Source organism: Nelumbo nucifera, chromosome 1 (genome assembly GCF_055504915.1).
Source record: "Nelumbo nucifera cultivar China Antique chromosome 1, China Antique-T2T, whole genome shotgun sequence".
NCBI classification, from domain to species: Eukaryota; Viridiplantae; Streptophyta; class Magnoliopsida; order Proteales; family Nelumbonaceae; genus Nelumbo; species Nelumbo nucifera.
The window spans coordinates 119,215,728-119,287,816 of record NC_142649.1 but is presented as its reverse complement, the minus strand read 5'-3'; the positions used below and the strand labels follow the sequence as shown (position 1 = coordinate 119,287,816).

Sequence of the window (72,089 nt, the reverse complement as noted above, 5' to 3'; positions counted from 1 at the left end):
TTTAAATAACTAATTTCATTTATACCAATTAATAATTCTAGAAAACAACTTTCAAAAAATTATTGTTTATTAATAATAATTTTAAAAATTTAATCTTCATTTATTATATATTTATCTATACTAAAATTAATATTTATTTTATTTCAGTAATTATTTATTTATTTTTGTGATAAATATATTTTCAATAATTATGTATATATCTATTTTTGTTTTTTTATTTAATAGAATTTTTTTAATAATTATTGGAGTTTAAACTACTGTTATTTAACTTTTTAAATTTAGTTTATTGTGTATTTTGCTATAAATTTTTAATAATTATTGGAGATTAAACTAGTGTTCACGGGTTGGTTTATTTTAGTTGTAGGTTGTTTGGCCAACTAAATCGATCTGGTCAGGTTGGAGGGGCTGGTCACTCAGGTTATATCGGTTTGGGTCAATTTTTGGTTTGGTCGGTCGGTTCAAAAGATTTAAACTTAAAAAATTAAATTTAAAAATTAAGTTTGGGTTTTAAAAAATACAATGGCATTATTAAAAAAATAAATTTAAAAATTAAATTTATGATATGAACTATTTTAACCTAAGAAATATTGGAAATTTTCCACATTCTCGTATTAAAAAATATATATTTAAAATATAAAATATTAATATACATTTATGGTTAAGTCGTTCGATTTTAATCAATTTACAGATGGCCAAAGTGAAACTGATCCAACCCATTCGGGTTGGAAAATTGTTGAACCAAAGTCAATTACAAATACTATAAATCGGGTTGGTCAGTTTCATTAGTTTGATTCAAAATGGCAACAGGTGGGGCGGGGACGAGGAGCCTCTCCCCATCCATGTCCTCGTCCCCATCTCCACTAATGAGGACAAAGTTATCCCCATCCCTGTCTCCATGGGGATCTCCACTCCTTGTGATTCGTTATAATGTCAACCATTATGTTTTTGTTTTTTATTTTATTTAAAAATAAAAATAAAAATAAAATAATTAAAATTTACAATGCTATTAGAAAATGATTCAAACATATTCAACCATATTTTTTAAAATATTAACATATAGATGTATGCGTACATATATACATATATAAACTATGCGTGTGTGTGTGTATATATATATATATATATATATATATATATATATATATATATATATATATATATATATATATATATATATATATTAATGGGGATCCCATGGGGTGGGGATCGAGGTCCACGTGGGGTAGGGAGTGCTCTTCCCGTCCCTGCCAACGAGGATGAAAATTTCCCCATCTTTATCCTTGCGGGGGGAAAATCATCCCCATCCCCACCCCATTTGAGGTAGATCCCCACGAGGATCAGGGAAATGGGGAAAATTGCTATCCCTAAGTTTGATAAACAACTCTATCTAAAATTAATTGTTGTTATTTTTATATTATAAAAATTTATTAAAAGTAGTATATAAAATATAAATGATTATTAATTATTATATAAAACAATTGTATACAAGGATGTTAGTGGGTCAGGTTAAATGATAAAACCCGGCTTGACCTGACCCTATAGGGTCGGGTTAGGGTCAAGTATATTTGGCTGACCCACCCCACAGGGTCATGATACCTTGCATATATACCAAGTATCCTTGCAATTTTTTGACTTCTAACTTTATAGGCTTAAAGTTTATAATTTATTTATATGTTGATTTTGATTTTCTTCTTTTTTTAAATGGAAAAAATAACACCTTAGAATCTATAAAACAATTTCCTTATTTATATTAATGTATTTTAGGTCTTCAAAATGTGTTAAAAAAATACATTTTAAACTATACCGGTCAAGTCAGGTTAAACCCTATAAGGTCGGGTCGGGTTCAGGAATCATGCATTTTTAAGCCGAGTCGGATCGAGTTTGGGTTAGAGTGTTGGAGGGTCGGGTTAGGATTGAGGCAAACCCGTGCCGAACATGACCCATTGACATCCCTATGTATACTCTTACATGTTTCTATTGTTTATCTTTAACTTAACAAATCCTGTGCATCACACGGGTCCCCACTAGTTCCCATTAAGCGGTGCTTAAACATGGACTCCCCAAGTTCTAGAATCAAACCCAGTGCTAGGGTTGTCAATTTGTTGGTTTACCCATGATTTTCAAATCATTATTGATCCAGACGATCAGACTATTCAGCTTCGAAATTGTTCAGGCAATCATCAGTTCCATTTCATCCCTGAATCATTCCTTTATGAAATAGTGATACTGACCTAGGTGGTCTAATCCTTAAATCAGACAACAGTTTTGCTGTTTTTTTTAATTATTTTTTTAAATTATAGCAAGTCATCCGTTTGGACCAGATGATCGAACCGCTGACTCAAAAACTAGTGATCAAAGCAGTTTGATTCAAGGTTGTTTTTAAAACATTGATTTTAGTTGATTGATTGAATCAAACCAAATTGATTATATTGTTGATTTTGTCTCGATTGATAATTGGATCAGTTTTGTTTTTTCTTATTTCAAATTGATTATTTTGTTAATAATATATATAGATTTTTAGTTTTTTTGTAATTTTTATTATATTTTATATATAAAAATATGAATTTGATAGATAATATATGAGGTAATTTTTCTTAAAAATACTTGATGTATTAACATATGAATAAATTGTTATTTTACAATAATTTTTATGAAGGTTATACTAGTTGGCACCCATGCGATGCATGCATGGGCTTTATTAAAAGAAATTGAGGCAGAAGGAGCCTTGTAACATTTTTAATTGGACTGAGTTAGAACGAGTTCGTTTAATAATAATTAATTTTAAAATTAATAATTTTATTAATCTTTTTTTAACTTACAATAAGTTTTGTTATTTTAAAAAACTTTAAAATATATTTATTATTTTTATTAATCCTTACTTTAATTTATTGTTATGATTTGTATTTTTCTTAATTTTTATTATTTATAAATGAAGGTCAAATATATTAAATTATAAAACTTAATTTTGAAACTAATGTTCTTTTTGTTTGATTAATAAACTTGTATTAATTTTATTTCTTTCCCATTTATAAAAATGAAAATGGATGAATCGCCAACACACCTTGATTTCATATTTCTAGGATTTATCCTCTTAAAATGGCTGAAATCGTGAAAACATCCTGATTTTATATTTCTAATATTACCCTTTCTGAATACGCCCTTCACCTGCCCTCATTTTAAACAAGTAGTGGTTCCTTTTGAATGTGCCGGGTCTGCCCTTTGTTATTTCCCCAAACATTCGAGTATAGCAGAAGATAAATTGGACTAGTAGAAAAATCTTTGCATTTTTTCGACACTTGGCAGAGATGAAGTGCTAAGTGTTCCTTTGGTTTCGGTTCGATGACAGTGAGATGACGGGCAATGCCGAGATGAATCAACCAATCTTGATTTCCTATCAAAAAAACCCTTATTGTCAGTTTCTTATATATAATGACTAATAGAATATTTTTTTTTTTGGATCAAGTTCATAACATGTTACCATTCTATGAATTGGAAAAGAAGAAAATACAATCCAATAAAACTTATGAACAATAGCACTAAACCATGGTAAACTCATGAATGGTGACTACCAATACCATTCGTCCTTTCTAAATGCGGTATCCTTCTAGATGGTCAGAACTCCCAGGAGTTCATTCCTGCAAATCTCTAATATAATAATCCAAAATCAGCATATCAAAAATATAATTTTGTAAATGAGGTCATTGGTAGAACTTATCTCATAGGAAAGGATCAACATGGTTGCCCCTTCTTGAAATCATTACTCACATTGTTGAGCTCGTGATGGATCCTTTTGGGAATTGCTTTGTCCATAAGCTTTTTCGAGTTTGTGATGAAGACCAGAAAATGCTGATACTCCATGCAATCATTAGAAAAAACTAAAGACCTTGTTTTTTCTTATGACATGCATGGATCAGTTCATCTTTTCTTGCCTTGTAATATTTTTTGTTTGTTTTTCAATATCTTTTACCCAACACTAAGGTTTTTGTCCAAAAAACATAATTTGGGCTGTGTAGAAACTAATTAAAACCCCAAAGACTCTAGAACAAGTTTCCTTGGTTCTCTGCTTAAGCAATCTATCCGTACCTCTAATTTTATCCATATATTATAACTAGTAAAAGTGTACACACATTGCACGTGGCAATATCAAATGATGATGATGATGATGATGATAATAGTCAACAACCAAATGACCTTATTGGTTGAACCATTAACCTATTTAACTAGGAAAATGGACTATGATTAAGACATTAATTCATTTTTTTCTTTGTATTTTAGCCATTTCTATCTTTACTAACAATAATTCTTATTTTTCAAACATATTTTTGTTTAATATAAATAATATATAAAAAAAGAAGAATATATAATATTAATGCATGTTCAAAATTTTCTATAAATTCATAAAAAAATTCTATAATTTTATTTTCTATTATTTAATTTATGAGATAATAAAAATTACTTATTTACCAAAAGGAAATGCAATTCCAATATAATGTTTGAATATTAGTTTTTAATATTATGGTCGAATCAATTATATATATCTATATATATCATTTATATATAATATATGTTATTTATTATGTATTTATAAATATGTTATTTATATTGCATTTTTGTAAACTTCTTATATGATGAAAATAGTTGAAAAATACTTATATTTTTTGTTTTTCTTTATTTCAGCCATTATATTTTCTTTTCATTTTAATAATTTATTATTCTTTTAAATTAAATTGGGTTGTATCAGATTCGGATATCCAACATCTTGATCGTATTCAGATTTGAATCAATATTTATGAGATCCGATCAAATCTTCAGATCGGATTCGAATATACCCTGATTCAAATCCGATCTGATTTGTTTGCATCCCTACCAAATCACTTGCCTACAATAACCTAACTAATTAAATCATTGAACCGTTTAACATGGTTAGTGGGGTCATGTGTTAGACATTAATGCTCTTTATTTTTTATCCTAATTTTTATCCCATTTTTATCATTAATGAAAATAATTCTCATTAGTCACACTTTTTTATATGATGAATATATAATATTATAGAATGTACCCAAAATTATGTGCAAATTTCTATATTTTATAAAATTTTATGTATTTTATTATTTAATAATAATATCATGTGTCGATCTATTTGACATTGATAGTTGAACCACTAACCCACCACTTGGATGGAAAAACCATTTTTTTTGGTTGATTTTAAATCTTGTATTACATTTTCATCATCAATAAATGTAATTCTTATTTTCACATTTATTTTTGCATATGACAGTATCAAATGATGATGATGATGATAATCAATAACCAAAGGACGTTACTGGTTGAACCGTTAACCTATTTAACCAGGAAAATGGACTATGATTAAGACATTAATTCATTTTTTTCATTGTATTTTAGCCATTTTATCTTTGCTAGCAATAATTCTCATTTTTTCAAACATATTTTTGTTTAATATGAAGAATATATAATATAAGTGTATGTTCAAAATTTTTTTATAAAGTTTATAAAAAGTTCTATATTTTATTTTTTATTATTTAATTTATGAGATAATCAAAATTACTTATTTACCAAGAGGAAATGCAATTCCAATATACTGTTTGAACATTGGCTTTTAATATTATGGTCAAATCAATTATTTATATATATATATAGTATATATATTATTTATATATAATATATATGTTATTTATTATTTATTTATAAATATGTTATTTATATTGCACTTTTGTAAAATTTTTATATGATGGAGATAGTTGAAAAAATACTTATATTTTTTGTTTTTTATTTCAACTGTTATATTTTTCTTTCTTTTAATAATTTATTACTTAAAAAAAATAAATTGGGTTGTATCGGATTTGAATATCTGACATCTTGATTGGATTCGGATTCAAATCAATATTTATGATATTCGGTTGAATCTTTGGATCATATCAGATCAGATCTGATCTACTTGCATCCCTACCAAACTACTTGCCTATGATGACGTAGCTAATTAAATTATTGAACCATTTGACATTGTTAGTAGGGTCATGTGTTAGACAATAATGCTCTTTATTTTTTATCATATTTTTTTTTATCTCATTTCTATCATTAATGAAAATAATTCTCATTAATCACACTTTTTTATATGATGAATATATAATATTATAGGATGTACCCAAAATTATCAACGAATTTCTACATTTTTTAGAATTTTATGTATTTTATTATTTAATAATAACATCCATTTGTGGATAGTTTAACCACTAACCCACCACTTGGATAGAAAAACCATTTTGCTTTTTTGGTTGATTTTAAATCATGTATTCCATTTTCGTCATCGATAAAAGTAATTCTTATTTTCAGATTTATTTCTTTTAATATGGTGAATATATAACAATAGAATTGTATCAAAATGCTTTATACAAAGCTTTTATTTTTCTTTTAACTTATATATATATATATATATATGTGTGTGTGTGTGTGTGTGTGTGTGTGTGTGTGTGTCTGTATTTAATATTCGTTACTTACTTATGACATCATAGATTGACCCATTTGACCTGGAATGTTAGATCATTGACCTACCTACCATCTAGATATGGAAATTGTTTCATTCAAACTGGTTTAAGCTTTGCATTTCATTTATATCATTGACAAAATAATTATTATTTATCATACTTATTTTTGTTTATAGTTATATTAGTATATAATATTATAGATGCACCCAAAGTTGTTTCATTTTTTGTATTATTCTATTTTAAAAAAATTATTTTTAATTATACATCATGGGTTAACCTATTTGACCTGAAATGTTGAACCACTAACCCACCCCTAGATAGGAAGATGGTTTAATTTCCCATCGGTTTTAAGTTGTATATTTGATGTCCATCATTAATATAATTATATCTATTTTGTCATAGTTATTTTTTAATATGAAAAATATATAATAATAGAAATGTGTCCAATTTTTTACAAAATTTCGTTTTTTTCTATATATTTTGTAGTTTTTATATTTATAAATCTGTATTATTTATTTATGGCATCATGAAATTATCCATTTGATCCAAATGGTTGAAGTACTTACCCACGACCTAGATAGAAAATATGATTTTATTTCTAGGTTTATTTTGAAAATATCAAATTGCATTCCATTAATAATTATTGTGTATGGATTTATTAGTGGAATTTAATGATGATAAACAAAAGTATTTTTATATTCCTAAATTTTTATTATTTATTTATGACATCATAAAATTATCCATTTGACCCAAATGGTTAAACTACTTACCCACTAGGGGTGAGCAAAAAAAAAAAAAACCAAAAATCGAACCGACCAAAAAAACTAACCGAAACCAAACCAAAAAATTGGTTAACCGAACCGGTCGGTTCGATTTTGATTCAATGTTTTTAGAAAATCGAAGGAATCGGTTTGGTTTTGGTTAACCAATATAGAAAACCAGTGGTTAACCGAACCAACCAGTATACATATATTTCTATATATTTTATATATATTATATATATATATATATTATTTTTATATATTATAAATTAATAAATATGCATTATATATATATTTATAATATATGATATATTATTTATTATTTAAAATATAATATTTTATATACATTTATAATTTTATTATATATTTATATATATTTTTATAATATATATTGTAAAAATAAAATACTAAAAAACCAATGAACTGAACCAACGATTAACCGATATGTTTTGGTTACCGATTTTCCAAAAACTGGTACTACTGGCTTGGTTACAAAAAATGCCCCACGTTTCGGTTAATCAAACCTTGAGCTCCCCTATTACCCGCCACCTAAATGAAAAATATGATTTCATTTCTGTGTTTATTTTAAAAATATAAAATTTCATTCTATTAATAATTATTGTGTATGGATTTTTAGTGGAATTTAATGATAATAAACAAAAGTATAAATGTTAGATTCAATGAGAGAGAATGTGATTTATTTAATTACATTTTCTACCAATTCAATGGAGATGAACTAAATTTAAGAGGAGGGGTATTTTAGAAAAAAAAATTCTAGAAGCCAATACCTCCTCATTCACGCTTTTATAAGTAGTATAGATTCAATAAAGATTTCTGATCTCTTGAATGATAACCTATACATTTATCTATCTAGATTTCTACATAATTATTGAGATCATTTGTCACATTGATGGGCTTCTTGAAGTCTATGATGAGGACTAGAAAATCTAGATACTCCATGCAATCACTAGAAAAACTGGAGACCTTGCTAGAATTTCTTGTGACATGCATGGGTCAGTTCATCTTTTCCTACCTTGTTATGATTCTAGTTCATTTTCCAATAAATATTTATGGTTTGTTTATGATTTTATCTATATGTTATTATTCAATAAAGATTTCTGATCCCTTGAATGAGAGCCTATCCATGGTTCAAGTATCCTGTGCATCGTACAGGCCATTCCACTAGAAATATTAAAAAGGAAAAAAGGATCATTGGACGAATTTGAATCGCATCCCAACAACTGGTCCCAATACACAGTTCCAACACCTTTGCAGCCGTGCATTGGGAATATCTCCCTTATCCTCCACAACAAGATGTTCCTAATCTACAACTGCAATGGTTATTGGGACCAGTTGTTGGGACAAGACCCCATTTCCTATCAGATGGGATTGCAGGCGAAACCAGGGTTAGGTTGAAAAATGAGCTCAACTTGACCTCAAATTAGGTCAGGGCTTGGATCTCCAAGTAGGGATAGGGTTAAGGCATTAAACCAACCTAAATCTCCACAAGAGACGTTGTCAATTTGATGTTTGTTGCCCAAGATGACTCATACTTCTGAATCAACAAACCATGCATTGCTCCATTACCTTTTAATCCTTTATCGCAAGCTATCTGGTTTGGCTGTTCATCTTTTCATACGTGGATCCTATTTTGGTTATCCAATCCCCATGTTAGACCTTCATACTCAACTTTTGCTCTTATTGCCATTACTTGTTGAAACCCACAATCATTTGATATTTGGGCCCCTTTTGCTTTTCGATAAGTTACTTATCCGGGTAAATGCAGTTACCCAGGTAAGTGTTTCCTAAGAAAGACTTACCCGGGTAAGTGCATTTACCCATGTTCTTCTATTTCCCATGCAAACAAGACAATGACCATTTTAGCCATAAAAATCCATTATTATAATGGGCATTTTTGTCTCATTCAAGTATTGGCAACTTTCCCTCAAGTGAGAAAGTTATTTACCCACCTAGGAGAATAAACTTTTCTTGGTCCCCACATAAATCTAAGAAAAGAACATGGGGTTCTTGATCAATGGGAATCAACTTTCCCATTGACCAACTTTCCCCCCTTTCAAAATTGAGAAAAAGAACGCCCCCTTGAAAGAATTGATAGTTCACCTTCCCTCATCCTTTGTAAAATTTAATCAAAATGGAGTGCTATCATGGCAACAAGTGGGGCTTCACTTAATGGAAATTCTGATGCCATGTAGTTTGTAACCTTTAAGTTGGCTAGGTTAGGGCCTTGGGGGCTATTCTGCGATGTCACTTTATGTGCAAGGTTTTTTTATTAAAGGTGGAAGCTTTGATCATTAGGGTGGACCATAGCCAAGCTCAACTCCTTCAAAATCCCAATCTAGTGGTAGTGGTAGAGCCAAATGCACTCCATCATCGCCAAAGAAATTTTGGCCACAAACTGTAATGATTTCACCCCACATCATTTATGTCATCCTACATCTTGCCTCAAGTTTCCAACATCTATATCTACATATTAAAAGGTAATGATCTGATGTGGCATCTTTCTTTTTTCTCGTATTTTTTATTTTTCTAGTTTCGTGTAATTCCACATCATCTATCTAAATGTTTAATTGAAAGAGAGAGAGAGATGGGAAATCATGGATCGTTCACGGTGTTAAATTCTCCTATCCCCAATAGTTTTGAAACGAAGACGTGGTACAATTTTATTGGGGGGTCCATGTAAAAGGGGAGATCACATATGCTCCCCACAAATGCTCCACATGCACATCTCAGTGTGCATTGGGAACATCTCCCAAAGTTGTTAATGGGAGACACTCCCAATACACGATTGGGATATTTTGTGGGGTGTTTGTAGGGCATTCCTTTGTGAGGTGCATATGTGAATTCGTAGAAGGTGGACCCAAAGGTCTATAAAATGTTATCTTTTTTGTTGACAAAATGAAACTATTAACAATCATTACAGAACATAAAATAAAGGGGATGTTTGGACCATGGCCGTTTTCCAAAAAAACGGTGCCACGTCGGATCCACATAGGCGTTTCAACAATGTATCTCATTGTTTGGTTCAACTGATTATTAAAAAATCAGGCATGCCTCGAAAATCTGGACCCCACTGATGACTGATGTGTATCTTATGTGGTGCTTACCTGTCAGCACATACATGAAAAATGGTGATGAAAATCACCTTACCAAACAACATAGTATTGCTCATTGCCTACGTGACAGAAGCTTTTTTTTTTGTGAAAAACGGGTCTTGGAAGCATGGGCATTTTTTTCTTGAAAATCGGTCCCAAAAAGCGTCCACACTTCTAAACACTATGAAAAAAAGGGTTTTTAGTTTGTACTCCACCTCAGAAATCCTAGCTCCATATAGTTGGAGATAGGTGCCAACTCGGAATTGATGCCAATTCAGAGGCTGGCATGAATGTTATAGGTAGAGCTGTTTATAATTTTGAATTGTTGTAGATATACAGTTCAAATCAGATTTCAGAGGTGGAGTGCAGTCTAAAAATCCCTAAAAAAACATATAGCTTGTTGAATGACTTAGACAAGCTAACGATTCAGCTGTTTTGGATCAATAATGGGATAGAGGTCATTCTAAACTAGGAGTGTGACTGATCATTGGTTTAACTCACAGGGTCAACAACGAGTTGAAAATATATCATTTATTTAAACACAGCTTATAATTTCATGTATTTACTAAAATCTATCCTAATTTACATATTATTACAACACCTCTGTAATTTGCAACTCAATCGATCATTAAGGGAATGGTTTGTATTTTACATTCTAAAATATTCATGGTTGTTATCACATCACATCCACTATAAGCATTCTCTAAATCAGGTTATTATTATTATTATTATGATGATGATGATGATGATGATGATGATGATGATGATGATGATGATGATGATGGTGGTGGTGGTGGTGGTAGAGGTGATAGTAAATAAAAAGAAAAATATTGATGATGACAATTAATGATGAAAAAGTTATACTATTTTCAGACCCTTAATTGACCAACTCGTGGGAATAGATCAAGATGGTGTTCGGTACAATTATTATCTTGTGATTGGACCCGTTTTCTTCCCATCCATGAGTGAGATTCGGCTTGACTTTTGCCAAAATTTGAATGAGCTTAGTTTAAATAAATACAAAAATCATGTTTGAATTTCCATTCAATTTGATCATTGGTTTTTTACCGTTTAAACTTTGAAGAGCTTCCTTTGTCCAGCAAGCACAACTGTCTGCTAACTAATTCACTTGATCCGACAAGCATTGTTGTCAATATTTTTTTTTTGAATATTATGCTAAAACCACCAAATAAAATAAAATGATCAACAAAATTAATTGAAATTTATGTTGATTTTGATTAAACTATTTTAATTAATCTGATAGATTGTTATGAGAAATTTGTGATCAATTAGGTTTTCATGGATTTTAATTAAACTATTTTATGAGATTTTCTTTTCTTTTTGGGTTTTCATGGATTTCGACGCATTAAGGCTAAAAAACATTGTTGGCCTTGCGTTCATTTCCATCCAATTACATATTTCTACCTTTTCCGGTGGATGGTAAAATCTAATTTTTTCCCATTCCCTTCACACCCACCTCTCATCACTTCTGCCGTTCATTAGTAATATCTCCCCATGAATAAAAATATACAAGTGTAAGGTCATGGACTATGGTCTCAATGTCTCACCCTAAAGGCCTGAGATGGTCTGAATCGGGGAGATGGAAGATCTGGCCGGATAGAGGTGTAATGTGCCCATTTTTGCGGGCCATGCCTGACTAATCAGGAACCCTTCAAAAGGAAAGTTTGGCACAAGTCCAGGTGGGCCTGTGTTGGGCCAGGCTGGGCTGTCGGCAGCACAATGTTGGAACATTCCCCTTCTCTCCTTTCTCCCTTACCCCATCCCTTCTCTCTCATTGAATCTCTCCCCTATTCCTTTCACCCTACCCTGGCCTCTCAATTGGTCACATGGAAAGAGAGTTCTCAAGACAAGAAAGAGAGATTCACTTTTCTAATGTTTAGCCAAGTGGCACCACTTTGCCCCACTTTCTCCTAAATTATTTCTAATTCCTATTTATCCTCTCCCCCACTTTTCATATGTATCTATCTAAAGAAATTTTGAATTAAAAATTTTAAGAATTATTTAAATATTATAAAGAAATTATGTAATAAATTTAAAATATTTATTATAAAAGTGTGGATGTAGAGTGAGTTTTTTTGTAACTTCAATTATTGCTTTCCACCTTAGTTACTTCCCTCTCATTAAGTCTTATACTTAAGGTATTAACTCTCATTTTCTCTTATTAAATCCTATATTTAAATTATTTTCACGAATAAATGCTACTAATTATATTTATGTCAATATTTTAACAATATAAACCCATATATTTTAAAATTGACTCAAAAATAAATCTGTCCTTTGTCTAAGTGGTGGCTAAGTAAATCAACCATCCGGATCAAATTAATCAACCTATGAAGTCATAGTTCGTTAATAAAATTTTTAAAATAGAAATAAATATAAAAATTACAAAAATTTTAGAAAAAGTTAGACACATTTATGATATTTTTATTAATCAAATAAAAAAATAAGTATAATAAACAAGAATTATTTTTATTGATAATTAAAATGGAATACAAAAATATAGAAAAAATTGAACACATTTATAATTTTATATTTACACTAATATGAATAAGATTGTGGAACTTTCTTTTGACTAAAATACTCATTTTGAATTTAATCCCTATTTAATTGTGAGGTTTAAATTGTAAATTAAACTACTACTTTTCGCCACATTCAATTCCCTCTATTATCTTACATTATTTTTGAAAAATGAATAAAAAAAGATACACCGGAAACATAAAACATTACAAAAAGAAGAGTCTAGCTAATTAGGTAGGCCTATCATTTTGGATGAGGTGTTTATGTAATAAGATTTGGGTTTTTCAATTTGCATCTGATTAATAATAAAAATAAAATATATAAAAAATACATAAATTTTATAGAAAATTTTGGATACATTATTACTATTATTATCATCATATAGAATCATTATGTGCAAAGCACATGACACTTACTAGTAGATTTAATAATATCTTTATTATTAATAATTTTATATTTTTAAGAAATTCATAATGAAATTATGTAATAAAAATATAAATTATAATTTTATGCATTATTCAATTTAATATCTAAATAATATTTTAGAATTTAAATAACAAAATATTTTAAATAATAAAATATTTAAGATAAGTAATTCTATTTTAAATATTATTTAGAAAACAAAAAATAAAATAAATAAAGAAATTATGTAATAAATTTAATATTGTAAATAACTAATTTTAAATAGAAAATAATTAATAACTAAATCATAATTTAAATATTATTTAAAACATAAAAAATAGATTATATAATGAAATTTAAAAAATTTATCAAAAACACAAAAATAATTATAATATATTTAATAATATTTGATAATAAGAATATAAAATATAAATAATTTTAAATATTATTGAAGTAATGAAAAATTTTAGAGGTATTGAAGTTTCCAAATAACAAAAGTATGTAATGACTTTCAAAAAAAATATTTTAAATAGATATTAAAAATAGAATAATAATTGCAATTATTAATGCACTAATAATAAAAACATTATTTTACTTATATCAAATAATTATAGAAAATAACTTTCAAAAAATTTAATATTTAGTGATAATAATTTTAAAATCTTTATCTATATTTATTATATATTTATATATACTAAAATTAGTATTTATTGTATTTTTAGTAATTATTTATTGTGTTTTTTTTTTATAAATGTCCACCTGTGTAGGTCATCAATAGCCAAAGCATCTCTTAACTTAATCAAAAACCATGTTGAATTGTCCCTACTTTTAGCTTCCACCACAGAATATGCAATAGGAAATATGCCATTATTGCCATCAATCCCTACAGTTGTGAGTATTATACCCCCTATTGCACCAGTCTTGGTGTGGCAACCATTCGGTCCAATAATCTTTCTGCAGCCATCTAAGAATCCATCCCTTGGACCTACAAGGCATATGAAGATTCTCTTGAAAACCCCAAATGTGTCTTCTTCTGAGGTAAATGGGGCATGTAGCTTCACAACAGACACAGGGTTGCTTGCAAGCAAGGCTGTATAGTACTGAGGGAGTATTGTCCCTACTTTCAGCTTTCACCACAGAATATGCAATAGGAAATATGCCATTATTGTCATCAATCCCTACAATTGTGAGTATTATACCCCCTATTGCACCAATCTTGGTGTGGCAACCATCCAGTCCAATAATCTTTTTGCAGCCATCTAAGAACCCATCCCTTGGACCTACAAGGCATATGAGGATTCTCTTGAAAACTCCAAATGTGTCTTCTTCTGAGGTAAGTGGGGCATGTAGCTCCACAACAGACACAGGGTTTGCTTACAAGCAAAGCTGTATAGTACTAAGGGAGTATTGCATATAATTCTGCCAATGACCCCCTGATCCTACCAATAGCCTTAAGCTTAGACATGTGTATTTTTCTCCAGGAAACATTTATCCCATACATTCTCCTGATTTCAGACCTAAGCACATGTCTTGATGACATGTTAGGATCAGCCCTTACCAGCCCTTCAATCTTTGTTGATAGCCATGTATTTGTTGCCTCTCAATTTGTAGTCACTCTCAAACAACTATGTATATCATTGAGGGTCTTCACTATGAAACTACCTCCATCCTGGCTAAGGGATGCATGAATCCTCCAGCTAGGGGTGGATTCGAGCCGAGTCAAGCTGAATAGTACTAGGCTCGAGCTCGGCTTGCCAAAGTACTATAAGGCTTGAGCTTGAGCTCGAGCTCGATTCGAGCTAGAACCTTGAGCTCGAGCTGAATTTGAGAAAAAATGTTTATAAAAATAAAAAATTATATATATAAAATATTTTTATTTGATATTTAAAAAATTAAGAATTATAATATATTCGAGCCTAAAAAATTAAGAATTATATATATATATATATATTCGAGCTCGGCTTGCAAGCCTCACTAGTCGAGCTCTATTGGGCTCGACCTTGGCTCGTTTATTAATCGAGCCTATAAATTAGGCTCGAGCTTGGCTCGAAGATTGGTTGAAGCCGAGCCAAGCCAAGCTTTTCACGAGCTGAACTTGAGACTTGATTAGCTCGTGAAGAGCTCAGCTTGTGGCCACCCCTACCTCCAGCCACAGTCAACTGTAGAACAAACCCTAGTAAACCTACTCTTCTCATTTTTCTTTCTTTTGATCTCTATATCCTCCACCACACAATACTGTCTCAATGCTTGCCTAAACTCTTTCACAATGGCAAACACCATACCAACCCGAAATCTTGGATTGGAAAAGTCAAAATCCCTTGTATTGCCCCGGTCCCTTGGACTGTCATACTCACTAATAGGCTCATAGTCAAACAAGTTAGCATCACCACCATCCTGTACACCCATTTTGTCAACACCTTGATCATCCCCACCTACATGGTCCACATTGTCATGATCCCCACCATCATCATCCGAACCCTCATGATCCCCAACATCATCTTCATAATCCTCACCATCATCATACAAATCCTCAAATTCCCCATCATCAACACCATGATGATCATATACATCATCATCACATTCCATCCCCTCATCATGGCCATGGCTATCATCAGCTACACCTCTTCAACATCAACTACATAACAGTCAATATCATCATCATCATCATCATCATCATCTTGTAATTGGTCTTTTCCCTTGCCACTGCACCTATCATCCATACTAACACACTTGGCTTCGGTATAAGTAATATAGAACATTATCTCACGAAAGTCCCCGTGGGTGGCAAACATTAACATCACATCATTCTTACAACCACGAACACCTAAATGCTCATCTAACTCCCATCCTGGTATCTTGTAGTTGATAGTCATCATGCTTCCAAGAGGTAAACCAGCCAATGAACAGAGAAGTCATTCAAGATGTCTAGATAGCATATTCTGCCACTGTCCACATTATCCACATATCCAACCTGAGCATTTACGTATGATAATTTCCTATTTGTGTCTTCCAATGACCACCATAATTGATGATGAACATGTATCTACTCCCATCCATCACCTACATCATAGATATGGACAAATATAGTTACAATATGCTGATTATAAGCTATAATTATTGTAGTCTATAAGCTACACTATAAATGATTATAAGCTACACAATATGATGGTTATAAACTACTGTTTCCACAAGATTATATACATTATTGGTCTGCATACAACATAAGCTACACTATAACCTACATCATAAGCTACACAATAAGTTACACTATAACATACACCATAATCTACACAATAAACTACACTATAACCTACACCATAAGCTACACTATGAGCCAGACTATAAGTCACATTATAACATATAACATACACTATAAGCTCTATAATCTACATTTTAAGCTACACTGACTATATTAAAAGCATACACAAGCTAAAACATAAGCTAAATTCCCCATCTATAACATTCCAATCATGGGGCCTACATTTATTTATTGGTATTGGCAGTTTCATGTGGAAACAATGTTTCAGACATTTTATCGAGCATCTAGATCCACGTGTGAATCCCATATGCATGAATTAAAGCAAACACATGGGTCCCAACACACCACATATACCTAGATTTGTGAGTGGTTCCCCAAAACCTACCTATCTACCTCAATTCTAAGTGTCGTTTTACCCGGACCGAATGGAGGATTTGTCAATGAATCTCTGTGAGTGGTCGTCCCCCAAAACCTAGCTAAAAAACACATAAAAAGCTAGACCATACCTATGTGATGATAGAAAATGCAAGCTTTTAAACAAATCCTTTTGGAATCCCACAACAAAACAATGAATCAGTTGTAAGAAGAAACTCTAAGAACAAGTTCAAAGAGAGGACAAATGGCGTCCTTCCACTGAAAAAATATGACGGAAACACAAGCTTTTCCATAAAAACATGTTGTGCACTATTGTACTACTTGCCGGAGTTTGTAGCGAAAGTCGTGGAAGATTACTGTGGATCCTTCTCTGCTCGATTTGAGCCTTTAATCAATCCCTCATTAAGGAAGAGTAAGAAAGTAATTTGCAAAATGGGTTCGATTTGAGTGAGACTTAACGGAAGGGTAAAAATGTAAAATCAACTTTTCTGTCCCGATTTAACAACAATGACAATTGTCAAAAAACTTAAGGGTACTACAAGACAATATCTAAATAGTAAGGGTACAACTTGTCAATTTCGTGAACAGCAGGGGTAGTTAACGGAACTTGGACTTCCAAAAAAATTGATTTGGCTTATCCCACCCATTCCTCTTCCTCTCATTCAAGTTTGTTGCCTTTTGCATCTCCATTTCAACTGACGAAAACCTTTGTTGGCATTTCACCGGACTCTCTCACTTGTCAGCATACATTCCCCCGCTCATTCCTCTCTCTCATTTATGAAATTTTTTTAAATAGTGGGGTATTTGGAATTTTCATGTTTCAAGAATTGGGATTCGCCACTAGTGGATCTATAGTGAAGCATGCCATCAACTATACTAAAGATTATTACTTAAAAATGACTTTCAAATATCTATAATTCAGATTTTGAATCGAGCTTGCTGGTTGCTGCTTCCAATTCCTAATGCAAAATGGTTTAAAATCCTTGCAATTCTAACTGAATTCCACTTCCAGAAGGCCGGTTGAAGGCCAACCACAATGCTGATTTTGGATGATTGATGTATTTAGGACCACAAACGAAACCTTATAACAACATCCAGCCAAACGACTCAGGCCTCCCCAGCTAAGGAAGCAAGCTTTTCGTCTTTGGCAGTTTGGAAGTAGTGCAATTGGTTCTTGGTGTATTATTTTGGAAATGGATATTGCAATAGTGCTAATATTCAAATTTCAGACAACCTTTCTGGTGCTGCCATTCAAAGGGATGCTAACTCTTTGGTACAACCCTCCAAATTTTGTTATTTAAGAATTCTCTTTATTGCATTAGTTACTTTGAGACAACGGTGATACGTATGTGGGTTATGGTAACGGCTATTAAAATTCAATTAAGAAATGGTTCCGCCTTTTTTTTTCTCTGCAGTTCCTCAGGTCATGAGTTTAGTGAACAAGCTCAAATTGATCGCAAGACCTGTCACCAAATTATTATCAATCATCCAACATCCAACCTAAAAATCAAAGTCTGATGATATCCACTAAAAACTACAAACAATCAAAATCTGATGAACAGGTCATGGAGTTTTGTTGTTTTCTTTTCCCTTTTCCTTTTCTCTTCTGTTCGTTATCCTGTGACTTGTTTATGGGCCGGGCTCGGGTTTGACTTTTGCCAAAATTTAAATAGACCCGGCCCAAAGCCCAAGCTCGATACAGTGTAAGTCAGGCCCGAAGCCTGGCCCGTGAACAAGTTTTTTTCACTCAAAAAATTTGCCAAAGATAAATAGATAAATATCAGTCTGGATTTCCTACTAACTTCCTCAACTCCCCTCTCTACTAACCCAATAAAATGATTTCAGCTGTACCTAAGTCCTATCTGGTGTAACGATTCACCAACACCTTAATCCCTCTGTTAGATACTCTTTTAAAAAAATATCTATTCTTTATGCATTAATTAAATATTTCTAAAAGTAAAAAAAAAATAATAATCTTGGGTGAGCTGTAACTCTTTTGCCATGAATGAATTTGCCTTACTAGGCTTAAAAAAGAAAAAAATAAAAATATCTATTTTAATTATACACAAATTCCCCATTCTCTCTTTTCCATTTATAATATTCATTGAAACTTTATCGTTGTTTTGTTCAATGATAATGATAGCTTGTTTTCGATTTCCCCAAGATGAATAAATAATTGTTAACTGGCTCCGCTTTCAAGTTGTGGGTTTAAAACATATAAAGATCAAACTGAGTTGTTTTGTAAATACACATTCAATTTCCTCCTATACATTAGATTTTCTTTTCTTCTTGTTGTTGTTGAAGATGTTGGGAAGAGTATTACTTTTATGTTTTTATGAACAATATTGAAAAGGTTTTTGGATTGTGGGAAAAATTTAAATTATTTGTTGTTGCTGCCTGGGATGGGCCGAGGGAAACAAGATAATTATACTTCCAAGATGAGGGTTGGTTGATAAGTCCGAGGTTTGTTGTGGCCGATGCCTGTAGGTCAGCCTTATAGAAGAAGAGAATACGTCAGGGGCCCCAGGTGCTAACCCGTGGCGGAGACTCCGACGGTCAAATTAGTAAAGGTGTGATGGGAGGTGGACAAGGCCAGAGTTAAGATAGCTCAGGCGAAGTCACAAGGGAAGTAATTGAGTTCCAAGTAACAATGTGTTTGGATCCCTCACCTTAGGGGGGTCACCCCTTATTTATATTTGAGACCGCCCGGAGGTAGGTGTGCATGAACGGTCAGGATGCAGTCCGGCCTTATATAACCTTACCAATCACCTGCTTGTTCCATTTTTTCAACTCTCCTCTCAGGGTTTTTTGTGCTTTATTCATCTTGTGCCATGAGTTACCATTATCATTTGACTTCCAGTGTTCTTTAACTAAGTTTGCACAATCATCATATGTAATCCAAAGTCTCTCAAATTTGAATGGCTTTCTTATCTTTTCCTTTGGAGGGCAAGTGTCTAATAAAATTGGAATATGGTCAGATCCTAGAGAGGGGTGGTTCAAGACTGGCTTCCACAAAATTTTCTTTCCACCTAGAATTGGTTAATGCTAGACCTAGTATTTCCTTAACATGACCCAACCCATCCCTCTTGTTGTTCCATGTGTACTTGGGTTCATAACTTATTATTGGTTTAAGACCTATAGATTTGATGAATTTTTTATTTTCCAGAATTTGGTTTCTTGACTTTTGATTACCCCCCAACTTATCTTGGATGCCAAAACCTAAGTTGAAATCCCCTATGCATATCCAAGGACTTGGATCATCTTGGCACACTTTTTCCATAAGGACAAAAATTCTTTTCTCAGTTTCTTATTCGGATTACCATATGTAAAATGAACAACACCAAGGTTCCTCATTATCCTCCTGCACTTGAGCCAAAATCATTCTCTCACAAGCTGCTTTAATTGTGATTTTAACATCCTGATCCCACAATCTGTTACGTAGTAATTGTGTTGGCTCATTTGTTAGGCAAATGAGCCAAAATCATTCTCTCACAAGGACCTTAGATCATCTTTGTTTGGAAAATGATCCATTTCTATTTATCATACTAATTGTGTTGGCTCATTTGCTGTAGCTTAATTCATACATAATAATATAAAGTCATGGTTCTCAACTTACAATCAACTTGGTCTTTGCTAGAACTAGGTCATGGATACATCTGTAAACTAAGTCGTGATGCTCGCGGCCCCACACAACCCTACCCAATATGGGCTGTGCCAAACTACCAGGCATGGCCCGGTAATCAATGGAGCGTATGTATTCTTTCGGTAAGGATATTTATCCATTTTCCTCTTTTATGCATTTTTTTTATTTTTTATTTTAAAAATATAAAAAAATCATTATCATAAATATTACATGGAGAGAGACTTTTGGGTATTCTAAGGCATCTCATCTCAATGTGTGTCATTATACATCCAATAAGTCCATGTTTGAGAGTGCTTATCTTAAAAATATATAAGTACTTATTTTAAAAAATAAACATTTATTTTATATTGGGCATTTGATAGTCTTTTTCTCCAATAAGTACTTAAATAAGCATTTATGACTATTTTATCCTTCATTTTCTTTCAAATTTTATAAAAACACTTTTATAAAAGTACCTTTTCAAAAATACTTTTATGAAAGCATTTTAAAGAAAGTACTTTTATAAAATCACTTTTACGGAAGTACTTTTATAAAAGTCAACTAGGAATAATTTTGGAAGAAAAAAAATGAATAAGTGTTTATTGTATAAGCACTTAAAGAAAGATCAAATTTTGGGCTTAAAAAATAAGCCCTTATTTTTAAAATAAACACTTATTTCGAGCTTATTTCCCAAAGACCAATAAGTGCTTAATGGTGTTGTCCCAACCCAAATAAGCACTCCCAAACATGGCCTAAGACATTTAAGAATGAGAGAGAGACATAGACATTTAAGAGATAGAGGGGGTTGCATTTAAATCTGATTTTTTTTTTAAATATCCAAAGCATTCCATCTCTCATCCATTTCACTTCATACATGTTGTTCATCCATAAATTTTTAACCATTTGGATCACTCCGAATGCATTCATTTGCTTATCGGCTAGAGCTTTTCTGTATAGTGCCTTTTTACAAATTTCTTTGATCTTTTTCTATTTGTCTCTAATCCACCTATTATCCAATTGGTTTCTTTCAGCCACTCCATTGTTACCTGAACCTATCGCTCCAGCTTTTTTGAGGATCATCGATCACTCTAAGGAGCTGTTCGTTTTTCATAAGTTACTTATCCATGTTCTTTTATTGTCCAGGTAAATAAGACAATTACCATTTTAGCAATAAAAATCAATTATTAAAAGGGATTTTTTTTTTGTCTCATCCAAGTGGTGGCAACTTTCCCTTAGGTGGGAAAGTTATTTACCTATGTATGATAGTGGTATCACTCATCTAGGAAAATAATTTTTCCCTGGTTCCCACATAAATCTAAAAAAGAACATGGATTTCTTGGTCAATGGAAACCAAAACCTCATTGACCAACTTTCCCCCGCTCAAAATCCAAAAAAGTGAACCAATCGTAAGGAAAAATCTAGACAAAACAAGGTGAGAAAGCCTTTAATGCTCATAGGAGAATTTTACGTCTTTGTACAGAGCTCCTAGGAGCACTAGGACAAAGGAGAAGGCTAACTATGTTACCAAACTGACATTAAGGTGAATGGTAAAATTACCAAACTTCCATAATAAATTCCTTTTATTCAATCCTAATAATGAATTTGTTGAACTCGTTTGCGAGAACAATTAGATTTTGATGCAAGTTTAGTCTAGTAGAATATGAAAAAGCCTCTTATGAAGTTGTCTCATAAAATATGTGAAGAGTAATTTTTTGGGGATTTTGAAATGTTTGAATGCACGCATGACATTAATTAAATTAGTAACTTCGCTTTACTTGGTTATGTGAAGTTAATTTAATTTAATTTAATTATGTGACTAGCAGGATGACCTAAAAAGAATACAAGAACACATTAAATGGGCAATTTTATTCATATAGGCATATTTAAAGTTAGCTACTTAATTTAGTGTAATATAATTAGTTAATTTAACTTAATTGATTAAATATGGTAAATTAATTTATCATTGATTCAATTAACCTAATTAAATACTTCAATTACATTAGTTACTCAAAATTTTAAAACGAATAATTTTACAAGTACAATTAATAACTTTAAAATAATTAATAAAGTAATAAAAATACATTTGAGCGAAATTAAGTAATTTAACATATGATATGCACTAAGATATTTTACCAAGTGTATACTATTGGAGGCGTTGGGGGAAGGGAGGGAGAAAGAGTGGGGAGGGATGGGAGGGACTAGTTGAATTCTTGGAGAGAGAGAAAGAGAGTGAGAGGAGAGAGAATGTTTTAAAATATTAGTTTTCTTTTGTTCCATGGAATTTGATTGAGACGTTAAAGAGATGTAGATGAAAAGGTCAGATTGGCACAAAAATTCTAGGCTTGGTCATAAGTTTTGTGTTTAGACTTGGTTTGGACATGACCCTGCAAATTTTTAGCCCAATCCGAGCTCACATTAGGCTCACAATTTTGCAAGTTAAGCTTAGGCCCAACTAACTAAAAAAATAGGTTTTTTGGTTAAGCCTAGCCCAAGATTGAGTGTGCATTAGGCCCACAAACTTCCAAGTTGGGTTTCCAATACTTCAATCCCAACTCAGCACTTTCCTAGATGAAATATAATTAGAAGACTTAATTAATTAATTGATTAAAATATTAAAAATATTTATTATTTTATAAAGAATATTAAAAGTTCGTCCAATACTTCAATCCTAACTTGGGGCTTGCGTAGGTTAAACATAATTAGAAGTTCATGGAGAGAGTGGTTGAAGATAAATGAAAATTTTAAAAATAGTATTATAATAGGAGTGGAGAGAGAGATAGGGTTGTCAATGGGTTGGGTCCATGTAGAACTGAAATTAACTCAACAAGAATTACTAAAGGCCTGGAACCAAACCAAACCGATTGGTTCTCGAGACAATCGGGTTTGACCCGATGGACTCGATTTGAAAATATTATATATATAATATTAATTTATTTAATATATTATATATAGCTCAGATCAAGTTTGAATTAGTTCGAGACTAGGTAGAACTGATTCCAACCCAATAATAATTACGACAATATATCAGGAATTGAAACCGATCCAATTAGTTCAGGTCTATTAGGTCCAATCCGATCAATTTATAACCCTAGAGAGAATATATACTAAAAGCAAAGTGGATACAGATAAAGCACCCATTTTGCTTCAAATGGAATCTTAGTGTATGAGGGCTCCATAAACTCATGTAAGATATTTCGTTGTTTTGGCACTGGTGGTGCATGTGGATGTTTATGAGCATTTAATCAATGTAATATATATACTAAAAGCAAAGTGGGTACATACAAAACATTTGTTAATTATAAGAGTTATTATTTGTCAACTTGGAGTTTTTATTAATTACAAGAGTGCTATTAAAAAGCAATCATTGCTTCTTTTTTAATTGTGCATATGACATACAGTTTTCATGTAATTACAAGAGTGTCATCAAAATGTAATTAAAATATTGCCATAAAATTGTTATTACTCTCTTTACTTTTCATTTATTACCCCTTAGTGTTGAATAATTTAAAAAAAAATATTTAGGATTACTTAATTTTATTAGCTTTTTAAAGACAAAAACAAAAAATAAATATCCCACTAGGTCTCACGCATGCCCTCCCCCTTGTGTAAGCCCGGTCATGGTATGAGGATGGTCAAGGTTCAAAAGTCCGAAGGAAGATTGCGGTATTTGTAGGGGTCAGTGATTTAGGAGGGCGGAGAGAGAGGGTTTCCCCTCAATCTTAATCGGTTTTAATCAATAACATGCTATATGAGGCCCTGTTTACAGTGTTTTAGACCTCCATCTTCCATATTTAATTAGCATTATGGAATGTTCTTAAATGATATTGTTCTAGGAAATTCTATCTCTTGAATTGTTTGTAAATAATTAGTGGATAATTGGTCTGGCGCAATCAGATTTGAGCCAGATTTATTCCGGGCTGGCTGGGTTAAAGTACTTATATAAATCCATTGTCTCACACCTTGAGTTTGGATCCTCCTCCAAAAAGAGAAAACTTCATGTTTGCACATCTCATACATATGGGTCTGAATCTCATTGTGAGACATACATGTTAGAAAAGATCTTAATTATTTCTCATTAATAAAATTAAGGTTTTATTTTTAATTAATATTTAATTAAAATTAAATAGGGATGAAAATTTTCCTCGTCTCCATCAGATACATGGCCTAGACGGGGACAGAGATTGCCTGGGGGGGCAGGGACAGGAATGGGGAGTGGTGTCCCAACCCTACCCTGACAGCAATTATATATACTAAATATTATTTATACATATATATTACATATTAAATATAATATGATATTATTTACATTATTTATAATATATATATACCAAAATATAGTTAAAATATTTTATTTTAAATAAATCTATTTTCGAAAAAAAAATTGACGATTTGGGTTCCTAATGAGGAATTCATCTCCATCGTGGATTAAGGATGGAGGGTAAGTTTTAACCCCAATGGGAATCAGGGTAGAGGATAAGGACTTGGGTTGGGAATGGGGAGTATGGTCCACAACCCGAATTTGTCCTGTAGCCATTACTAAAATTAAGGTTTTCTTAGTATTAAGATTTGATAAAGGTAAAAATGATTTAAAATAAAGGTTTATGTCATTTACAAGAAGAGAAGGGTTGAGGCAGGTGATCCCAAGTCTGCTACAACCAAAAAAAGAATAATGTTTAACTATTTTTAAGAAACCCATAAGCTATTTCATTGATTCAAATCATGGAAGAGAACAGGTAAGAGGAAATCAAGAACTAGCGACCAAATCATAGGCTAAGAGGTAGTACAAGCATGTGCGTTTGACTGTTGAAGGGCTTCCACTCTCTAGGAAGCATAAAGATCTGCTAATTTACTTGATCCAACAATCTTTAGGGGTGTTCTACAACATGAATTGTTTTTCTTGTTACCCGTTCCAAAAATAAATCAAAACTATTCTGTTTGAAAATAGATTGTTTCTTAAAATAAAAACACAAAAAAACATGTTCTTGATTGTGTATGTATTTTTTGTTTTTAAAACTGAAACAAAAAACATGTTCATGAACTTGGTTTCAAAAACATGTTTTCATTTGATTATTCAACATCATATTCCATAAATCATATAATTTCTTTTTATTTTTGTTTTTGTTTTTGTTTTAAAATCCAATATTTTGTAGGTTCCAAAAACATGTACTGTTTTTTTTAAACAAAACTTACTTGTTTCTTCCCTTTGAAAACAAAAACAGAGCTCAAAAACATGTTTTTTCTTATTTTTTCTTAATTTTTTGCTGATGTGGTGATTCCAAAAACAAATTAGTATTTTGATTTAACTGAAATTTATGCTATTTTTTATTAAACTACTTTACACAAAAGAGTTCCACCATAATAGCAATATATATATTATAACCAATCAACCGGAATCAAAGAAATGATAACCAATCAGGTGGTCCTTATCAAAACTCATGGGTTTTTTACTGGTCAAAGTCCTTCCAATATATATCATATCTTTCAGATAACATAGATTTTTTGGAAAAGTACACTGCACCACACTGTGGAATAGGGTGTCAATTGACCGGTTTTGGTTTGGATCCAAACCTTATCAAATTGGATTTGGACAGTCCATTATAAATATTGGATTGGGCCAATCCAAAATAAATTGGTCCATATTCTTATTGGTTTGAATTGGACCTAAACCAAATTTCCAATAATCCAATAATGAGGCCAAGCCCTTGCCCAATTTGAAATCAATCAAAACTAAAGCTAGTATAAAATCACTTTTATGAAAGTACTTTTATGAAAACATTTTTATAAAAGCACTTTTATAAAAGTAATTCTATGAAAAGTATTTTTATGAAAGCACTTTTATAAAAATAATTTTATGAAAAAAGTTTTAGAAAAGTACTTTTATGAAAGCACTTTAATAAAAGTACTTTTACACGAAAGCACTTTTATGAAATCACTTTTACAAAAGAACTTTTACGGAAGTACTTTTATAAAAGTACTTTTATGAAAGCACTTTCATAGAAGTACTTTTATAAAAAAACTTTTATGAAAGCACTTTTATTGAAGTACTTCTATAAAATCACTTTTATGAAAGAACTTTTACGAAAGCACTTTTACAAAAGTACTTTTATGAAAGTAGTTTTGTAAAAACACTTCTACGAATGTATTTTTATAAAAGTACTTTTATGAAAGCATTTTTATAAAAGCACTTTTATGGAAGTACTTTTATAAAAGCACTTTAACAAAAATACTTTTACAAAAGCACTTCTACAAAAGTACTTTAATAAGCACTTCTATGGAAGTACTTTTCTAAAAGTGATTTTACAAAATCACTTTTATGAAGTACTTTCAATAAAGTGCTTTTATAAAAACATTTTTATGAAAATACTTATTATCAAAACACTTTTACAAAAGTGCTTTTTCAATGCCAAAAGTGCTTTTATATAATTTTTGATATTTCATTTAGTTTGGATTAGATCCAATCCAATCCATTTACATTTTAATGGATTTGGTTTGTATTGGATTTGGACTGGATTGGGTCCAATCCATTTGTAAGTGGACTCACATTGGACTGGATCGGGTTGAACCAGATCTAGTCCAATTGACACATCTACTGCAAAATTCTGAATTCCACTACAACCCTACACAATTCAAAAGGACAAACACCCCCACCTAAAACACCATTACCTGGTCGTGTATTGGCATCAATTCCGAACTAGCACCTACCCCAACTATACGATGGGGCTAAGAATTCTTAGGGTGTATTGAATAGTCATTCTACCTAGATTTTTCCTATGTCAAAACTTTTTATTTGCATGTAATTTGTGATCAATTGGGTAATTATAAGTTTTTCTTTTTTTATTGCTTTCATTGATTTTGAGGCACCCAATACTGAAAAACAATGTTGGACTTAACCTCGAGCACAAGCCCATCCAACCTCTATTAGACACATGTTACAACTTTGCCTTTTTCAAGCCCACCCAAACTCTATTCATTTAAATAAATTTAATCAAAAGAAAATAGAAATAAAAATATAATTTTTGCCCTTAATAAGACACGGGCAACCACTCTATTGGCTATATTTGACCAAATTTTGTTTCTTGTATAAAAAAGTGTTAAGGTTATTTTTGGAATAAAAAATCATGGACCTAATGGCAAAACAAACACTCCTTAATGAAAGGTTTATTAAGTAAATAAGTTGTAAAACATATGGGATGTTTTAGTAGAATGAAAACTATAAGGTAGGTTTAAGTAAATATGTATAACTATAAAGTGTGCTCTAGTAAATGACCCTAATAGAAACACATAAGAGTATACAATTGTTTTATATTTTCAACTTTTTAAATAATTACTAATTATTCATATTTTATATACAACTTTTAATAATTTTTTTTATAATACAAAAATAACAATAATTAATTTCAGTTAGGTTTATTCATCAAACTTATGAAGCCGACCAACCCGATCAACTCGACTCGAGTCGGTCGGTTTTCTAGTATTTTACGTCACCATTGGTTCAAAAAATTCCCAATTCGACCAAGTTTGATTAGTTTCACTTGGGCCATTTTGTAAACTAACCAAAATCAAATGACCTAACCATGGATATATATTAATATTTTATATTTTAAATAATTTTTAATATGAAAAAGTGAGAAATTTTCTATATCTCTTAGTCTAAAATGTTTTATTTCATAAATCTAATTTTAAATTTATTTTTTAATAATTGCACTGTAATTTTTAAAATTAAATTTAATTTTTAAGTTTAAATCTTTTGAACCGACTGACCTTTTGTGAAAACTGACCCAAACCGATACAACTTGAGTGGGTCGGTTTTCACAAAAGGTCAGTTAGGTTCAGTTGACCAACTCCCCAACCTGACCAGGTCAATTTGGTTGGCCAAATAGCTTACGACCAGACCAAACCAACTCATGAACACTCGTAATTTTAATTAAATTAATAATCTTATCTCCGATAAATAACAATAGTTTAATCTCTAATAATTATTGAAAGTTTAAAGCGAAAATACACAATTATTGAAAATATATTGATAATGAAAAAAATACAATAATTACAAAAATACAATAAGTACTAAAAACATATTAACTTAGTCAATAAATAGTATAATCTCTAATAAATATAAATTAATCAATAAGTTATAACAAAAATACAGTAAATACAATAAGTACAATAAATTAAATTTAAAAAATTCAATAATAGTAGTTTAATTTACATTAATTATTGAAAGTTTTCTATTAAATAACAAAACAAAATAAATTTATACATAATCATTGAAAGTACATTTATCAAAAAAGACAATAAATAATTACTGAAATACAATAAATATTAATTTTTGTATATATAATTATATAATAAATATAGAGTAAGAGTTTAAAATTATTATTAATAAATATTATTTTTTTTGAAAGTTATTTTCCCGAATTATTACTTGATATAAGTGAAGTTAGTTATTTGCAATATTATGTAAAAATATTAAATTAGTATTAATTTCAAAATTATTTTATAATTATTTTTCTACTTTTCAGAATTTTTTTAAATTTATTACATAATTTATTTATTTTAAATATTTAAAATCTAGTTATGTTAAATATTTTGTTTTTTAAAATATTTAGTTACTTAAATACTTAAATAATATGTAAAATATTTAAAATTTAAAATATTAATTATTTATTGAATTTAATCATCCATAAAATCATAATTTATACTATTATTACATAATTTTATTATTAATTTTGTAATATATTAAATTATTATTAATTTCAATATTATGTTATAATCATTTTTCTACTTTGAAGATTTTTTTTTAAATTTATTACATAATTCTGTTATTTTAACTATTTAAAATCTAGTTATAATAAATATTTAAATAATCTATAAAATATTTAAAACTTTTTGTTATTTGAGTTTTATTTATTTAAAGCTATTACATATTATTAAATATTTGAAAACGTTTAAATTGATCATCCGGAAAAACATAATTTAAATTGTTAGTACATAATTTCGTGATATATTTTGTAAAAATATAAAATTATTTTTTGTGTTTTTAATAAATATTTTAAAGTTATTATTTAATTTTGTTAGAATATTTAAATAATTCTTAAATTTTTTAATCCAAACTTTCTTTAGATAGATATAGATAAAAAGTAGGGGAGAGGATAAATAGGAATTAGATATAACTTATGAGAGAAACTCTCTACTAAATTAGAGTTAATTATGGAGATAAATAGGAATTAGAGATAATTTAGAAGATAAATAGGATTTAGAGATAATTTTAGAGAAAGTGGGGGATAGTGGGGGAAGTAGTTTAGGAGAAATTTTAGGAGAAGAGATTATTTAGGTTCTATGAAAGTACATCTCATTGGTTGTTTCAAAACTGACATGGAATAAAAAAAAGAATTCAAAAAAAGGAAAAAATTTCTTTACTGCCTTAAGCCCGAGGTGTCCGGGAGATTGAAGAAATGGTCCATCGAGCTTAGCGAGTACGACATCCGGTTCGAGCCACGACCAGCAATCAAAGCCAAGTCTTGGAGGACTTTGTAGTAGAATGCATGTTCATCACACCGGCCCCTGAACTGTCTGAGCCCGCTCGCACATCAGAGGTGTCAACCAGTGCGGCACCAGTCCCAGTCAGAGCAGTACCGACCTGGGACGAGGAGCCCTGGATCCTCCATGCTAACGGCTCATCCAACCAGTGAGGAAGCGGTGCGGGACTGATATTGTACGACCCAAGCGAGGTGAAGCTGGAGTATGCTCTTCGGTTCGGATTCGAGGCATCAAACAACAAGGCGGAGTATGAGGCACTAATTGTCGGGCTCAACTTAACGAAGGAAATGGGAACGAAGCACCTCTTTGTTTGTAGCGACTCTCAACTAGTGGTTAACCAAGTCAATGGTGACTATGAAGCTCGTGACTCGACTATGGCAGCCTACTTAACCAAAGTCAGAGAGATTCTATCAGGCTTCAGTTCTTGCTTCATCAGGCAAATCCCAAGGTCCAAGAATGCTGAGGCCGACGCTTTATAACGACTAGCAAGCATGAGCAATAACACTATGTGAACTGTGTACATAGAGGACCTACCTCGACCCAACATTCTCGGGGGAGCAGAAGAGGACACTCTCATGTTGCAAATGGAACCAAGCTGGATTGACCTGCTCGTTGATTATCTGCTCCACAGGACCCTACCTGCAAAACGCAATGCAGCTCGGAGGGTAAAGCGTCAATCGGCCCGGTACGTCCTTATAGATGGACAGTTGTACAAGAATCCTTCACGCTCCCCTACCTACGTTGTCTGCGACCCTCAAAAGCTGAGCTCGTACTTCGTGATATCCATGAAGGTTTATGTGGAGGACACTTGGGGGGTAGGGCCCTCGCCCAAAAGGCCTTAAGGTAGGGTTAGGAAGTATCTTACTACCCTGTGGCCTTTTGTGCAGTGGGGAATCGACATCCTCGGTCATTTTCTGCCGGCAACCGGGCAGAGGAAGTTCTTGGTCGTGGCAGTAGACTACTTCACGAAGTGGATGGAAGTCGAACTGTTAGTAAGCCATTACAGCCTGGAACGTGCAAAATTTCTTTCAAAAAAATATCGTGTGCCGTTTTGGACTGCCCAAAGTCTTGATTTCGAATAACAGGAAGCAATTTGAAGACATCAAATTCCAAAACTGGTGCGCTGAGATGGGGATTCAACAAAACTTTACTTCGGTAGCACATCCACAAGCAAATGGGTAGGCCGAAGTGACGAACAAGGCTATCCTCCGTGGACTGAAAGCTCTCCTAGCGTGAGCTAAAGGGTTGTGGGTGGACAAACTGCCTAGTGTTCTTTGGGCCTACCGAACTACCATCAAGACCGTAACCGGCGAGACGCCCTTCAACCTCACATACGGGATGAAAGTCGTAATCCCAGTAGAGATTGAAGTACCGGCATTACGGCTTGAAGCTTATGACGAAGAGACAAACGACGACAAGCTTAGAACCAACTTGGACCTCATCGAGGAGGTACGCGATTTGGCCAACATTCGAATTGCAGCGAGTAGCTCGGTTTTATAACGTCCGGGTCAGGAAGCAAATATTTCGAGTAGGCGACCTGGTTCTTCACAAGGTAATGGTACCTGAGTCCGCATGGTAAGCTCGGTCCGAATTGGGAAGGTCCTTATAGGGTGAGACGGGTGTTCGGAGAAGGAACTTATGAGCTCGAGACCATGGAAGGAAAGCGGGTACCTCGTGCTTGGAATATCGACAACTTAAGGAGATACTACTTGTAAATCTCAACGCAAGCAAAATACGGCTAAGTCCTTAGATCACCAAGTTGATCCTATGGACAACATGCTAGAGAGAGGACTATGAATCACTCCTAGAAGCCTAAGGGTCGCGGTGTCGAGCTGACAGAAGATCTTGGGACCACAATAAGTTCTAGTTGCCTCTTCGGCCTACGCTATTTATGACCCGGTCGCCTCCTTAGCACGGGCTCATTAAAACCCAATCGCTTTAGCATGGGTAAGACAAAGTAGCCTGGGTGCAGACAGGTCGGACATGTATACCCTATAGTGTCTGCTCGCCCCATTGTTCCTATTCGAGTTTGGGAGTGATCTATACTTTGAGTACAAAAAATTTTGCACACAAGGAGTTTTGTGAAGTATTTGTATTTCATTGATAAAATGCTTTCAGTACAAAAAAAAAATATTACAACTATTTAGCCAAGCTCAGAGGCTCGGAAAATCAAGTATTTAAAAAGGGAGGACCAAGAAAAGAGGCACCAATCAGTTCGGGGCTCCTCATCCTTAACAAAGACTTCAGCGGGCGGATCTGTCTCCATACGGCCCTCGGCGGCATTAGCCTCCTCTCCCTCGTCATCGAGTAGGTCGTTGTCGCTCTCCACCTCGGAGTCCAGATCCTTGGCGGCTTCAACGGCCATCTCCTTGGTGATCTTGGATGTGGTGATGGCACTGAGGTCAAGGTGGGGAAATTCACACCGGGTCAACCACCTACTGAGTTTAAACCCCTTGCGGTAGCCCGTTGTCCCCACCTTGACCAATCTTTCTCGAAGTAACGCCGAAGACTTATACTCCTCGACCGCCTTGACCTTGGCCTCCTCCATCACCTGAAGCAGGATTTCAGTCCGTTCCTTCACGTGAGCCTCGAGGTTCTCGATCTCCCTCTTCAATGCCACCTCGCGCTCCTCGAGCTCCTTCTTCTCCATCATTAGCAGAGTCAGCAGCTCCTTCTTATCTCGCGCGTCTTTTTTCAGCTGGTTGATCTCATTGCGAGCTATGTTGAGCTCGAAGTGGGCACTTCGGGAAGACTCCTCGGCTTCGAGAACTCGCTTTAAGTTCACCTCAGACTGGTAGGCCAAGGCGTGGATAGAGGAGTTCACCTGCTAAAAGAAGAATACAAGTATCAGTATGAAGAAAAATCTAAGTATAAGGCAACTTGAAGGCCAAGTTTAAGTACGCACCACCATACAATGCGTGGCCGCTCGGGCCTCGAGCTAAGCAATTGGCAAGTCAGCCCAACGAGTGACCTCCTTGGCAAACACCATGTCCTTGCTCTTGAGAAGGCCAAACTTCGGAGTCAAAATGCTCTAGACTGAAGTATCGCTACTCGAAGAGGTGGCGGCCGTTGGAACGGGCTCTGAAGATGTGGTCTCCTCGGGAACACGAGGTGGAGTGGTCTTGCCTGGGTCGTCCTCAACCAAGTCAATTACGGGAGGTTGTTCAGCGACGGGTGGGTGTTCGGGCACAGATGCGGCGACCTCAGTGGTGGTGGTCTCCGTATGGAGGCGAGCCTTCTTGGAGGCCCTTTTCTTCTTCCCCCTTTTGCATGCTCCCGAAGAGCTCATCAGCGGGGATGTCATCCATGGCAACTGCAATAAGTGACGAGCTAAGTCAGATATAACACTGAAGTAAAACAAACAAGGAAAAGGTTCAACAGTTAGCGACCTACCAGGAGGGCTTAGACCGGCCTGCACGAGCTTCTCCTAGATCACAAAGTTTTCGAACTTCAGGCCGAGCTTTGCCCAAGATCGGACCTCCTCCCTTGTGTTCCTGTCCAGTCAGACGCTGGGGTCCTGGATGGCTTCCCTTCAGTGAGTCGGGAAAGGCCACCCCTCGATGTTATGGGCCATGAAGTAGGGTCTCTTCCAGGCCGACACCTTGTTAGGGAGCTCGTGCAACAGCTTGTACCCAGGGCAAGGAGACATATAGTAACTTCACATGTGCTCGGGTAGAACGCAGGACGAGTTCTTCTTGATGGAAAGGATGGAAGAAAAGATGTCAAGGTCTAGAGGACGGTTGTAATCGTGGAAAAGAGAAATGGTACCTACGATGTTACGGATGGAGTTCGGGTGTAACTGGTCTATGGCAATGTCAAAGAATTTAATGACTTCAACTATGAAAGGGTGGAGTGGAAGACGCAGCCCGACTATGAGTTGCTCCTTGAAGACCACGATCTCGTTGTGGCCATGATCCCAAGGAAAGTTGTCTAAGGGAATACTATATACGAAGTCATTGGGAAGTTTGTACCGAGCTACTAAGGATAGGAGCCTATTCGCTGTCATTATTGATGGGTCAAAGCTGTCCGGCAGGCGACCTCGGTGGAAGTGGAGGCCGATTTGCTAGAAACTTCTCTCTCTCGCCGAGGTGAGTCCGCCTCGAATGGATTGGGGTCCACATCCTATGCCGAAGTGCCCACCTCGGCAAGATGAGGCTCCACGGTCTATGCCAAGGTACCCACCTCGGCCCCAACGGACTCTTCGCTCCCATCTAGAAGACTATCTAATCTAAGACTAGACATACTAATGGAAATGACAACGGAACCAAAAGCAAAGGAAAACAAACTCACCAAAAGAAGACCGAAGAAAGAGAGACGACCTTGGACCCAAGAATAGCTGACACCAAGCTGGATACTTGAACGCGACCTCAAGGACTTTGGTTTCGCGGTTTTGTGGCAAAGAAAATGGGCCCTTCAGCCCCTATTTATAACCAATGTATCCGGGAATCAACGATCAAGATCTATACGATCCAACGGCTCCTAAGAAAACCGGATACATGCCTCCCCAGGTTGAAATCAATTTAGTGCACGTTTTGACATCTGTGGAAACTATAATCGGCTTGACATCTACACATACCTAATACGCGATCTAGGTCACTTCCTAGTTGAGTCAGACAAACGAACAAGTCCGACCAACGGTCTGCCTACCACATCACCTAGACCTCGTGCCAAATCCACCTAGGCTCGTCATGAACTCCCTGCGCTGGATTAGAACCCCTAGCACAAGGAGTGGGGGGCAATTGATGAGGGGTAATTTGGCATGACCTAGTAAAGGTCACGTGGACGCAATCTGCCCGAAGAATGACAACTCAACAAGGAGAGCCTAGTCAGCAGTTTTCAGAGTTTGGATGTTCGACCACCTTGGCATAGGGTCACCTCGGTACAAAAATCACCTCAACGCAGAGTCACCTCGACATAAAGGCACCTCGGCACCCAAGCCAGTTCGGGGCTCAGGAACCTAAGTGATACGTAATCGACTCCAGAAGATTCCCAACAGACTCCGAATATCATGGGATCACGCCGTGTAACATCAGGCCTTATCCTCTCCTCGTCCGGATCGAGGGACGACAATAAACTTTATTGATTGATACGTTACCCCCCGACTAAAGTGGAAACGGATCTCATCCACTAAGGCCGCAAATCCTAGAACCGTTTCGCAAGACCCATGATAGCTCACCTATATAAAGGCATAAACCCCTCCAGGGTCCAGGTACGTGCGATTACTTACATTCAAGATCTTTAGCATTCAAACTTTAGCTCGCAACCACTACAAGAATACTGACTTAAGCATCAAAGCGACCTCCCCGAGTCATCCACCCCGGTCCCTCTGATCCCTGTTTTGCAGTTTGATCCAACTCATCACGCGAGTACGTCCAAGCAATCCCTCTAGCTAGGAGCTTTCAGATCGTGCATCGTCAATTTTCATCATATATATACATATTTTTTTATATAAAAATAAATAATATAACAAATTTATGAAATATAATATAAAAAAATATATTTATAAATAAATAAATAGCATATATATGTATTATATATATTTATTATAAATATATATATCGAATCAGATCTTCTCATATTGGATCATGATCCAATCCATTTGCACCCTTAATTGTTAAGCACTAACCATAAAAATGAAATATCAAATTTGCCCTCCACTATTTTTCAAATTTTCAAAAGAAAACCCAAATAATGAAAAAATTTAAAAAAATGAGGAAACAGATCGCGGCTTCAACGATAATGTTTCAGAGATAAAACCTCTTGACGATGAAGCACGCCAAAAGCAACTTCCCCCAACCGCCGGAAAGAAAATAGGAAAGGGGAAGTGAGGATTCTGGGTGTTACAACAAAGAGAATGGTGGACAAAGAACACCAACCAAACTAAACAGTAGAATTCAAAATTTCAACGCTACTGGTCCAGCAAAATTTGTAGACACACGAGAGAGCTTCCACCGCTTCCCTCCATTTTCCTCCAAAAGATCTGCTGTATGCTGCACAATACTTTCATCAACTTCATCAGAATCCCACGTAATATGATAAACTAAACCTGTTCTCCAGAGAAGAGACAGTAGCAGAACCCCCAACAAGGCAACTACAATCACCTGTAATATCCGACGGAAAGCCGCATGCTTGATGCGGTTTTTCCTATCCAAAATCATGAGTTTCTTGTTCAAAGAAACAAACCCCAAAAGACTACCAACTACAAGACTAATTACACCATCCACAGCCAACGAAGAAAGAATCAAAACTTAATAAATGAACAGGTCAACATCACAACTCACAGAACCCATTGAATATTAGATCAAACGAAATAAAGGGTAAGAATCATACACCTCTATACGAGTATCCAAGGCTTGAAACGAAGACAAGCTCTGCATTTCACACCAAGCTTTTGATGCTGCGACCAAATCGAGGACCCCCAATACGCAAACACCCAGAAGCACTCTAGTTTCTGCTAATACATCTGAAAATCTCTTAGCTAAGGACACGGATCGTATAATTCAACACACCATAAACAGACGAAAGAAGAGAAGCCCACCATCAGATACATCGAATATCAAACAGGGTTGCTATATTCTAAAAATCAGATTTGCTCAAGAGCAGAAAACCTCAAAAGCCTTCTAGCTAGACGACCCGACTCCTTGAGTCCTGACTCTTGAGGGGCTCTCGTGGAAACTGCAGGGAACCGTGGAATAAGACTAATTATTCAAGGGGAGTCCTCCAAGTCTTTGGCCTTCATGATACTTTTGAGCCTTCAATTCTTTCTGTTCTCGTTTAGTAGGCGGAATGGATTCGGAGACGATATGCACAAGGTTTTTAAAATCGAACTGGACAACGAACCGGTCAGGGGCCGGTTCTCAGGTTGAACGATCCAACTGTTTGAACCGAATGAACGGCTCATTCTGATAAAAATAAAATAAAAACCGCCAAACCGTTAAATGGTTTGACAGCTTAGGTCAACGGTTTGCTGACCAAATCAATGGTTTACTAACTAAATCAACGGTTTTTGGGAAATAACTGTTCTGGGGTAAAATGGAATCGGTCACTGATCAGTTCCCTTTTTCCGATCTGATTTTGAAAACTATGATATGCACGACATGAACAAGGTGGAATCCCTCGATGACTTCTATAGTGGTGAGACAACGATCATGCTGAGTAGGGCTGTTCACGAGTCGGGTTGGGTCGGTTTACTGAGGTTTTTCCAACCGACCCGACCTTGTCGAGTTACTTGAGATGGAAACCGAAATCGACCCAGTGTTAAGCAAAACCGACCTAGTCGGTTTGAGTCGGGTTGGATTGGTTTGGGTCGGTTTCGGCTCTAACTTCATCCATGCCCCCCATGGCCCATGTGCCTGTGTGGTGCAAGTTTGGGTTGTCAGATATTTTAGTTTTTATGTAAAACTGAAATATCTTTATTTAACAGTTTTAAATATAAAATATATTTAAATTCAAATTGAAATATATATTTAAATAGATTATATCGATTTAATTTAAAATCGAAATATATATTTAAATAGATTATATTTAAATACTTAAGTAGGAACTAAGTCGGTTTGGTTCTGATTGGTTTCTGTTTTCACACAAGAAAACCGAAACCAACCCGAACCATCGATTTATGAATTTGTACAATCCGAAACCGACCGATACTGATGAAAACCCGATCGACTCAGATTAGATTAGTCCGGGTTGATCGAATTGGGCCTTCTTATAAACAGCCTGAGATGGGAAAAACTTTGGCCGTTGGGGGCAACAGCTTCTGCTGTTTGAAAATATTTTTGGGAAATGCCACGTTATCATAGAGTAGGGTAAAATTGTAAGTGCTCTTTATTTCCTTTTAACCACATAAACATAAACATGGACATGAATTGATGAACGTGTCCAATCTAAAAAGAGAGCGAATCCTGTGAACTCCTTAGATCACGGGAAACGTGTACCCTCCAAATAGTATTGCCCTCTGTAAAATGGAGCTCCCTAAACTTCCGTTAATGGGATGAATCTGGTTTGAATAGGATAGAAAAATACAAAAAAAAAGAGAAAAAAGAATCCATCAACGGTACTCATTACATTACCGCTCGTAGAAGCCGTTGTTTATTTTGGTGGAATGGTTTCTTGAGTTACATGCGTCTAACCAGTGGAGGAGGTGTTGAAGCTCTCTCGAGGGACAATCGTAGGCTTTAAAAAGGGGATAGTTTTTTTTTAATGGCTAACGTATTTGTTTCCAGCCTTCCAGCGCCAGCTTGTGCAAGTATCACTGAATACATCTAAAACCCCATGTTTGCGTCTTGATCTTCCTACTCCTTTGTATGAATTTGGATATTCTTTTAGTTTTTTTTTTTTCGGATAGCTTCGATTTCTAGGTATTTTGTTTTGTTTTTTCAATGAAGGGAATGATCATTAAGTCACAGCGGCATGGGAATACATCTAATTCCCATGTCTTCTTCCTTGGGCAAAGGTGGCAGCTCAACCGACACAGCGGCGTGGTGGCGATTCGGCTGCAGCAGCTGAACCCAACAGTTGTATTGGGGGTGGTGGTTCCCGAAAGGATGGATGTTTCTCGGAGCTTCAATCTATTCCAAATGCGCAGAGATTGTTAACGGCAGCACCACTAGAGTGGAAAAATGTGGCTTTGGAATGAAGATTAGGAAAGTATGTTTGTCGGAATTTGTAGATTTGGCTAGTCAAGAACAATCACTTTTTCGATGAATCATGTGCGACATAGATGACCCATCTTCTGGTTTTAAGCATTCATTCCAGGGTGGGGGTTCTTCGGAGGAGTTTAAAGGCAATGCCGGGATCGTCAACAAGGCTTTGTGTTGGAATCCGTTGGGAGAGGAGCTTTTGGGAGCGGTAATGTAATAAATACTGCCAGTGCCGGTGGATTCAGACAGATTCTTTTCATTTTTTATCTTTTTTTATGTCGTTCAATCGGATTCATTTATTAAAAGAGTTGGAACATTAACAGAAGATTCATTTTGAAGAGGGTGGCGTGCACACTTGCTATTGAGAGGACAAGTTGGTTATTAGGATTTTGGTTAGAAGATTTATACAGGGATCAGGGAAAGTTTATTTTTTTGGGTATATAAATGATACCTATCTCGTAAGTGAGTAAATAATTTTTTCACTTAAAAAGAAAACTGCGGACACTTAATGGAATAAAAACTCCCTTTATCATAATGGAATTTTATGATTAAAATAATCATTATTTATTTACATGAGAAATGCACTAGATATATGTTTCCAAAAAAAAACTTATTCAAAAAACTACATTTACCCGAATAAATAATTTACAGGGCCTTAAGATTTCACGCTTCCCGAGAATTGAGGGGTTCATAGGATTCACTCTCGCCTTAAAAACGAGAGTACGAGTGCATGTAACCGGTATAAGACAACTCAGCACGAGGGAGCATATGGGTTTTTATAAAAGGTATTTTAAAAATTTTCATAAAATATCAATCACGTAACGTTACATGTATTTAACATTAGAGGTTTTAATTGACAAAAAATTAACATGAGCGGGTTTTAGATAATTGCCATGTATTTAAGACAAGAAAATATGTAAGCAGTAAGGATAGGATAGATGTTTTAGATAATTGGCCAATTATTAATTCTCGTTCATCAGTTAAAAACCAAGACCAAGAGTGTCACTAATCACTATCAAGGCGGATCGCGGATCGCGGATCTTGAACTTGAACAATTGGACCAGAGCAAGCCAAATTTCACTGTCTCGCTAACTTTTAATTGTTCCAACTTGCACGGAAGTGGCATGCCGGTGATCAACCAGCTCCGACATTGCTCCAGCCTCCGGGATCAATCCAACTATCCGAGACCGGGCTCAACGTCCAATTGCAATTGCCCGAAACCCTAGGGAGTTGCCCCATTTGTACCAATATCTATGTACTACGGCATTGAAATTTGAAAGAGAACGGAATTTTGGTTCCTCGGTTCTTGCAGACATGGACCGGACACCGGAGTCTCGAACCATAACCATTGGAAAATTCCCAGCATCACAAGAAGAGGTTAGAACCCTGTTCATTACAGGGCTTCCTGGAGATGTAAAGCCTCGCAAGATTTACAATCTGTTCCGCGAATTCCCAGGTTACCAATCTTCCAAGCTCCGTAACTCTACTAGGAGCTCACAGTTACTAAAACACTAAACCACTCCCTTCTTTGTTTATTTCTTTCCCTTTGCCCTACCTCTCTTTATTTGATCTACAATTGTTTCCATTTGTGTTCAAGGGCACCTGAATTTTCACTGAAGATTTCTGGCCATGGTCTTATCTGAATGTAACAATTTATCGCCTTTTGAAAGTTTGCCTTTATTCCCCTTTAATGGGTCCCAATACTTCATTGCTAGAAAACAAGTAAACTATTTGCACACCAGCCGGGAATTGAATCCCCTTCAGCGGTAGATTCAAGTTTCCTTCTTGCCTGTCAATTATTTCATTGCACATCACGAAAGAATGACTTTTCTGAATGGAAATTTAGAGCTCCTATGTAATTCAAAGATGCTATTTACTAGCTGGAGAGATCCTTGACACTTTTCCTATCTTTCCTCATCTAACCAGAATCCATACTTAGTTGACTGTACATTGATTCTCAGTTTCTTACCGACTGTCTCAGCTATCACTGACTGAAACTGCAACACTTGTAAAGTGTTTTTTGTTTCAGGAATAGTGGGAGGGATTTCCTTTAATTGGCACCTTTGCATCTGATAGGAATTGAAGTGTTCTATAATTTAAAATTCATTGCTTCATCCGGCAGTAAAACTGTGATTCTTTCTTAATTCTCTTTCCTCATTAGGCTGTACCTGTGCAAGAAAAATAAAGTGGACCATGTCCCTTTCTTACCCTCCACGAGAATGGGACTCCAAGTGCAACAAATGCCCTAGAGCGCAGCTTTTCAGTTGGAAAAACTACTTATTCATTTTTTTTTCTAATAATTTAAGCATGCCTCCCTTACAATGACCACTATTCTTGACATGTACTATTATCACTATTCTACACAATGCATAACAAACTTTTGAATTGTGATGAAACCTGTCCCCTAGATGCCGTTAAGCTTGGTATTCTATGCTTTACTGAAATGGTGATTTCATTGGCTGCTCTCTTAACATGTTTCATTGGGTCTTTAACGGGCATTTGCTTTTGCTGTCTTCTCAGATCAACAGTCTGCAATCTCAGCAATGCATGCCTTGAATGTGCTTGCATATAGTATTAGATACACCATTGCATATTGCGGTCCTTATAAACTGTATATTACTCAATCTTGTTGATTGATTTATCTTTTTCCTTTCTTTTCATTAAAGTTCCAATCTTCCTGTTTTCCTTTCCTTCCCTTATAGTAAGATCTCTCTCTCTCTCTCTCTCTGCATTTTGGAAATGCATACATGCAAATATGGTTTTAGATATCATCTTATGAGTGTCCAAGGTTTAAAGTATTGACATGATATGCTCCGTATCGAGCATATTGTATCGTATTGCCTTATTGGCAAGCCACCGATACTCGAAATATAAAAGGTATGGGATTTTGGGTATTTTCAGGGGGTGGGCAGGTGCTGCAGGCCTGAGACCGACCCCTGACCAATTTTGAGAAAAAAAATGATATTCTGTAGTATCGAAACACCTGATATGCCTTGATACCTTGTGAATATCAAGGCATCACCCAGGCAGGTGCCTAAGCACTGTCTAGGCAACAAGGTTGTTTTACTTGAGAACCTTGCCACTGTCCCATATATTGAAAAAATAATAATAATAAGGATTCTGCCTTCTAGGGCAATGAACTTGCCTAGTGAGAAAATGTGCAATAGAAGCACCTTGCTGTGTTCTATCTTCTATGTAATTATGGTGTGGTAGTAAACTGAACCATCTTATAAAAATTCCAATCTGGGGCTCTCTTTAAGGGTTTTACTGTTTGACATTGGAGGGTTGGAAGAGGAGGAGATTGAAACTCTCAGAATACAGGATCTGCTCAGGTTGGTTAGGGTTCATTAAACTGTTAAGGCTCAGGATAGTTCAGGCTCATGTGAAGTTTTGGGGTGCCAAGCTCAGCCTGAGCTCGCCAGTATATTCATTGTATAACTAGCTAAGTCCCACAATCTATCATACCTGGATAACTGCACAAGGGCGCTTTGTCATGTTTGATACTTAGTTTTTAGTGTAAATTTTATATTCAACACCAAGTTCCATGTCTCGTCAGGAGCCTTTTCAAGTTGAAATATCCATCGTTCTTGTAGAATCTATGCAAATGCCTTTTTTGTAATCTCCAATGATAGATCACATCAATCTGAACGTATACAAGAATCCATTCCAGTTATTATGAAAACATAGTCCTATAACCTGATTATTCCTTGATTTCATCACAAAATCCCAAACTTGAAGGCTTTGTATTACATTGGAAAACAAAAAGGATTTAATTGTATCTTTTTGAATCACAAAACCAAATAAAATCCTATAACTTAATCATATGAATTAGACTTCAATTTATAAAAGTCAAACCTTCAAGATGGAGGAGGCTTTAGGAAGGAGAGATAAAACTTATGTCTAACCAGATAATGAGAAAGCTGTATGTAGTATAATCTTCTTTTGTTCTGTAATTCTAGCCTGTCCAACTCTGGCTAAGTCCAGCTGAATTGGGCTGTCTAAGTCCAGCTGAATGTCCATGCTAGGTCAGTGTGATATGATAACATTTAAAACTCATATTATATTGAACTCTGTATGATTGTACTTGCCCCTACTGTGATTTAAAACTCAATTGTATTGAATTCTGTTGTGATTACTGATCAATTTTGCATTAGAAATTGCTATTGAATATGACTATGTAATAGGAATCAATCAGCATCCTTGAAGACTTATTCTAGAAAGGACTTACAATGGGTCCTGATATGGCATAATGGTGGTACTTGGGATTTGAACTGAATTGGACACCAAGGGTATTTTTGTTATTTTACAATTTTTCTGTAGGGTCCAATGATACAGTTTGATTGTCTATTTATAGTTTGCTTATGTTTAAAATTTCAGTCATTGCATAAGTAGGATTAAGGGCCCGTTCTTTTTTGGATTTTGAGAGGGGGGAAAGTTGATTAATGGGATTTTGGTTCCCATTGACCATGATACCCATGTTTTTTTAGATTTATGTGGAGTCCATGATACCGATCTCCCAGGTGGGTAAGTAACTTTCCCACCTGGGGGGAAAGTTGCCAACCCTTGGATGAGACAAAATTGCCCCTTTTAATAATGGCTTTTTATGGCTAAAACGGTTATTGTCTTGTTTACCTAGGAAATAAAAGAACATGGCCAAATGCACTTACCTAGGTAAGTATTTTCCAAGAAACACTTGCTCGAGGAAGTAACTTCCTGAAAAGCGAACGAGGCCTAACTAAGTCTTCTTTGAATTGAAAAAGGATATGGCGGTTTCGTTTGAGTACTGCTAGGATTATTATGAGTCTAACTGTTTTGACTCATAGGACTGCTGAGTCTAACAGTTTGACTTGTAGGATTATTATGAGTTTAGAGTTTATAAATACGTATGGACGTTTTACACAAAGAGCAATGAAGTTTATTAAATTTTCTTCAGCTTATGCTAATTACGGTGAGTGACTCGAATACCCTAGAGTGATTCGAGGTATTTTCTATCTTCTTTCTCTCTCTATTTTCTTTCTTATTCCTTCAAGAAGCCATTACAGCCGTCAACAGCCATAAATTTCTGATCAAAGAAGACCATTCAACATTCTCTAAGAACTAGAATTGAGCTGGTCCTACATCACTATGGAATTTGTAAACTGTCTATATAGGCAAATCTCTGAATTTCTTTATCTGAACTGACAAAGAGAAGGAAGACTTTAGGATCTTTTGCAACTTTTGCAGTTGGTATTGATTCTATTGAAGTAATGTACTATATCAGAATTATGAAAGTTCTCTGTATTTTCAGAGAAAGGACCACATTCAATAATCTCACTTAGACCTGGCAAAAAGTTGACCCAACCTGCGGACCCGACCCAACCCAACCCAAAAAAACAGGGTTAGGGTCTCATATTTAGCTACCTGAATGTGAGAATGACCCGACTCGACCCAACCCGGAAAAAAACTGGGTTGGGTTGGGTTGGTCATGGGTCAACCCACTAACCCGATTGTCAAGTCTAATTGGGACTATTTATGCATTGTTAGACGTTTCCACTCTTTAATTTTTTTCTATTTAGTCTTTACTCTTTATTGTTTACTCTTTAAATTGTTAAATGTTCAAGTTTTTTTATTTTATATTTGGAATTTTAAGGTTAATTCCTTTAATTTTGGCATTTTTCATGTAGTTTTTCTTTATTTTTTTAAATTTCAGTTATTTTTTGGGATGACCCGAATTGACCCATGGGTCAACCCTAACCCAAACATTTAGGGTTAGGGTCTAGCATTTGATAACCCAACCCGAAGTGTCTTGACCCAACCCGAACCCGATCCACCCAAACCAATTGCCAGGTCTAATCTCACTACTATCCCAATATAATTGTGTTCCACTGGTTCCTTGCCTGGCTAGAACACAGCGAAGCAATTGGAAGACTTTTGATCCTTGAGAAAGTTACTCTTAGTTCCTCTTCTGTTAACAATTTAACTTTTAATGGAGACTTGCCATTGTGGTGTTTTGGTGAATCAGGTTTTCCATGACTCTTTACTTCTTTACAACCATGTACTCCCATTCACATATACTGATGTGCACTTAGATTTTCTTTGTCTACTTGTGCATTTTGAAGAGCTTTCCTATGTTGACAGAATAATGCCTCTCTTCCCCACATTCAAAAATATGCTCCATGTCCAACCGTTTGTGACTAATTCGGGGCTAGCTTGTTCAGAACTGGAGCTAACTCAAGTATTTTCAAGGTTTGAAGATTGCATTTTATTTTTTAAATTATTTAAATCTGTAATCTTGGTTGGTATAAACTTCCACATTTTGATCTTGTTTAATAGATGCCCAGGATTTTTGAAATTGAAGATGCAAAATAAATTCAGAGTTTCAGTTGCATTTATTGGCTTTCAAGTACCTTCACCATCCCCTCTCTCTTGGAGGTGCCAACTTGTTTTATTAAGCAACGCTGAATCCTGTTATGTTTTGTTAGCATGTTATATTTCCTAATTTATGCTTTGTTTCTTCTGAGAGATATTCTATGTAGATGCAATTTCTCAAATTTACTCTCATCTGTTGGTTACTTGGTTTTTGAGCTAAGAGGTTTATCCAGAAACCACAAATTAAAATAAATTGGCATCACTGCAACCAATTAAAAGAAGTTTGATACCATTTTTTGCTAGTGCTATGTACATGCAATAGGAGGTTTTTCAACTTTAGTTATCGGTTGGTTGGTTGGTTTTTGAATTAACTGGTTTATCTGGAAATTGTCTAGGCAATTTCATTCCACTGCTTTCTTGCATAAAGTTTCAGCCCTAGGTCCTACTCCTGCTTCAGTACCATTGTATGATTGTACACTTTAAAATTTACCTTCTTGTCTGATTCTGTCAAGTTGCAACAATCATTACCATGGCTATGTGATCTACCCTTAAGTTGGTAGTTGAGAAATATTTATATTCTTCTGTTTCTTATGGACCCTAAAAATTATAAACCTCACAATGTATAGGCTATGAAAATGCTGGTTTTTTTTTCCTTTCACTGAGCAATATGTAAATTAATTTCCATTAATATTAATAAAAAGGAACCTCCATGTGAACTCGTCAAGTCTTCATGTACCATTTTATGACATTTGAATGCTTCTCGAAGTATTGGAGAAAAGAAATTACTACTTGACTCTATTTCATGGAATTTCATCATGAGAACTTTCTATTTATATTGGAAGATTTCTTGTTTTCAATTGTTAAATAGTTATTTTTGACAAGAATGAAAATGTATGTCAATGAAATGTGAAGAAATGAAAATTCCTGATTACATCAACTTTTCGAACTTGATATGCTTATATATCTCTATCAATTAAATTGAGTACAGAAATTTTATATGAATACCATTAGGGTTGTCACTTATAATCTGTGTACTCTAAATCATTAAACTTTTAAATAAGGTTCTGAATTTCCAGCTTTTGTAATGAAATAAGAGAAAAGAATGTACCGATAGATCCCTAACATTTTACCTGCTACACATAACAGTCACACCTTGGAGAAGAGTATACATCTGGACTGTATTGAAGAAGCTACTTAAGTTTGGATAAAATACACAAGAATAGATTAATAAACATACGAAAAAGAAAAATAGATGAAAAAGAGAAGTTCTCAGGCAGCTGATCCTCCAAAGCATTTAAACAGACATGGAATATGTTTTCTTTTCTTGTATCATATAAAACTTAACTGATAATTAGTTGTAAGTTAAAAATTGTAACATGAGAATAAATCAAACATAAAAGTTCATGACACTGAATTTGTAAGATTAATGACATGTATGAGAACAGTGCCAAGGTATTGTTGTGTGTCATTGTATGAATATGACAATGAATTAATATTCATTGCTTGGTTCAAATATCCAAGAGTGAAATTGAACTTATTGCACTGCTGATTAATGTGACATTCCTTGTGTTGTTGAATATGCTTTTCTGTCCTTTATATAGTTAACTATTGCCTGAATCTCTTACTTTGAAGTCTAAAATTAGAAATAGACCACAATTGCCTCCTCACTAATTATATTGGTATCTATGAGAGTTTTTGCTAACGCGACTTGCAGTGCCTGCCCATCATTCAAACCCCAGGAAAGTCTTAGTAGTTCCTTGGACTGCTTTCTAATCTTCTTACCTTTCTCCAAAAGTGTCCTGTACTCTATTGCAACGAGCAGGGCTTTCGCTTCCTCATACGCCTTGAAAGAAACCCTCAGGAACTCGCCAAAGCTCAAGAACTTCGACAAAGCCCATCCTGACACTTCATTTTCCTCCGCATACTTTAGGTTCACCTACCTGAACTGAGGTTGCAGCATCAGCATCTCCATGCCCTTCTCTGGTTTGATTATGGCCAGGCATTCTTGGCTTAGGGAGGTATTCTCCTGATCAAGTGGTTTGACAGCATCTGCAACCCCAAAATCAGGGCCTAATGTACCTGGAATCTCTTGCTCACCCTTGCTGTGTTGAGGCTCCCTACTACCCCGATTCTCTTCAAAAACACTACCTGCTTGTACAGTGTTGTCTGGCACTGGTCTCCCAGTAGGGAGATTCCTTCCTCCTTGAGGGTTAGGGGAGGTAACTGCTGCTGGTATGTTCACTTCCCTGCTTCATCTTCATTCATGAGAGTGGTGGCTTAAACCTTCACCATCAGCACTTAAATCTTCCCAGTCCAATGATGGTGAATCATTCTGGATCTCAATCTGGGCTGGTTTTTTTCCCTTACCCTGGATCGGCACTCTCCTAGGCCCTTGGAGAGATTTTGGGCCATCCCCCCCCCATACACATATATTTCAAGACCCTGGGCCTTAAACCTGTCAACTAGCATAGCTGCTAAGTTGTCTAAGAAGGCTGCGTCATCAGCGTCCCTCCCACTTGATTGAAATTTTGTCCACCATTGGGAAGGAAGTGTGTGGTCATGATTGTGTCTTCCTCTTCTCTGCCTTTCCACCGTTCTCCACCCCTCGTCCCCTTCGTCTCTGGCACCAACATGTTGCTTTACCGGTTCTTTGACGGAGATCGATGTCTTTCTGCGCTTCTTTCTAACTCCCCTTTTTTAACTTTAGATTTTATTGGTATTTATAATTACAACTAATAAACATAATAATAGAATATGGGCCAAGGCCCAATAACAAAATAATAAATAATAAAGGCCAAAGAACAGCCTATGTAGGATCTGTTAACATCTTAGACAATGATGATGTCTTACTATTGGAACAGATGAATGAATGAAAGGTTAAATATTAATTTCCCTTGTATGCATGCTTCATGTAGTGATTCCATTGAAACCCTGCTGTCTTCTTCAAGACTTTAAACAACTATTGCAACCAGAAAAACTCCAATCAAAATTCAGGTTTAGAGGTGTTACATGATCCAGTTTAGAGGTACCTGAGAAATTTCAGAAAGTCTAACCTTTTCTTTGATTTTCATCCACTTTCACTCTCTAAAACTGTGTCCCATCTATATGGGGTGGGCTACATGAATCCTGTTTCACCATCCCGTTCTGTTCAGTGCCACATCCATCTACATGAATCCTGTCTCCAAAATCTTAACCGTTCTCCTTGGAACTTGTGCCCAGACTGTTTAGAACCACTATCTAATTAAAGCACCCTCCTTATAGCTCCAAACTCTAATACAAAAAATCTTACAAAATTTCATCCAAAATACCCTCTAGAATGCAAGTAATTAAAGTTTCTTACTTTTCATTAAAAAATTAAAATTTCTGATCCATATAGAAGTTTAAAATTTCTGAGGCTCTAGTCCACCTCAATTGAATTTAAATGGCCCATCCTAAACGGTTTAAGACCCTCCCTGAAACCCTGCACCATCAGTAACCCTAACTAAATCCCGTCAATTTCAAAAGACCAGAAATAACTGCCCAACTGAATTTTCACTTTAAATCTCACTTATAGAGACTTTTATCTTATTCAGTCATACATTATACTCAAATCATAAATTGTTTGCAAATTCTTTTACCTACAAAAATACCGTTTCCAATTAAAAAATGTCCAGATTGCAGCAAAGGAAGAAAACCTTAACTCTCTTGAATCAATCTTTCCTCCATTTGTCCCAATTCATCCAACCAACCTATTTAATATGAGAGAGAATATTCTCTCTACCCATGTAATGTGAGATATTTTTTTAATTAATTTATTAAATTTTTATAGAACTTCTATCAAAACATTTCTTATTTTGACCTTCCACTGACCTTTCCAAGAGAAAACTTCTGGTTCATTCCCTGCTTGCTGGAGTGGCATTGAATATGCTTTAAACATGAGATGATTATTTTATAAGAAATACATCATTCTAGTGCTCTCTTCAAGGTTTCTTAGCATGTGCATACTCTCTTAAGAGCATGTAGAACTGGCTAATGAGACCTATATGGCTATATCTATGAAAAAGGTAATATTTTCAGTAGGTAATAGTTGAATAAGTTTTCCTACTAATCTATTCTACATATTATGGTCTTTATATAATTCTTCCTGATCATCCATCAGTTTATTTGTTAATCAGTTGGGAGTGTCAATTGGTCTTATGACAGAGGTTTACTTCCTGGTTTCAATAAACTCCAGTCTCTATGAGAATGTAATTAATCAGTGGAAGTTTATAAAGGCTGTTAACATTGAAAAACTGTATAAAACAATATGAATGATAAAAATATGATAGAATAAGCATCAGAAGCCACCAACTGAAACTAACATATATGAATATATTTAGGCTGTTATTTACTCAGGAATTTGCCTATCTGCACGGCTGCACCTTTTTGTGTCCAATAATATCTGATTTCCCCCCATCATTTATTCAAGGCACCATTCTCTACTCATCACCAGATGGCAAGAGCATGCATTTGTAGTATACTTTGAGAATAGCTTAAACTTCTCATACAGGATTTTGGAAATCTGTCTCTCTATGCTGGTCCCAATCCAGGATATGGGTTTTTTGCGTAACAGGAAACACAGGTATGCAAAATCACGAATGGGGTTGTGCAAGAAGCAAACATAGATGTGGCAGATAAGAAGAGGAGACATCATCCATAGTTAAATATATAGGCATTGCTGTGTTATGTGCAGCCTACTGGGAAGGAATCTTTTCCTCTGGTGGTCAAAAGTGGCTTTATTTGGTTTCTTGCTTTCTTTCCCCACCACTTAATCAACTTAGTTGGTTTCTTCTCAACAACCCAATGTGGTACCAAAGTACTGACGGATGAGGTGACAGATTGCCCATCCAATAGGCAGATGTAAAAGATTCTAAACATGTAAAAAGATTAAAAAAAAAAGGATGCCCCTGTTTGTAAGATAGTAGACATTGTTTCTAAATCAAAATTTGCAGCATGAATTTGGTAATATGCCGATATAGAACAAATTGATGTTTCTATTCTGGGAACTTTGTGCATAGAACCTCTTGATGATATCCCGAAACATGAGCGCCATTAATCCTTAAAATGGGCATGGATCCATTCCAGGGAATCCTCGTTTTTCAGTAATCAGGTCCAAGCCAATGTGCACGGGCTTTCTTATCTAATGACTATTTAGTTTCAAGTATCTCTGATCTATTTTGAATTAAATCAATTCTTTATGCAGCATGTTTAGCCTAGTGTTTCTTCTAGTCTGGTCATTTCAAAGGCCGCTGTCCGCATTTGTATGCAGTTAACTACCATTCATTTTTTTAAGGATGTGGGTACGCAACTCTATAGTGTATTGGTGATGCAAGGGTTTGATCCTCTCTCCATTATATTACCCACAACCACAATGAAAACTGAAAATGTAATCTCATACCACATAATGCACCATGGTTGTTCTTGTCTATTGGAAAGAAGAGAAAATTAGATACGGAGGAACAGGATTATGTTTTGACGAGGTTAACATTTGATTACACAAGAGAATGTATGCATATGAAAGGGCAACAGTGAGTTGAAACAACAGTCTCAGATTGTTATGTTAGGAAGAACAAAAGATCAAATATCGGAATTAACACTTTTCATTAAGTGTTGGTATTAAACTATACACAAGAATATATGCATCCGAGAAGGCAACACGAGTTGAAAACCGGTCTCAAGTTGGTAAGAGGAGGAATTAAACAGTAATACTCTCTTTTTGAAAAACTTGTCTGTTTCTTTGTTGCAAGTAACTGGAGGCGATATTACCAAATTGTGGCCCCTGAGCTACACTGAAGGAGTCAATCTTCCTGTAAGTGCTTTTAATCCTTGATGATGAAATGGAATGAGTATATGACTATTCACCCTTCTGCTGTGAAAACTTTGTGAAGATTGCGATGACCTTGCAACATCAGTTGCATAAAAGCACAACCTCCTAAATAGAGCCAAAAAACTGAGATCCTGTGGGATCAATATCATGTCTCTATACCCGTTGCTCTGCTTGATGACCTGCTATAAATTATCTGAGGACTATTTCAAATAGGTCAGTCTCAGATTCCTCATAGACATCTCCTGCTACGCTATCACCATTGTTATTGCTATTCTTGGTAGTACTTCGATTAAACCAGTCAGAATCAATCCTCCCCATGGAGAATAGCTCTCGGCTGTCCTCATAACCCAGAGCAGCGGCGGGAGCATTGGCGAGGGGGCCAATAAAACATGGGTTGGGAGTCCTTTGAGGATTTGCAGGTGCATACTTGAAGGCACTTTGTCCAAAATTTACCAGAACAGTTACTTCCATATTTGCGGCCAAAGTGGGGTAAAGCGGGCTGGAAAACTCCTCGGATTTGCAATGGATTAGGTGCACCAATTCCGAATCCACTGTAAAGAACACCTTCTTTTTACCCGGATCAAACCCACAACCAATCACTCTGTCTCTCATTCCCCACTCTGCCTCGCCGGCCTCAAATACAAGCTTGATTCCTGGTGGACAGGGCAACATGAAGAAGAAATAAGTGGGTCTGTGCGCTTCAACTTTCAACACCCAACACTAGCTAGCAGAAACCCAAATTCGAATTCGGAACCATACGAGATCATAGCATTTCACAGTGATCAAAGAGGAAAAAAAAAAAAAAAGAAGACAGACTTACCATCAAGGTGAACAGAACCATTGGAATTGAATCCGATAGATCCAGGGTAGCTGCCAGGGAGCTTGGACGGAAGGGAGCCACCTCCGGTTGTTAGCCCTACAGACAACATAACCTCTCCGCTTTTGGCTTCATCTTCCTTATTTCTAATAGCAGTGTTTCTGTTGCTGCCGGCTACATGGACTAGAGAATCGGACGGCGCGTTCACGTCTGCCGTCTCTTGAATAAGCTTAGACCTCTCGCCTTCACTGGGGCTCCCCTTGTCCTCCTCCGGGGAATACAAGATGGTAATTTCGAAATAGGCTTCCTGAGGGAAGGAGCAAGTCCCCAAGGGAGGGCCCGGCAAAGGCAAAGCAGACCTCACGACACATGAAACACCCATCGAAGGAGTCGTTCCCGTATTTATCTTCTTCAGTCCCGGATTGAGCCTTATCTTCTGCATGAAATCCGCCGACCCCGGGAACACCTCCCAGCTAATGTCCACATCTCTTTCTCTTCCTTGGTCGCCAACTGCGCAAAGACCCAACAGTGATGATTTAGTGGAAGGAGACGATAGGTTGGCCGTAAAAGCAAATCTGGACCACCCATGCTCCACCGCCTCTGTTACAAGCCAAGGGTGATCAGCCCAACTGAACAGTGGTTTCGCCAATACCCCACGTCGAAAAACATAATAATTCGTCCTCCTCTTGCTATCTAGATCATGATGATGATGATGATGAAAATTAGGGAAGTGCCTGCGACTGTCCCTGTCATTGGCCAGGTGAAGCTTTGCAATCGCAGATTGGAGGGACCTTGGTCTAGTCTCTGCAGTATCTGTAATACCCGTACGATCTCCTTTGGAGGAACACCACCGCCGGAGGAAGACAATCAGAAACACTGCAAGAACTGCGACGGGAAATGCCGCCACAGCAACTTTCGACCATCGTTGCATCACCAGAATCCTATGGGGTTTATCTTCTCGATCTCCCCGTATTCTCTTTTTCCTATCTATTTTGTCCCCTCCGGACAGAAGACACAAGGGATTAATTGTATGAAGAAGATTTGACTATTCGGCAAAAAAGAAGAAGTACCGGCCAGCACTAGCACTGGCAGTAGCAACAGGCAGGCGTTCGTGGTGGACTAGGACTCGTTCAAGAAAGGAAGGAGAGAGGCCGATGCCAAGAGTAAAGATCTGACAAGAATAAAAAAATCAAGAATTCTGGAGGGACAAAGAGAAGAAAGAGAGAGGGCGAGCTTTTAATGGTAAGTTGGTTGTCATTAATTTAATGAAACCGTCACCTTTGAATACATTAAACATGTATTGTTTACTTTTCTGATTTTCAATGGAGAGAGAGAGAGTGTTCTTCGGTCTTGGCGTACCGTTCTTCTCCAAACCCCCTGCTTACGTTCTTCCCTTAAAACCTTCTAGATCGAACCAAAAAAATAAATAAATAAAATAAAAACGACAGAACTGGACAGTGAGTCAGTGATGGTGGGGGAACACCGGCGAGAGACGGCAAAACTGTTGACAAGAATTAAATAGAAAGTATAACCACAACAACATCTCTCGTTTCGCGTGCTAGGGATGAGCCTGAGGGTGGTTATGGTCTCGACAGTTACTTTTTAAAATGACCAAAATGCCCTCCCAATAAGAAACCGCATAAGAATATTTGTTTTGTCTTTTTGTAATTTCATCCAAGTAGTCCAAATTCCAAAACTCTAAAGAAAACAAAAGAAACCGATTTACGTGCGCTTAACTTTTTCACTCAGAAAAACGTCTTTCCCCTTTTGGAAGTGCTCCATTTCATATATGAATTTAACTTTAATACGTTTAGACTGATACAGGAATGCGGTAGGTGGGGGTGAATTATAACATTACCACATAAAAGAAAGCTCTAAACTTTTAATAGTTAAAGGAAGGTTAGGTAATGGACGGATGGATATTGTTAGATAACATATGGAGCAGTTGGGTATGTACCCTTAGAATAAATTCAGTCATCATCATTATCATCATCTTAGCCTTGATCAGTTACATTAATCATGTTTCATCATTTTGTTTAATCGATGCACACTTAAAAATCATTTTTAGGGTTAGTTAAGTTTGCAGCCAATCGGATCTGAAATATCTTAGAACTGGAATGGAAATGGCTTATGCCCTTTGCTTTTGCTTGTTTGGTTTAGACAAAAACTGGAATAGGCTAGAATGAAATTCTCATTCTCGAGAGAAAAGGGAATGATCGTCCCTCAAATAGGGAATGTCATTGTATCAGGAATAAAAATTGGATTCTGATTTCATTCAACCAAAGATCGGATCGTTCTAGTTCAGATTCTAGACCCCTATTCATACAAATCAAATAGACCCTTGTTACTTCTATTCAAGTCCTTTTCAATCTACCGCTAACTTTTCTTACTCCCTTCAACTTGGTTGAATATAGGATAGAACAAATCAGTATTAATGAATTTAGTCTGCTCTATCTTTGTTTAATCTTCACTTGCAAATGCTTTACCTATATGCATGTGGTTAGGGAGGAGGAACTTCTTAACAAGGTATACACTAATTAGTGTGGTATATAAGGAATTTGAAATTTATGCAACCAACTTGGAAGTTGGAAATTGGAATTAATTGTTGGGATAAGGCTTTGAAAATTGTCATGAATGACAATGGGAGGCAAAGTCAAGAGGAGAGAGAGAGCCCATTCGTGGAAATGAAAAAAAAAAAATTGCATGAAGTATCATTCATATTAATTAGGCTGACTTTTGAGACTTTGCCAAATCATTTACCATATTTCTTCTAAGGGTAAATCCCTTTAATCCTTCCCTGGTTTTTTTTTGAAAAGGTCTTAAACCTCCAATCAACTTAAATTTATCCTTAAACCAAGTTCAGATCTGCTGACTATAACACATTGCTGGTCATGCTCATCCAGACACATTAGGAATAATCATCAATATAAAAGTACAACTAATGTTCCATGTGTGGCCAGCAGATCCAAACTCCCTTAAACCTCCCCCTACCTTTGGGGATAAAGGGACTTGGGCTCGGGAGTGCTTAATAAGTATTTATTTGAATAAGCACTTATTTTGGGTTGGAACCACACCATCAATCAATTATTTGTGTTTGGAAAATAAGCCTGAAATAAGTGCTTATTATGAGAATAAATACTTAGTTGAAAAGACCAAAATTTTGGTTTAATTTTTAAGTGTTTATTTCCTTTCTAGCCTATCTCTGCCTGCCACATCATTTTGAAAATACTTATACTACCCCCATTTAAAATAAGTGATTTTTCACCAAACGCTCATAAGCACTTATTAGAATAAATACTTATTTTTCAAATAAGCACACCCAAACTTAGCCTTATACATCCATTCTCTTACTTTATCATTAGAATTCTAACAACAACCACTGATGTCATGCATTTAAACATATTCTACTACCAACTTTTTCCTTATGTAAAATTGTCAAATGTTTGATGGCTAAAATGCCCTTAAGCCTTTAACAAAACAAACTTAAACCTCTATTTACGCAAATACAAATTTATTCATGTCATAAAAAATAAAATAGTAAAACATATTTATTCATATTAACCATTTAAAAATAAAATTAGAATTACTAAAAACCTACTAACTTGATAGAAGGAATTAGCATGGGCATTTAAGCTCAATTGGAAGGAGTACAAATATAAATATGTAGAGCGCAAAACCTTATATTTTATATTATCTTGTATGTATTTGTACTGCACAGATTTGTATTTGTACTCTTTAGGCTCAATTTGGAAGGAGTACAAATACAAATATGCAAAGTGCAAAACCTTATATTTTATATTATTTCGTATATATTTGTACTGTACACATTTGTACTTATACTCTTTCCAAAGTGATCCTTAGGCTGTGTTTAGTTTGAAGAAAAAGATAAAGGAAAACTAGGGAAACCTATACAAGGTTTGTATAGGTTTTTAAACTTTCCTTTCCCTACCTCTTTCCAAACAAGAGGTCTGTAAGTCACAGACCTTTCAACTTTTAAGGACAGATCAAAGTTGATGGAATATTTAAAATCTTTTCAGAAAATCCAGGAGAGGTTTAACGGATACCCTTCTTATGACTAGTATTTTGGTCATTTACTTCCTGTGAATTGTGATGTATCAGATGGTAAAGTTAAATTGTTCTAATAGATTATACCCAACAAAACACAAAGAACAAATCGTCTCTTTTCTCTCAGAACGTTCATCGTCATCACCAGTTTAAAGAGTTGAAGGACATGGATACGGTAAAAGAAAAAAGAAAAGTAAAAGCAGAAAGCAGAAAAAAAAATCATGATCGAGAAGGATTCAAAACGACACGGAACCCAAAGATGCATAACAAAGATGGATAATATCAGAACAGGGATTTAACACTACGGCCTGGTTGTTTGAATGCATGGAGTCAATCGGCAAAACCATCGAACGAAGAGCTCCTTCGTCTCAGTTGTCTCTCTTGTTGCGGACAAATGACTTAACCCAAATGATTTCTGTGTCAGTTTGTTTGATATGTGGGGGAGAGAGTTCACGAAAGTGAGCAAGAGACCAATACCCACACGCAGCTATGTCCGAACTTTCTTTAGCTTGGAGCGCGCGCATGGAACGAGAAGAAAAAGGAAACAAAAATAACGATGCAACTGCATCTTGATTCTTACAACTACATCGCCTGTGCTCGACAATTGGTGGGGATCCACTTGCACTTCTGCAACTTAATTTTTAGCAGTGGGAATGAATGATAGAAGAAGGACGGAGTGCCAAGGAAACTTAAGAGAAAGGGACATTACATCCAAGGCAATTGGTTAAATAAAATAAAATTCGGGGTTGTTTTGTCCTTATTCTTAAATGGCGCCCTAAAGTTTCGGCCTTCGCGTACTATTTCCCTTCAACTCAATTGTCCTCTTAGATAAATAACTCAACTGTTGTTAGATAAATAAAAGAAAGGGTAAATTTCTTCACTATCCTTATTATTTAGTTAATTGATAAATTGTATTCTTATTCTTTAATTGTTGTTTTAGATTATCTTTAAGCTTTTTAATAATTAATTAGCTCTACTTTTATCATTAGCATTCGTTAATATCTTTAAGTTTCTTATTATTTAGTTAATTGACATTTAGTTTTTTTTTTTAAACCCAATATTACCATCATCACCTTTCTCTCAACGTAATAACAGAGCACCTTACCCCATGTCACCATACCTCTCCTTCTTCAAACCCCCTTTCTTAATTTTTTGTTTTCTTTTATTTTTTATTTTTTTAATTCCACATAATTACGCATTAAACCAAGGAAATCACATATGCTTAATTATTTCTAACAACCATAAAAAAAGAGAGATTTGCTTTTCTAATGTTTAGCCAAGTGGCACCACTTTCACCCACTTCCTCGTAAATTGTCTTTAATTCTATTTATCTCCTAAATTATCTCTTAAGTTATATCTAATTTAGTAGAGAGATTCTCTCCTAAACAATCTCTAATTCCAGTTTATCCTTTTCCCACTTTTTATCTATATCAATTTAAAGAATATTTCAATTAAAAAATTCAGAACTATTTAAATGTTATAACAAAATTATATACTAAATTTAAAATATTCATTCAAAACACAAAATATTAATAGATTTAATAAGATTCATAATATTAATAAATCAATATTTTTACAAAATTCATCATGAAATTATGTAGTAACAATATAAATTATAATTTTACAAATTATTCAATTTAAATGTTATTCAAGTAATAAATATTTAACATTAAAAAATAACACATTATTTAAATATTTTAATAACTAAAAATCTTAAATAAAAAATAAGAAAAATAGCTAAGTAATATAACAAAATATTTAATATTATGCAATAACATTAAAATAAATAAAATTCAAATAATGAAAATTTTTAAATATTTTACATATTATTTAAATATTTAAATAACAAAATATTTAACATGACAAAATTTTAAATAGTTAAAATAACGAAATTATGTAATAAAATATAAAAAAATCTTAAAAGTAGAAAAATAATTATAATAGAATTCATAATATTCATATTAATAATAATTTAATATTTTACAAAATTAATAACAAATTATGTAATAATATTAAAATTATAACTTTATGGATTATTAAATTCAATAAATAATTAATATTTTAAGAATTTCAGTAACAATATTATTCAATAACTAAATAATATTGTTAATAACTAATTTCACTTATATCAATTAATAACTATAGAAAATAACTATCAACAAAATTATATTTATTAGTAATAATTTTACAATAATAGAGTATATTCATTATATATTTATATATATTATATTATTTATTTTATTTTCAGTAATTATTTATTGCTTTTTATAAATATGCCTTCAATAATTATTTATAAATGTATTTTCACTTTTCTTTATTTAATAAAAAATTATCAATAATTATTGGAGATTAAACAACTATTATTTAACTTTTGAAATTTAATTTATCGTATTTATTGTATTTTTGTTATAAATTTCTTTTTAGTAATTACATATTTTTTATAATTTATAGATTAATACTTATTAGGGATTAAACTATTATTTAATATTACACTATTTATTGACTAATTTAGTATATTTTCAGTATTTATTATATTTTTGTAATTATTGTATTTTTATTATATATCTATTATATTTTCATTATAAACTTATTTTCAATGAGTAGGTTTGCTATAAATTTTCAATAATTATTGGAGATTAAACTATTGCTATTTATTAGAGATTAGACTATAAATTTAGTTGAAATTAGGAGTGTTCGCTGATTGGTTCAATTCAGTTGCAGGCTATTTCGCGAAACTGATTGGCCATTAGTGAAAACCCACCAACTCGGGTTGTATTTAGATCTATTTTCGGTTTAGTTTGTTTGTTCAAAAGATTTAAACTTAAAAATTAACTTTAAATTTCATAAATTACAAAAATTAAATTTATGATAAAAAATATTTTAGACTAACAAATATGGGAATTTTCCTCCTTTTCCATATTAAAAAATTAATTTTAAAATATAAAATATTATTTATATATTTATTAAACCAAAGCCGATCTGAAATACTAGAAAATCGACCAACTCAGGTTGAGTTTGATAGGATTGTTTATTAAAAAGTTAAAATAAAAACAATTATATACTCTTATGTATGTCTATTGTTTAACTTTCGTTTAACAAAGCATAGGTCCCCGTCACCATTCTCTTTGACTTTCTCTCCTCTTCCCTTCCCACAACTCCCATTAAACCATGTCACTCAACTACCTAAAAATATTCCTATAGTCTCTCTCCTAAGGTATCTCATTTAAACCAATAAGAAAGTATCATGTTGCCCCACTCACTAATCAATTCATAAAAAGCATCCCCCCCCCATTCTATATCCACTCTCCCTCATTTAAAATATTCATATTATTTAATAAATAGTTAAATACGATTAATATTTAATCCCACCCATATCCAATGAGTATTAAATAGTGTTATTACCAAAAGTTAATAAATACGGTTAGTAAATTACCAAAAATTAATAAATATTGTTATTAATTAACTCATTAACAATATTTTATAGAAATTGAAAACTCTTTAACTAATTTCTATAAAATTGAGAATTATATTTAACAATTATCAAAAAGTATTAAATTTTAGCTATTGTTATTATTATAATTAATTACCAAATACAAATGGGGGAACAAAATATAATAATGTTAGAAAATGAAATTATTAATTAATTTATAATGAAAAATAAAATATAAATTAGTGTAATTTTGTTAGTAAACTACCAAATAAAAATATATATTTAATAACAATTTAAAAAAATTCACTAAATCCCCATAGTTACACAAATGTAATAATTTTTTCCAAAATTTTCATAAAACTACATTTTTGAAATTAAAATATATAAAGTATTTGAAAGTTTATTTAAAATGCATTAAATAATTATTGAAAATTATTAGAATATTTTGAAAATCTTAGGAAAATTTATTACATTTGATAGATTTTGGAAAACCATTGAAAAACTATGTAATTTTCATTGCAAATTATTGAAAACTATAAAGATAAATGACTATGGGAAATGGAAAACTATAATTTGAACAAATAATTACACAAATTATTAAGATAAATTAGTATAATATTGGAAAAAGGAAATTATTGGTTAGTTTATATTAGAAATTATAAGATAAATTAGTATAATTATGTAAGTAAACCATTTAAAAAGAAAATAAGTTATTTAATAAAAAATTGAATAAATTTTCAAAATTACACAAGTACAATAAATTTTCCAAAATTTTCATAAAATTACATTTTTTAATATTAAAGACAATTTAGTGTGCTTTTAGAAATTTACCATGTGGTTGATACTCAATATATCCTTTTAATCATTTCTATCATCAAATTGAATATTGGGTTGATGGGGACAGTGTTTTCAAAACTGAATCAAACTAGATGGCTAGATCGGAAAAATTGAGAACTGGACACCGTTTCACCTCAAAACCGCTTTTTGTCTAAAAACCGTTTATTTGGTTAGCGAACCACTGACCTGGGCGATCGAACAGTCAACCCAGACAATAGATTTTGGCATTTTTTGTTTTTCTAATTTTTTTTTTTTGTCAAAGCGGGTCATCTGTTCAAATCGAATAGTCGGGCCATTCAACCCCAGAACGGTTCCCTATCCGGTCCAATTTTAAAAACCTTGAACGGGGAGTAGGTGCCTTACCTTGAGCTTGGCTTGGTGTGTGGCATGGCCTGGTCCATGTACCAACCCGACCCATGGCATGGCACTAGCCCATGTGGACTTGGGCCGTGGGCCATGCCGGACCGACCCCCCAAATTATCCTAGAGGAAGAAAGCACGGCCTATGACGCCTCGTGGGCCAGCACGGAAGGTTTAAAGGGATTGTATTTATCCCTAACTCTTGTACATTCTTATCCATCTCTGTTGTATATCTTCTTATCCTCTACTTTTCTATTTACTCTTGTACTCTACAAAGCTATGACAGCTATTGTATAAATAATGGTTAACACAGTCAATGAAAATCATCTTTTGATCTCTCAATTATCTCTTTTATGGTATCAGAGATCTGGTCGTGAGCAATCTCTCTCTCCTCCCTCATCATGGCTATTTCCAACGAATCTAATCAAACCAGCACTACTCAAACTCATGCCCCTGTTTTAGTTTCCATCAACCTCTGCTCGAATATGCAGCCCAATTAATTTCTATCAAACTGGATCGTCACGACTACCCACACTGGAAGGACATGAACTGATGGGATATGTTGACGGTACTGTGAAGTCACCCCAGAAATACCTTGCTTCATCAACCTCTACCATAGCATTAGCAGCAGAACAGATTGAGAATCCATCATACAAGGCCTGGCATGTTCAAGATCAGCTACTGTTGAGCTGGATCTTGGCTTCCCTGACAGAGCATACATTTGCCCCAACTTGTAGGATGTACAACATCTCACCAAAGTATGGTCTCTTCTTGAAACCCTCTATGCTCCAAAATCAAAAGGCTAGAATCATGCAATTGAGATTCGAACTAAATGAACTAAAGATCTCTCTCCATGGGAGACTTCCTTCTCAAAATAAAGAATATTGCTGGTGCACTCTCTACAGCCGGAGAACCTCTGTCTGAAACTGATCTCATCTATTAAATCATAGAGGGTCTTCCAAGCGACTATTATAACTTCAATACTGCGGTTCTTGCCAAATCTGATGAAAATATGAAATCAACTATGATGACTTGCAATGTACTAAGCAGCATGATATCAAAACCCAACGCACTCGCAAGTTTATTGGAATTGATATTTCTGCAAACACGGCAACCAAAGAAAAAGGCACTCGTCCTCCTTTTGACTACACTCGTAGAGAGAAAGAGAAAGCCTCACAATCCAATAGAAAATACAAGGGAGCCCATGCCAAATCTGTAAGTTACCCAATCATTCTACATTAACCTGCCGCAGTAGGTTCTCACCAAAGAAACTAGTTGCTTACAATATAGAAACAACCCCATCATCTGTCGACAAGTGTTGGTATCCTGATTCAGGAGCAATACATCATGTCACTAATGTTATCTAGAATCTCAAACTTCATTCTTGGTGATGCACAATCTAATCGCTCCTTCGTGTCTTGTGACTTGGCCCAAACAACGTTCCGATCTAGCAGTGTTGAGCTGATGTTTGTGTGTCCAAGTTGAAGCAAGCTGCGAAGTGAGAAGGATGAGAGTGCCCAAGTAGTTTTACCCGGGGTGAACACTCCGATGCTTAAATTAGTATTGGAATCTCTTGAGAACGTGTAAGAGATCTATAGCATATCAGTGTGCATACCTTTCTGGGTGGATTTGGACGTCTTATATAGACCCCTGGACTCTGGGGGCTCAGGGTAACAGTCTTGAGCTCTTTGTGGAATTGTTTCCTTATTTTCAAGTGGATTAAGGTGTCAATTGAGAGACTTTCGTGGGAGTTACGATCCATCCAAGTGAAGTCGAGGCGCGCGACACAGTGAGTCATTTTAACGGCCATGCTATTGGCGCCTTTGGTAGCGAGCTGTTGAGGACAATTAGCGAGCTCTTTCTCGCAAGTCGCCTTAGGTTCTCTCAACTCGGTCGGCTCCTAGAACAGGTCACCGTAATTCTACGGGTCTACCAGATCGGCCTTGCCAAGATGGAATTGTAGGGGGTGGTTAGCGAGCTCTCCTTAGTAGGTTGCCTTAAGTCCCTACAGCTCGACTGACTCCTAGGACAACTCACCGTAATCCTACGAGGTCAGCTAGTTCAGTCTCGCTGAGGTAAAGGTCAGCCTGGGTGAGATGCTCTGAGCTAATTTTACTGAGCAAGCTCGCTGACTTGGCACCGAGATGTCATCCAAAAGCCACATTTCGCTATACGATTGGGAGGACCAAATTACCCCTCATCAATTGCCCCCACTCTCGAGCCAGCATTAGCTTGGCGAAGAAAGTAACTCTCAATAAAAGTAATTGGTCCGGCTCGTTCAAAAGTCGCTTGCTTTATTAGCTCGGTCCGAGGTTGGACGGACCGTGGTTTCTTCTTTAAACATCAAATCTGGGGAAAAAAAGGGAGTGTGCGCTGATTGGTGTAGGATGTTGGCGTGTTACTGGCATTCATCGCATCTCAGGACCAACTCAACCGCATCTGCTTTCATGGTGGGCTAGTAGTACCTTTGTCGTAAGGCTTTCCGAGCTAGGGCCCGGCCTCCCAAGTGTCCTCTACAGAGCCCTTCATGGATTTCGTGCAGCACCTGGTTTACTTCAGTTTGTCATAGGCATCGCAAGTAGGGCAATGTGAAGGACCTTCTATAGAGCAGCTTGCCCACTATCACATAGCGAGCTGCATTTCTTTCTTTTGGCAATATTCCTTATCTTATGTAGTCGAAGATTGGGTCTATCCAGCTCGACTCTGTAATATGTGAAAAATCTTTTGTAGACCAATTGTGGACAGCTCGTCTAACCTGCGCCTTATAGACTTAGCGAGGTTCTGGTAGACTTTATTGTCGAGTGACTCAGAGTTTGATCGATGAGGACAACAATGGTATGGGCCTGAAAGTAGGGCCTTAGTATCCGAGTTGCTAGCACTAACACAAAGGTGAGCTTTTCTATACCAGGATATCTTACCTCGGTGACATGCAAAACCTTGCTTACGTAGTATACTGGTTGTTGTATCCTGTTGACTTCTCTTAATAGGACCGAGCTAACCACCTCATCACTCACAGAGAGGTAAAGTTTGAGCTCATCCCCGGTCTCAGGTCGGGTTAACAAGGGAGGCAAACTAAGGTATTTTTTCAGCTCATCAAAGGCGATGTGTTGTACAAAGGTGGAGGGGCTTGTCATTGAGTCGAGCTCTAAGGTGGCAAGCTGTTGCGCCTGCTTTTTCTTCGTGGCAAGCTGTTGCGCCTGCTCCGAGGTGACCTGCTTCTTCTACGAGATTTACTTCTCTTATCTTTGTTGTTGCTGCTTGTCTCTTCCTCAACTTGCTTTCTCTTTCCGATCAGCTCGGACCAGCCTGACTTACCACTTTGCTATTTACCTTACTTTCTTCCTTGCTCACTTTGCTTCCTGATGCCTCCCTGGTTGGAGTGGGCTAGCTTTTCTTCCCAGCACGACCGTTAGAACGACTCATCGTGTCGCGCACCTCAACTTCACTTGGACGGATTGTAACTCCCACAAAAATCTCTCAACTGACACCTTAATCCAAATGAAAATAAGGAAACAGCTCCACAAAGAGCTCAAGATTGTTACCCTAAGCCCCCAGAGTTCAGGGGCCTATATAAGACGTCCAAATCCACCTAGAAAGGTATGCGTAGTGGTATACTCTAACTCTCTCACATGTTCTCAAGAGATTCCAATACTAACTTAAGCATTAGAGTGTTCTTCCCGGGTAAAACTATATGGGCACTCTCATCCTTCTCACTTCATAGCTTGCTTCAGCTCAGACACATGGACATCAGCTTGGTCATACAGCTCAGCACTGCTAGATCGGAACCTTGTTCGAGCCAAGTCACAAGATACGAGGGAAATGTCAGATTGCGCGTCATCAATTCTGAATACACTGGACCAGATCAACTCAGAGTTGGAAATGGATCAAGTTTGGAAATAACTCATGTTGGTACTACTTGTATTCCAAGCATTGAGAAACCTCTACTTCTTAATGACACTTTACATGTTCCTGAAATAACTAATAACCTGCTATCTGTAGCTCATTTCACTGCTGATAATAACGTTTTCTTTGAATTTAATCTATCTAACTTCTATGTGAAGGACCGGAACTGGAAGAAAACACTTATGGAAGGAGTAACTGATCATGTTCTCTACGAATTACAATCCGAACCAGCAGCTTACATTGGTGAACATGTTGACTTGGATACATAGCATCAAAGATTAGGCCACCCATCATCACACAAAATAATCTTCCTGTTTTATTGAATAAAGAATCTTCATTTTGTTTAGCATGTCAGCTTGGGAAAGGGCATCGTTTACCTTTTCTACCTAGTTCATTTCAATTTACATCTCCATTGGAACTTGTAATACTCAAATATGTGGGGACCTGCCCCTATTACTTCAAATTAGGGTTTTCATTATTATGTTTCATTTGTTGATAGATTTAGCAGATATACATGGATATTTCCTTTAATAAATAAGAGTGATGTGGCCTCTGTTTTTGTTACTTTCAAAATCAAGTTGAAAATCTCTTCAATTGCAAAATAAAATTGTTTCAGACATATAGTGGCTCTGAATACAAGCCTTTGAAACCCTTAAATAAGAGTGATGTGGCCTCTGAATACACCCTGTCCCCACACTCCTCAATAGAATGGCACGGCAGAACGCGAATATCGCCATATTGTGGAATTTGGTCCTGCACTCTTATCTACTGCTTCAGTACCGAAATCCTATTGGTTTGAGGCCTTTCATAATAGATTACCTACTAAAGTTCTCAATTACAAATCACCGTGGGAATGCTTATTTGGATGCAAACCTAATTATCTCTCTCTCCGAACATTTGGGTGTGAAGGCTTTCCATATATACGCTTATATAATGATCACAAGCTGGATTTTCGTAGTACATCTTGTGTCTTCATTGGCTACTGTGAGTCTGTGACAACACCAAGGGATTCAAGTGTCTTCAGACGGATTTATATTTCTCGTCACATGGTGTTTAATGAGAAAAATTTCTCATTCACTGAACAGCACCGGTGCAACTCTCCACCATCACAGCACTGTCTTACTCTTGGACCGCTGCCACTTGTCCGTTTGCTGCCATCATCACCACATCCACTGTCACCATCATCCCCTTCACCATCCCATCACTGTCTCACCACCACCTCGCCTGCAACCTCTCCATGACATTATCTTTCACACCAGTCCTCTTTCCTCTCTTGAACCCCAACAACAACCCCCAGATCCCTCATCACCTGAACAACCACTCACCACTGAACCACCATCGGATGTTTCTCTTCCATCTACAACACCACCAAACCTGCACAACCATCATCCCACATCACATGAACAGTCATCCCCTCCACCTTCCGTTTCACCGGAACCCGCTCCAATTGCCCCACCTCCTCCTATCACTCGTTCCCATCCAATGCTCACCTGATCTCTTATGGGAAATCTCAATCCAAAACTCTACCACTCCACCAAGTACCCCTTGTCCCTTGACAGCACTGAACCCAAAACTATCCACCAAGCTCTCTCGCATCCATAGTGGTGTGCAGCTATGCTGGAAGAATTAAATGCACTTCATCAAAATGGCACCTGGTCCCTTTGTTCTCCCCCTCCCAATGCCAATCTTGTGGATTGTAAGTGGGTCTTTCGTATTAAATGAAAACCCGATGGTACCATTGATTGATTCAAAGCTCGTTTAGTGGAAACCTTGATTATGCAGACACTTTCAGCCTAGTTATAAAACCCATTACTGTACAGGTAATTCTTCATACTGCTCTCTATAAAGGTTGGGTGCTACGCCAACTTGATGTGAACACCGCTTTCCTTCACGGTGATTCATAAGAGGTTGTCTACATGTCTCATCCCCCATGCCCCACTGACAGCACTCATCCTACTCATGTTTGTCGATTATGGAAAGCACTATATGGGCTCTAACAGGCACCTACGGTCTGGTATCAAAAACTAAGTGATTTCCTTAGGGATTTTGGATTTCTTGCCTCTGTTGTCGATTCCTGTCTATTATTTATACATCATTCTTCACTTGAGACCATGCTTGTTCTGGCGTATGCTGATGACATAATTGTCACGGTGTCCAATTCTGCTGCAGTCTCTACTCTTATCTCTTCTTTGGGTCGTGTTTTCTCCATCAAGGATTCGGGCTCTCTTCATTATTTTCCTGGGAAGGTCCTCCACACCGGCCATTCACTTCACTTATCTCAACACAAATACATTGCTGATTTTCTTCACAAGACATAGATGGCCTCTGCAAAACCGGTTACCACTCCATGGCTGCTGGTTCCACTCTCTCCAAGGATGTTGGTTGTCACTTGCCAATCCCACAGAATACAAGCAAATTGCAGGAGCACTTCAATATGTTAGAATCACATGTCCTGAAATCTCCTTCACAGTGAACAAGTTATGCCAAGTTTTACACCACCCCACTTTAGATCACCTCCACACTCTCAAGTGCGTCCTTCGATATTTGAAGGGCACGATTGACCTTGGCCTCACTTTCACCTCCTCCTCATTCCACCTTTCAGCTTTCTTAAATGCTGACTGGGCAGGCTGTCGAGATGATAAGAGGTCTCATGGTGGCTTCTGCATTTATATTGGACCCAATCTCATCCTTGCTGAATGTTGGACCGAGTGGCCTATGGCCTTCAATATTTATCATCCTCAACGTGTAGGACTATCCGTAGGAGTGGCCTATGGCCTTCAATATTATGTTGGTCCAACATAATATTTATCATTCAATATTTATCATCCTAAATTGTAAACACAATAAACATCTACCAAAGAATACAATAATCTAAGCATAGAAAATACTTATGCCTTGATCATAGGTTTATCATGCATGAGAATTACCATATAACAATCTGTAATTTAGTCAATAGTATAATGCTGATTATTGTTAAAGATAATAATATTTTAGCACAATTTTAACAAACTACCAAATAATAATAATATTTATTATCCTAAATTGTAAACACAATAAACATCTACCAAAGAATACAATAATCTAAGCATAGAAAATACTTATGCCTTGATCATAGGTTTATCATGCATGAGAATTACCATATAACAATCTGTAATTTAGTCAATAGTATAATGCTGATTATTGTTAAAGATAATAATATTTTAGCACAATTTTAACAAACTACCAAATCTAAGGGTTTAAGTATAATATTTCAGTATAAAACCCCCCGACTGTAAAATCAATACGTGTAAATTTCTGAAGCTCAAAATTCAGCATAACATAGAGATAAAAACAAAATGGCTACCAGTAAAAGCATTAGAGAAATGGAAAACAAGTAGAAAATATCTAACAAGATACAAAGGAAAGTATCTTTGCTCACCCATAAACCATGGATGAAATAAGGTCACAACCTGTTGTTGAATGAACTATAGGATCAAAGCAGTCCTAAGAAACAAAGAAGAGACACAAATAATCAGAAAATGATTAACAATACTTTGCACATGCCAAATCAAATAACTAGAAGAAGTCTCCATAAATTTAAAAAAAAAAAAAAAATCCAAAAGCTTGGTAGATTAAAAAAACAATAACCAAGAAAATGAACTTACAGATTCATTGCTAATAAAGGCATAACATTTAAATCAATTGTTTTCTAGATGGAATTCATCTTGCTTAGTTTCATTAGGTGAAAGAAAACACATTAATTGTTTTCTAGATTTAGCAAAGGCACAAGCAAACATATGAAGACACACAGAAACATGCACCTATTGTTATTAATGACATAATGAATTTATACCAGTCTTAACCAGAGTAATAGGGATGTAAGGCAGAAGATCTACAGCTAGAGGATGGAAGGAAAACAAAGATATTAATGTTTATTCCCTTTTAGTCTGAAAAACTACCCCTTGTCAAGGAACCTCCAATAGCCTAGTTATATCTTCATGGTAGTATCATGGGCAACGAAGGTCCATCTAGAGAAGTGGGCTTTCAAAAATTTAAAGATTTATGGGCACTATACTCATGTCTAATAGGATGGCCAACTCTACAAGGGCATAAGTAATTATTGTACTACAGGGCATTCAACTAGCCAAATCCATGAACTATAAGAACTTGGACTACTAAAGGAGGCTCACATGTTGTCATATGATGGCAAAATGTAGTCCTGGTTGTTGGTGGAAGGACTGTTTGGCTGCACTGAGAGATTGATAATGTCCACGCCATCCTGAACAACCTATTTATGTGACCATTAAACAAGCAATTAAACAACAAAAAATGAGAAAGTATTAAGCAGAAGCGGCAAGTTGATAGGAACCATGAATTGCATCATTGTTCCAGAAAGAGAAGGCTTAGAGGTTGGAATTAATTTTCACTGTTTGAAGTGTTGGACATTATATACTTTTGTTTTGATAATACAATGAATCTTGTTATCTATCAAAAAAAGCATTGAAATATAGTTGAACAATAGTACAAATGCATTCAATAAAATGTGAATGCAATATGACCAATTCAACCATCCAACTCTAGAAAATTATTAGTTGCATCACAATTAAGATGAATGAACTTAAATCTTAACTGTGAGGTATAGATTTCAAATTTGGTAAAGAACAAATGTAAATGACCACATGATCAAAAGTAGTGGACGATTCCGAGCATTCATTGAATAAGGAGCGGATATCATTATGCAGTAGCATTTCTCTTCTATTTAGATGATATTTTATCAATCTATTGCTATACTCTATTTTACCGTGACACAGTACACGAGGACTGCAAACAAGTCCCATATTTGGTTCCATTTCAAGGCTCCAATGAACAGAAAGCGGAAGTTTGTTGCAGTAGTAAGAAACCCATCACTGTAGTAGTAAGCCTATGGCACATTCTAGCAGAACTAGTCCCAAGCTCCAGATATCACTCTTGTAGCCATATTCGTTTCCTACTATTCTCTGGTTGTGGAACACAAATTCTAAATAAACAACCTTTACTAGACAGAAGTACTTATTTACCAGTAGCACCACGAAAATGCAGAAATATCCTACAAAAAAAGGAGTAATTGTTGCCCATGAATAAGAGTAGAAGTACTAACAAACATGTAGTTGTATGTGCCAACAAAAGTATTTACCAGTCCAGAGGTGTTTGACAATGTAGCACTCACACCAAAGTTAGTTATCTTGACTTCTCTATGATTTATTAACAAATTAGAAGGCTTCAAGTCCCTGTGGATTATGCGCTTGTCATGATGAAGATACAACAAACACTAGAGCATCTGCATGTATGAACCTACAGTTCAACTAGAAGAAACTAACTACATGAATCTATAAATCAAAAATTCAAGGAAGAAACAAACAACACTAACCTGTTTACAGATGGTGGCAAAATATGGCTCTGGAATTATTTTGACTTTCTTAAGAAAATCTGCTAGAAAACCACCATCCACATCCAAGACAATTAATATGCCACCGTTATAATAGAAAGATTGGTAACAAACAACCACATATGAACATTGAGCTGACAATCTGTTTTAAGTCTTACCAAGAACCACCATCCTGTACAATCTGTTTGCAATTATGCTCCTGGATGTTCATTTGTATAACCTAGACCAGATTTGGTGGATAGGAAACTGAATTAGTTGGTGGATCGGAAACTATTATTAAGCCCCCTAAAACTGATTTAGTTAGTGCTTTGGTCGATTGGAAACTAAAAGATGCATACTACTGCTATAAATGGTCAGATCATTTCATTAATCCTTTTTTTTTTCAAAGGCCAGATAAATTGTTAATAGGGCCCACTAGCAGCTTGGCCCACCTCTGATGACAAGGGAAATAAAATTCAAAGACAATATATGAGGCTCAACACAAAAACCATCAAGAAATCCAAAATGTAGGAATGACCATTCAGTTGACTAGTATCATATGCATTGGTAAAAATCTAGCCCATGCATTTGTGCAAATAATCATCATCATCAAAGCCTTGTAACAACTATTCTAATTTCTAAAAGCATACATCAACAAAAGATTATAGTTTCCAAAGCCCATGCATCATGGTTTCCAGCAAAAAATTAATTTCAATCAATACCTAACTTGTGGAACTATAACATCTTTCAGGGCATTATACCAACGGTTAGGTTCCAGGTTCAAATTTTTAAGTACTAAACTTTATTTTGATTTAGATACGAGTCCAGGAGCTAGGATCCAAGCCTGATACTCAACCAATCAACCACATGTTTTTTCAGAACCTTGGGGGATTGGTGGAAGACAAGAAAACACAAAAATCAACCTAAAACCCTAAACGTCAAAGAAATCTGAAGAGAGATACGGTCAGAGATTGAAAATAGAGAAAGCCGCTAGAGAGAGATAATCTACTCACCTGAGAAAACCTAGACCAGACTCCTCTGTCCAGAGCTTTAGCCTTTAAGGTTTTGGTGGACTTTCAAACAGTTTGTGGAGAAAAGGAGTTCATCCACATTGTCAGGCCGATCTTCTTAAGTCTTCTCCGCCAATGAGACTTCGTTCAAAACTAAAAGAAACGGATAGGAAACCCTAACCACAATGAGATCTGAGGTGTAACAAGGTATTGAAGTAAATCCAACAAGAAAGCTAAGGAAAAAACAGAGGAAAGCACAAAGAAATCTAACGAATTTGATGAAAAAATGAGGAAAATAAGATGATAGATCTTCCTAGAACACACCAGCTTCTGTCGTAGCTTACTCGATTTTTCTAAAGCACTTCTACTTGCACCCCGCAATATATGAGAGAAAGAAAGAGAGAATATGGAGTAGTAGAGGGTGGTCGATGATGTCAGAAAAAGAATGGAGCATGGAGTTTGGGGAGAGGGACAGAAGGAGATCGAATTAGCTCGAGATGAGGGAGGGAGATGGATACAAAGAGATTAGCCATAGAGGGAAATTTGAGTTTTGCTCTCGCGCCTATATGTTGGTGGGACATCGATAGTAGCAAGTAGCAACGGTGGATTGGGTGTCAGTTGTTATAAACAATAAATAGCTATGGAGATAGCTACGGTTTGTGTCCGTGGCTTACATATTGCTACGGTTTTTAACCACAGTTTGTGTCCGTAACCATATTTCTACCGAAAAATAGAGTACTTGCAACAGATAAATAAGCCCGTTGTTACAAACCACCATATAACTACGGTTTTGTCCGACCGTGGCTAGAAATCCGTTGCTAGATACTAATTTTCTTGTAGCCAGCCGTATGATACCCAACCCATCGTACTCATCCTGTGTCAACATTGACCAGTTAATCCTCAGTTGGATAATCTTTTCCCTCTCAGACAGCGTGATCGGACAGATTATTGGACTCAAGACATCGCATGCTATATGAAAAGCTCTTGAGCAAGCTTTCTCTTCTCCGGCTTCATTTTCAACTCATGACACTCAAACAGGGCTCCTCCTCTATTACAGAATATGTTCGACGGGTTAAAAACACTGCTGACCAAATGCTAGCTGCATCAGAACCGGTCCCAATGCGTGATCTACTTCTTAGTATTCTCGGCGGATTGGGATCCAATTTTGATTCCTTCATCACCACCAGACCAGATTTCTCCTCCCTAACTATTGAAGACCTTCACGGATTCCTATGTAACCTAGAGGTTTGGCTTTAACAGCACCATCCCCCCACTCCTGAACCTCTTGCTCCCACGACCAATATTGTAACTTCGTCACAACCTTAGCAACACCCGCAGCATCT

General features: G+C 35.3%; 1 protein-coding gene and 4 long non-coding RNA genes across 18 annotated transcripts; 2 read left to right on the top strand and 3 right to left on the bottom strand.

The window, feature by feature from the left end:
* Positions 1-32,226: 32,226 nt before the first annotated feature.
* Positions 32,227-36,857, bottom strand: LOC148803743 (uncharacterized). Its single transcript, XR_016081356.1, has 3 exons — positions 33,504-36,857; positions 33,016-33,423; positions 32,227-32,934 (listed from the first exon to the last, which is right to left on the bottom strand). It is a non-coding gene; the product is annotated as an uncharacterized LOC148803743 (long non-coding RNA).
* Positions 36,858-37,992: 1,135 nt separating this feature from the next.
* Positions 37,993-39,289, top strand: LOC104601721 (uncharacterized). The gene is made up of 2 exons (XR_735941.2): positions 37,993-38,411; positions 38,563-39,289. It is a non-coding gene; the product is annotated as an uncharacterized LOC104601721 (long non-coding RNA).
* Positions 39,290-39,642: 353 nt separating this feature from the next.
* Positions 39,643-51,751, top strand: LOC148803742 (uncharacterized). Its single transcript, XR_016080027.1, has 2 exons — positions 39,643-44,974; positions 45,062-51,751. It is a non-coding gene; the product is annotated as an uncharacterized LOC148803742 (long non-coding RNA).
* On the bottom strand, positions 50,625-53,309 carry LOC104601722 (uncharacterized). The gene is made up of 2 exons (XM_010265155.3): positions 51,763-53,309; positions 50,625-51,595 (listed from the first exon to the last, which is right to left on the bottom strand). Exons 1-2 carry the CDS (start codon positions 52,688-52,690, stop codon positions 51,132-51,134), a joined length of 1,392 nt encoding a protein of 463 aa, XP_010263457.1. The 5' UTR covers positions 52,691-53,309; the 3' UTR covers positions 50,625-51,131.
* A 6,619-nt stretch (positions 53,310-59,928) lies between these two features.
* LOC104601723 (uncharacterized) lies at positions 59,929-71,417 on the bottom strand. Of its 14 annotated transcripts, XR_016080024.1 has the most exons (8): positions 71,071-71,416; positions 70,750-70,899; positions 69,916-69,977; positions 69,740-69,798; positions 69,506-69,649; positions 69,390-69,418; positions 68,523-68,620; positions 59,929-67,836 (listed from the first exon to the last, which is right to left on the bottom strand). It is a non-coding gene; the product is annotated as an uncharacterized LOC104601723 (long non-coding RNA). The 14 variants fall into 14 exon arrangements; XR_016080016.1 differs by having other exon boundaries at positions 69,134-69,649; positions 71,071-71,417; XR_016080022.1 differs by having other exon boundaries at positions 69,390-69,649; positions 71,071-71,417.
* Between the last annotated feature and the right edge of the window lie 672 nt (positions 71,418-72,089).

Bases quoted from the DNA above. Each gene is read 5' to 3' on its own strand.
- LOC104601722 (XM_010265155.3), bottom strand. From the start codon at position 52,690: ATGCAACGATGGTCGAAAGTTGCTGTGGCGGCATTTCCCGTCGCAGTT. The intron at 51,596-51,762 runs GTAAGTCTGTCT...CCTGTCCACCAG, and splicing joins TGGTTCTGTTCACCTTGATG to GAATCAAGCTTGTATTTGAG.